The 62,024-nt window shown below is 48.2% G+C and overlaps 2 protein-coding genes across 2 annotated transcripts; one reads left to right on the forward strand and one right to left on the reverse strand.

The window, feature by feature from the left end:
• Positions 1–15,603: 15,603 nt before the first annotated feature.
• On the forward strand, positions 15,604–25,182 carry TMEM119 (transmembrane protein 119). Its single transcript, XM_036736143.1, has 2 exons — positions 15,604–15,740; positions 23,203–25,182. Exon 2 carries the CDS (start codon positions 23,228–23,230, stop codon positions 24,125–24,127), a length of 900 nt encoding a protein of 299 aa, XP_036592038.1. The 5' UTR covers positions 15,604–15,740; positions 23,203–23,227; the 3' UTR covers positions 24,128–25,182.
• A 15,292-nt stretch (positions 25,183–40,474) lies between these two features.
• ISCU (iron-sulfur cluster assembly enzyme) lies at positions 40,475–52,712 on the reverse strand. The gene is made up of 5 exons (XM_036742366.1): positions 52,541–52,712; positions 47,209–47,322; positions 46,344–46,454; positions 44,637–44,715; positions 40,475–41,097 (listed from the first exon to the last, which is right to left on the reverse strand). Exons 1-5 carry the CDS (start codon positions 52,664–52,666, stop codon positions 40,994–40,996), a joined length of 534 nt encoding a protein of 177 aa, XP_036598261.1. The 5' UTR covers positions 52,667–52,712; the 3' UTR covers positions 40,475–40,993.
• Positions 52,713–62,024: the final 9,312 nt, after the last annotated feature.

Raw genomic sequence — 62,024 nt, forward strand, 5'->3', positions numbered from 1 at the left:
GGCCTGCTTCAGAAGCACCTGGAGCCAGGGCTGGGCTCCCGTCACTTCTGCCTGGGATAAACAGCCAGACATTTGATTTACAAGAGTCACAGTCAGGAGGCAGGCGTGAGGACCAGCACAGACCAAAGAAATAGCTTCTGAGGTCTCGTCCAGCACGCAAATATTGCCTCTCAATTCCCCTCTCCAGGAAAATTGGCTCTGGGGATGGACCTAGCCCTGACCACAGTTAAATAATAAAGTCTACGAGGCAGAAGCCGGGGGACAGGGAGAGTCATCAAGCCTTCACCAGACTTAGGGCTCCTTTTGTCTGAGAGTATCAAGCCTAAATCAGGAATTATTAACCTGGAGACCCTTCTGGGGTCTATGGACTTGGATGGGGCAAAAAAAATCACAACTTTATTTCAGTAAATTGGTTTCCTTTGTAATCCTAATAATAACGATAAGAATTTATACAATGCCTACTAAGCGCTGAGCATTTTACAAGTATGATCCCATTTATAAATATGAACCCTGGGAGGTAAGTGCTAGTATTATCCCCATTTTATAGTTGAGGAAACTGAGGCAAAGGTTAAGTGACTTGCCCGGGGTCACACAGCTAGGAAGTATCTGAGGTTGGATTTGAACTCAGGTCTTCCTGACTCCAGCCCCTGGCACTATCTGCTGCACCACCTTTTTCATTTTATGCATTTAAAAACATGATTCTGAGAAGAGGCCCATGGACGTTACCTGATTGACAACCCAAGAGTTTTGTCTGACCCCAGTTTTTGGAAAAGAAAGAGCTTGGTGCCCATAAGAAAAGAATATGGAAGGATGTGTGTGAAACAGGGCAGGTGGCCTTAAGCAAAAATAGGGTCGGAAAAAGGGGAAGACAGTCAGTCAGCAAGCGTTTGTTAAGTGCCTACAATGTGCCAGGCACTGTGCTCAGTGCTGGATAAGCTTTGGTGTAAAAGGGGAAAAGAGGGAATAAAGCACTGGTGTAAGTGGAGGAAGGGAAGAAGGCCTTGGTATAAAGGGGGGAGAGAAGGGCCGAGTGACCACAGAATTTAGAACTAGGTGGAACACTAGAGACCATTTACTCCAATCCCCTGATTTTTATACATATTCAAATATAGTTTTATTTATTTTTTGTTTTTTAAATTAATTAATTTATTTTTAGTTTTCAACACTTGCTTTTAGAAGATCTTGAGTTCTAAAATTTCCCCCCTCCCTTCACTCCCTCCTCCCCAAGACAGCATGCAATCTGATATAGGCTATCCGTGTATGATCATATTAAACCCATTTCCACATTAGTCATATAGTGAAAGAAGAAGCAGAACAAAAAGGAAAAACCACGAGAAAGAAAAAAAACAACAAAAGAAAGAGAAAATAGTCTGCTTCAATCTGCATTCAGACTCCATGGTTCTTTCTCTGGATGTGGATCGCGTTTTCCATCGTGAGTCTTTTGGAATTGTCTTGGATCATTGTATTGCTGAAAAGAGCTAAGTTTCTCGCAGCTGATCATTGCACAGTGTGGCTGTTACTGTGTACAATGTTCTCCTGGTTCTGCTCACTTCATTCAGCGTCAGTTCATGCAAGTCTTTCCAGGTTTTTCTGAAGTCTGCCTGCTCACCATTTCTCATGGAACAGTAGTATTCCGTTACATTCATATATCATAACTTGTTCACCCAATTGATGGGAATCCCCTCAATTTCCAATTCTTGGCCACCACAAAAAGAGCTGCTATAAATATTTTTGTACATGTGTGTCCTTTTCCCTTTTTTTATGAACTCTTTCTGATTTCTTTTTACAGATAGAGAAACTGAGGCCCAGAAGAACGGTGTCTAAGGTCAATACAGTTAATACATAGCAAGGCTGGGTTTCAAACCCCAGTTCTTGAGACTTCCAATCCAGTGTTCCTTCTACAACATCTCAATATAATGAGAGGCAGGAGGACTTAGTATAAATGGAAGGAGAGGGGGGAAAGGTTTTGGTATAAATGGGCAATGAAAGGGTCTAAATGTAAATGGAATGAGGAAGAGAGAGGGCCTTAGTGTACATGGTAAGGATGAGTTAACATGTATTTGAGGGTTGAAGTATTGGGACATATCTGGACTTTCTCCCCAAACTACCTCTTGGTGACTTCATTGCAATATTTTCATCATACTATTTCATAATACTAACCTATAATCACATGCTAATTAGGCCTTCCCTAGTCAGGATTAGATTTAACTATAGGCAAAATAGGCAACTGCAAGTCTCCCTCCCCCATCTCTAACTTTGATGGATTCAAGTTCCACCATTAGAGATTCATTCTTATGGCTTGAGCCTTTGTCTTCTCCTAAAATGCAAATACGTCTGGGACAGGGACACACATTAGGTTTTCTGGGGGCATCTATAACTCAGGCTGGATGCGATGATCATTGAAGAGTTTATAACAGTATCCATCTGGAAATTTGATTTTTCCAGACTTATTTACGCTTACTTCAGAGGTTATGATATCCTCAGTGTGGTTACTCCATCCACCACTGAAAATTGCAACCTTTCCATGTTTATTAGATGGCTCCTTCTTGGGGAAGTAGGAGAGGGACTGATTGATTGGACTAGAGTCAGTCAGTCAAGAAGCATCTGTCTTTCTTTTTCTTATTTGCATACTGTAACAACAACGTTGCTTGTAACTGCTACGGGGGTGTAAGACCAGTAACATCAGCACACAAGAAGGCTGCTAGCACAGGTTCTTTGATCTGCTTTTCTAAAGGAAAGCAACTTTAAAGGGGTCAACAACCTTACTTTAATCAAACATATACATACATACATATATATATATATATATATATATATATATATGCAGACACCATTCACTTAGTTCAGGGGAAAAGTCAACACCTTGAACTTGAACTTCATAGCAAACAAACAGAAATTACAAGCAGAAATTACAATAACACAAATCAATAGACAGGGTTCTAATTGTCTGTCCATAGCAATACATACATAGTTACCAGAGAGAAAAGCACCAACTTATGGATTTTCAAAGCCTGGGGCAGGGGGTTCCTTAATGGCTACCCAGAGTCTCATCTGGTTACATCACACACTCTTCCCATGAGTGAGCCCCAAAGCAAAATGCCAACCTCTGAGTATGTACACACACACACACACACACACATATATATACACATACATACACACATATATACTTCTTCAGGGTCAGAGGGCATCACAACTCTTGTGACCCAGGCTCACGTGCCTTAGGCTTCCATGTGATTTAAGCAGGTCACATGGGCTTATTAATGGATGGGAAAGATCTTCCCATCAAGCAAAAGATACATTAACAATACATATCTCCAGTTCTTAGCACAGGGCCTAGCACACAGTACGTACTTTATTGACTATTGATACTTGGTGGCTGACAGTGAGAACAAACACAACTAATGGGGGTTTGAGCCAATGGCAATAGAGGAAAATACTCTAGGACCCTGAGAGGGGATATAAAGCAGACTTTATTGTGGGAGGGGGAGGCCAGAACATATTTGTTATGTCTAGAACATCCCCACAAGTGACCACTTAGTCCTGGATTGAAGACCTCCAGTGGGCTAAGGATAGCCTGAATGGTTAGGAAGTTATCTTACTATCCCCGAGGGCAATGATTCCTCTCCTTCTAAATCTTCTCCAATTACTTGGCCTCAGAGGAACTAAGGGAAGGCTGGCAAAGAGGGATATAGTGGCCTTTCAAAGCCAGGCCCCTTTCCCTGAGCCCTACAGCCACAAGCTCCAAGAGGAGGCTGGCCTAGTGGCTGCCGAAACGTGGCATTTACCGGTGCCATGTTGCCATGTTTACATTCCCGGCTTGCTTACAGAGATTTTTCCACTTGGCCCTAATAAAACAAGTTCTTCTCTGCCTTCATCCCAGTGAATGTAAATGTTTACAAGTGGACCAGCATCTGGAGGGGCCAGTGACCACAAGAATGGGGAGGATCCACAAGGATTGGGGCCTGCATGCTTTCTCTGTGGCAAAGCTGGAGAGAGCCTTGGAATTCTCAGCAAAGATGACTTGGATTTCTGAGCTTTCTGGGAGGTGGGGAGAAGGTTATCAGAATGATGGGCTTCTCTGAATAGGCAAACACCCACTGTTCCCTGGAACACAGTAGGTGTTTAATATTTGTTGGTTGAATAATTGAATCATTGGGTGACTCCCACCCCACTCCTACCCCCCCAGCAATAGCAAGTAATGAATCAATTGTTTCCCCCATCTACATTAAAGCCTTCTCTACCCCCTCATTTACACTTAGACAGGCAATGAGTACTGGACTGGAGTCAGGAAGATCTGAGTTCAAGTCATGCTTCTAAAATTTACCAGCTGTGTGACCCTTGGGCAAGTCACATAACTACTACATGCCTCATTTTCTTCAATAGTTAGAATGAGGGGTGTAGACCCAATGTCTTGTAAACATCCCTTCCAGTTCTAAATCTAGGATCTTAGGATTCTCTCAGATTCTTTGAGATTGTATCAATTAGGAAGTATTCATTCATTAAGTGCCTATTATTTGCCAGGCACTGGGCTGGGTGAGGGGTATGCAAAGACAAAAATAGAATGGTCCCTGCCCTCAAGGTGCCTTCATTGTGACATGTGCATATATAAATAGATAGAAAAATATACATATAAGAAAATTTTGAAAGGAGAGGTACTGTGAGCTGTGAGCATCCTGAAAGGCCCCAAGGAGGACGTGATGTTTGAAATGGAGTTATACCCTTCTGGAGAACAACTTTTCCCATGAACTGAGAGGTTTTCCCTTTATACTTACTTCAAGGGTTATGATTCCTCAGTGCTGCATACTCCATCCACCTGCACAGATCTCAACCTTTCTACCCTTTTAGACGGTCACTTATCAGAGAGGTAGTAGAGAGACTGGACTAGAGACATTCAGTTAACAAGTTGGTCAACAATTATTTATTAAGGAGAAAAAAGGAACAAGCACTTATTAAATGCCTACCATGTTCTAAACCAGGGAGTGGGGAATTTGCGGGCTTAAGACCACATGTGACCTAAGGTTTCCCATCCTTGTAAATGCTTTAAAATATTATTTTCAATAATATTTTTATTTATTTTATTTTAATATTTAAAATTTTTAAAATATATCTAATAAATAAATAATAAGATATGGAAATTTTCATTTTGATTATTTAATAATATATTTGTAAAATATTTAATAATATTAAGGTAGTATTAAATAAATAATGAAGATAATATTTAAAGTATTATCTCATTATCTCGTATCTCCTCACAACAACCCTACAGTGTGGGTACCAATATTATCGCCATCTGACAGTTGAAGAACTGAAGCAAACAGAAGTGTCTGGGCCAGGAGCTAGAATTGTAGTAGATATCTGAGGCTCAGTTTGAACTCAGATCTTCCTGACTCCAGGCCCACCCCTCTATCCACTGTGCCTCTAGGTTCCTCTAATTGAGTCTTTATTAAGCACCTACTATGTTCTAGGCACTGTGCTAAGCACTGGGGTTACAGGGAAAGGTAAAGGACAATCTCTATTCTTAAGGAGCTCACCATGTAGAGGGCCCTTGCAGAGCCTTCCCAACTTTATCATTCCTGCCCAAAGTCACACAGTTAATCGCTAGCAACAAGGATTCCAGCCCAGGTCCCTTCTTCCTTCTCTACCCTGTTGCCTTTCTTAGTGTGAATGAGAAGAAAGAAAAGGCCTTAATATACAGAGAAGGGATAGTTGACTCACGAGTGTTTCAACAATCCAGCTAGCAGCTGCCCTGGGGGTGTAAAACCAACAACAACCAGCTCACAGAACACTGCAAGCCCAGGTTCTTTTGATCTGCTTTACTAAGGAAAGCAACGTTAAGGGGTTGACAATCTTACTTTAATCCAGCATACAAATACCATTCACTTAGTTCAGGGGAAAAAGCCAGCACCCTGAACTTCAGAGCAAATACAAGCAAATTACAAACATCAACAGACAGTCCAAGTACAATTCATAGTTACCAACATCTAAGTTCAGCCTGGGAGCTCATAACAAGGGCTAGCCCAGAGTCACACGCGCCACTACTGCTGTGGGTCAGAGCTCCGGAAAAGAGAAAGCCAATCTCTGGTTTTATATCTTTTCCAGGGTCAAGGGTGAGTCAAACCCATGTGACCTAAAATCGTCACAAAAATGCAACTTAAACCCACGTGGTCTAAAAGCCTCTGATATCACAAACACGTCACTCAAACCCATGTAAATTAGGCTTTCCTGTGAGGCAAGGACTCCTAATTTAATCAAGGAAACAAAGGCCAAACTCTTCAAGGGCACTTGGTTGAATTAAGTGCTAAGAGCCCATGTCGTAGGAAAGAACTGGAAAAAACCAAACAAATAATCAACCATTAAATGGGAGCCATCAGAGGCTGTGCTTTTCTCACTAAGCTGGGCTGTTCTCTTGGTTCTGCTCACTTCCCTTTGCATCAGTTCATGTAAGTCTTTCCAGGTGTTTCTGAAATCATCCTGCTTGTCATTTCTTATAGCATAATATGGACAGCTGCTCTCAAGGAAAATGTTGGAGAGTTTTAGCTGGCTGCAAACTCAGTCGATATGAATCTGTTCTATCTAATCTTATTACTCTTGTAAGACATGGCAGCCAGGAAAGCTGAAAGGATTTTAGGCTGTAGCAAAGGAGAAAGTGTATCTAGAATTGGGAAAGTGATGGTCTGACTATACTTGACCTCAGACCACATCTATGCTCTGTTCTGGGCATGACATTTAGGAAGGACCTTGATAAACTGGGAACATATGCAGGAGAAGGTAACCAGGATGGTGAGATGACTAAAGACCACGGCATAAGGGGACTGAATGAAGGATTGGGGATGTTGAGTTTGGAGGAGAGAAGACTGGAGAGCAATGGGGGAGGAAAGGAGATAATGTATTTTCCAAGTAGTTGAAGGGCTGTTGTGAGGAAGAAAGATAAGGCAGCTTCGGTTTGAACCCTGACAGGCAGAATAGGAATAATGGATGGAAGGTCCATTTAGAATGGATATTAGGAAGAAGCTTCATTAACGCCTTGAGCTGTTCCGCAACAGCATGGGCTCTTTGGAAGGTGGTGAGCTTCCCGGCATTGGAAGTCTGCAAGCAGAGGCTGGAAGGCCATTGGTAAGAGTGTCATAGAGGCGATGCTTGGTCAATTCTGCCTTTTAGTGTCCTCCGAGGGGCCTTCAAACTCTGAGATTCTGTGACTCACCCATGGTCATACAACTGGTCAATGGCGGAATTGGAATTCAAACTCAGGGCTTCTGGCTCCATGTTGAAGACTCATTCTATGTTCTATGGAATTTTCTCCTCTAGCCTGGCTGCTTGGGACAGGGGCGGCTGCTTTCTTCCCTCCCCAAGGCCCAGGCCTCTTGGTCCACATGAAAGACTGAAGGCTGGGTAATTAGAACTCTTCTTACCCCAGAGCAGGCTAAATTCGGAGCCTTGTCCCCACAGCCTGGTTGGTGTAATTAAGGCCTGGCTTCAGCTCCTTGGACACATCAGAGACATTCCAGAGGGCCCTGGAGGGGGCCGGGTGAGGGCAGCAAACTGCTGTTTCATTCCCAGAATTGCCTCCTTCTCCACTGAGAAGCTGAGCCCAGGCACGGACCTCAGTGTGGGTGTCCAGACCCCTCTGCTCCCTAATCTGCAAGATCCAAAAGCTTGTCCAGACGGTGCAGATCTCCTTTGCTGGGTCCTCCTCTGCAGCCAAGGTGAGCCCAACCGAGTCTGGAGGTGGGGAAGTCAGCCTCACCATCATCATAATGATAATGACTAACATTGATGTGGCAAAGTCTTTTCAATGCATCATTGCATGTGAGGCTCACACTAACTCAGAGACACAGGCATTCTGGGAATTTTCATCCACATCCACGTGCCCAGTATCTGACACACAGTAGGCACTCAATAAATGTTTGTTGACTATTGACTAACATTTTGGGGAGGTCTGCTGTTGCTATCGTTGGCTTGTTTTTCAGTCCTGTCCGACTCTTGGTGACCCCATCTGGGATTTTCTTGGCAAAGAATCTGGAGTGTTTTGCCATTTCCTTCTCCAGCTGATTTGACAGATGAGGAAACTGAGGTAAGCAGGGTGAAGTGACTCGCCCAGGGTCACACAGCCACTGAGTGTCTGAGGCTGGATTTGAACTCAAGGAGATGAGTCTTCCTGACTCCAGATCCAGCAACAATAGTTTGCATTTGTACAGTGCACAGATTTAGAGCTCTATAAAACCTGAGAGGTCGTCCAGTCCAATCCCTTCATTTTACAGATAGGGAAACTGAGTCCAAGGGAGGTTAAGTGACTTATCCATGGTGACGAAGGGAGTAAGGGTCGGAGGGAGACCTTTCCATCTCCAAGACCAGCTCCCTCTCTCTACTGTAACTGCGTCTTACTCTCGTTTTATAACTGAGGACACTGAGCTTGGAGAGGAAGCGGGGTGCCTAGAATCAGACGGATATCCAGTGTGCGAGGTGGGTTTGGCTAACACAGCCTGCGCTTTCTGTTTTCTTTCCCCCTTTAAGCAGTGTAGCCCAGTGGAAGTGGCATCTTCTACCACAGCGCCCTGCCTCTCATATGCAGGTACCAGTACAGGTAAACACACACTTGTAAGCAGAAGGGTCTTTGTCTACATGCAACTTCATGGTACCTGTATGTGCACGGGTCTCCATGTGAGATCCCCCACATGCCTTAACCCAGCATCCCCCGCTGCTACTCTTTCCAAGAGAATACAGGCATAGAATAGGACAATTGGATCTGTCCCCCACCCCAATGGTGACCCCACCCCCCCATGCCAGTTGTGATCCTCCCCCTACCCTGGCCTCCCTGCTAAGATCCCAGCTCTAATGCGGCCAGACAGCAGGTGTGCTGGGAGGGATGAGGCCCCCAGGGCTCACATGTGTTTGCCTCTTTTAGACCCAGGATCAACCTGGAGACGCCAGGAGACGGTCAGAGGAGGAAAGGATGGAGGCCTCTCATTCTCAGCTTGTCCAGGAGCTGAATATCAGACCCTGAGGTCAGAAAGAGGAATAGGAAAGAAGTGAGGCAGATGATGCTGACTCGGTCTATACATAGACGTACACACACACACACACACACACACACACACACACACACAAGTACATGCTCAGAATCCTGAGCTCACCGGGGTAGCAAGCATCTACTGTGTCAGCCAGGGCCAGCTGGCCAGCAGCTTTAGTTTCTGCACCCCTGGACCCATAGCAAGAAGTCAGACAAGTTCCTAGAAATCCAGACCTGGGAGCAGCCTTGGAACAGAGGATGATAGGTTTGAGAGAGATCTTAGAATACAGAATGTTGAGCTGGGAGAGACCTTAGAACATGAAAATATCAGAACTGGGAAGGGCCTTAGGATAGGGAATGTTAGAGCTGGGAGGGGCCTTAGAACAGGGGATGTCAGGGCTGGGAGGGACCTTATAACGGGGAATGTCAGTGCAGGAAAAGATTCAGAGCATAGAATGTTGGAGCTAGAAGGGACCTCTGAGGGCATCTAGTCTAACCACTTCACTTATCGGAGGAGAAAACAGAAGATCAGAGTGGGAAAGTGGTTTGCCTGATGATGTCCAGGCCCCTGGATGGCATCGCTTGTACCTGTCCAGGTTCCCTCCTCGGGCCTCCCTCTTTCCATCTGTGTTTCTTTTGCTCTCCTTGACAAACTCTGTGTTCTCATCAGGCTGTACTGCTCCAGGCTGTGTACCCAAGCTGCTCCTTGTTCCCGGGACATCCTCTCTCCTCACCTCCCTGCAGAACCCAGGTTCTCTTCCAAGGTTCATCTCAGTGGCTACCTCCTTCGGGAAGCCTTCCCTGGTCGCTTCTCCCCTCCCATTCCCTCCATTATCGACACTTCCTCCTTCCTTCCTGTTCCTTACTCTGTATTTGTTTGCAAATATTATTATTGTGTGTCCCCCTCCATCCTCTCCACCCCCTCAGTAGGATGTAAGAAATTAAAAGCAAGGATTGCTTCATTTTTGTCTTTGTATTCCCAGTGCCTAGGCATGGGCCTGACATGTGGTAGGCACAAAATAACTCTGTTAAATTGGCTAAGTAACTGGCCCTCTCTGTCTCAGGTCATTTCTCTGTAAATTGGGGATGGAATTCATATCAGAGGTTCTTCACTTTTTGGGTGTTGTGGGCTCCTTTGACAGTCTGGGGAAGTTCCTGGACCGCTTCTCAAAAGAATGCTTGATTTTTTAAAGGAAACATTAAAGTTCAGTTAAATTTTAGTGAAAATAAAGATCGATTTTTTTCCCCATTCACATTCCCAAACCCACTGAAATTTATCTGGGGACCAATGAGTTGGATGCTCTCTAATGACCTATTCTATCTCTGAAATTCTCTGTTCTAAGGCCCCTCCCAGCTCTGACATTCCCTGTTCTAAGGCCCCTCCCAATTCTGACAGTCTCTTTTCCAAGTTCCCCCTCCATTCTCAGCTCAAATATTCTCTTTCTAAGGTGCCTTCTCTATTTAGACATCCCATATTCTACATTCTGTATTAAGAGGTCTTTTCTCCCAGCCCACCCTGATTACATTCAGCCCTGCCCCAAGGCCCCAAGGCCCTCTGACCAGTGGGAGGCCCAGGGCCCACCCTGTGGCCTAGGGCAGGGCAGGGTGGGAGGCAGCTAGGTTCCAACTATGTAATTTCAGGGAGATGGAACATGGAGCTGAGCTGTCCCCCCAGGCAGCGGCTCAGAAACCCAACCCCTTTCCTACCATGTAATTTGCCAACCCTCAGCCCTGCCCTGTTGAGCATCTGCTACTGGGAGGCAAGAGACCGGCTTCAAACTACCATTCCCCGTGCCTGAAGGATGGGCAGACTGTCCCCACCCACGGGCTTCTCTCCAAGTCTCTCCATCCCCCAGTCTCTGAGGGAAATGGCCTGGGCCCAGAGGGTGAGATACAGAATCAAAGAATCTCAGAACAGAAAGAGCCCTTGGTGACCATCTGGTATAACCCCTACCTGAATCAGAATCCCGTTATAACATCCCAACAAGAGGTCAGCCAGCCTTTGCTTGAAGGCCTCCAAGGAGGCGAAGCCATGACCTCTCAAAGCAGCCCGTTCCACTGGGGGGCAATTCTAATCCTCAGGAAGGTTTCCTCAGTGTGCCTCAGTTTATCCATATGCTACCTCTCCATTGCTCCTAGTTCTGTTCTCTGGGACCAAATTGAGCAAGGCTAATCCCTCTTCCTTACTTCAGCCCTTCAAATATTTTAAAACAGAAATCCCATCTTCTCTATCTTGGTCCTCTCCTTCCTCCTCCTTAAGACCCTTCACTGGCCCAGTTGCCATGATGCTAAGAACTGGTTGCAGGCATCTGGGTGATCCAAGCAGAATGAGATCCATTCTGTGCAGTGGGCCCATCCCTTCCCTAGCCTTGGAAGGCATGACCCTCTAAATTCAACTTAAGATTAAATGATCACATATCACACTGTTGACTCTCCGATCTTTTTGGGCGGCACTCTAACCAACACTTTGCCATCTTGGACTTGGAAAGTTGACTTTTTAAACCCAAGCACATGACTTTACATTTATCCCTATTGAGACACCTTTTTTTAAAAAAAAAAAGCTTTTTATTATTTAATTTTTTATGTTTAGTTTTCAATATTCACTTTCATAAGTTTTAAATTTTCTCCTTCTCCCTCCCCTGCCCTCCCCAAGATGGCACGTAATTCAGTATAGGCTCTACATATACATTCCTATTAAACGTATTTTACATTAGTCATGTTGTATAGAAGAATTATAATGAATGGGAGAAACCACGAGAAACAAAACAAAACAAAACAAAAACAAGAAAAAAGAAAATAGTCTGCCTCAATCTGCATTCAGACTCCATAGTTCTTTCTCTGGATGTGGATCACATTTTCCATCATGAGTCCTTTGGAATTGTTTTATGTCCTTGCATTGCTGAGAAGGGCTAAGTCTATCAAAATCAGTCATTGTACAATGTTGCTGTTTCTGTGTACAATGTTCTCCTGGTTCTGCTCACTTCACTCAGCATCAGTTCATAGAAGTCTTTCCAGGTTTTTCTGAAGTCCGCCTGCTCCTTATTTCTTATAGCACAATAGTATTCCATTACATTCATATACCACAGCTTGTTCAGCCATTCCCCAACTGATGGACATCCCCTCAATTTCCAGTTCTTGGCCACCACAAAGAGAGCTGCTATAGATATTTTTGTATCTGTGGGTCCTGTTCCCACTTGTATGATCTCTTTGGGATACAGCCCTAGAAGTAGTTTTGCTGGGTCAAAGGGTATGCACAGTTTTATAGCCCTTTGGGCATAGTTCCAAATTGCTCTCCAGAATGGCTGGATCAGCTCACAGCTCCACCAACAGTGAATTAGTGAGACACCTTTCTTTAAGGATGGTCCCAAGTGTAGCTTCCCACCTTATTTGTGAAGCCCGATTTTATCTTCATTGGGGAGACTAAAGCCAGGGAAGACCTTAGGATTCATGAACTGTCAAAGCTGGAAGGGACCCTAGAGGTCATCTGGCCCAACCCTCTTATTTTACAGAAGGGGAAACTGAGGATCCTGGGGAAAAATGGCTTGCTCAGTTTAGAACTCGCCTCTTTTACATCCAGGACCCATGTTCTTTTCACTTGTCTACACTGCCCTCTTCAGGGGTATCTAGGTAGTACAGTAGATAGAGCGCCAGGTCTGAAGTCAGGGAGACCTGAGTTCAAATCTAGTCCTCAAACCCTTCCTAGCTGTGTGATCCTGGGCAAGTCACTTCACCCTGTTTGCCTCAGTTTCCTCATCTGTAAAATGAGCTGGAGAAGGAAATGGCAAGCCACTCCAATATCTCTGCCAAGAAAACTCCAAATGGGGTCACACTGTACTTCAGGCTACCTTGACCATCACTGCCAACAACATTATGATCAGATATACTGATCCCCAAGGGTCAGCTCTAGGTCTGGTCAGTGAGGGCAGAGTGACCCTTTGTCTCTCTGTCAGGAGCAGTCCACTCCCACACCCAACCTCAGACATCCTGGGCTTCGTTTCTCGGAAAGGGGGCTCGTCTCGAAGTCAAGGGATTTAGGTTCTTTCTGCTTTTAGATCTGCCACTTAGTGGTCCAAGCAACGACCTTGGACAATTTCACCTTTGATGACTTTTCCCCATCTGTAAAACGAGGGTAATGATTCATGCACTGCTTGCCTCAGGCTTTTGTGAGAAACGCCTTTCATAGATCTTGAAGGTATGGTATTATTATGGTCGTTGTTATGATTTTTGGACAGGCTTGGACAACTAATACTTTTTTTCTGAAAAAGGCTGAGGCTCTTAGCGGACGGCAAGCTCGATGAATCGGCGGTGAGTCACTACAACGGCCTAGAAAGCAGATTCCATCTTGGTGGGACCATAACTGGAACATCGAGTCCATTCAGTTCTGGGCTCCCAGATTAGAACAGGCGGGTGGGGGAGTGTCCAACCGGGAGACCAATGAGGATGATGAAGGACCTCAAGCTGGTATCTTAGGATGTCTGGAAGTATTTTTCCTGGAGGAGAGAAGATTTAAGGGAAGGCAGGATGAGCCAAAATGCTGTCTTCAATTTTTTTAAGGGATTAAACTAATCCCTCAAACAGGAATTTTTTTTTTTTTGCTCTCCTTGGCCCTAGAGGGCAGAATGAGGTTTTAGCATGGGTTATGAAGGGTGGGGGAGGCAGATTTAGGCTTGATGGTAAGAGAAACTTGCTATGAACTAAAGCTCTCTCAAAATGGAATAGGGCCCAGGGCCTCTGGAGGTAGTGAGCTCTGAGGTGGAGGTCTACCTTGAATCAAGTCAAGTCCACAAGCCTTAATTAAGGCCCTACTGTGTGCCGGGCACTGTAAGCATTGGTGATACAAAGAAAGGCAAAAGGCTGTCCCAGCTCTCATGGGGCTTGCAGACTAAATGGGGAGAAAACATGCAAATTGCTGGATACAAGCAACTCACATACAAGCTAAACTGGACATAAGTGACAGATGGAAGGTACTAGAATTAAGGGGGACCCAGAAAGGCTTCCTGTAGAAGGTGGGATTTTAGTTGGGACCCTTAGAAAACCAAGGTAGCTGGGGAAAGAGATGAGGCAGGAGGGAATTCTAGGCATGGGGGATGGCCAGGGCAAATGCCCTGAGCTGGAAGATGAAGGGTCTTGTCGAAGGAACAGAAAGGAGGGCAGGGTCACTTGATTGTGGAGCGAGTGGGATGGAGGAAGGTGTAAGAAGACTGGAAAGGTAGAAGGGCAACGTTATGAAGGGCTTTAAAAGCTAGAGGGTGTTTTATATTTGATGCTGAAGGCAACAGGGGCCAATGGAGTTTGTTGAACTAGGTGGAACCTGTGATTTAGGAATATCACTTTGGCAGATGTGGAGGCTGGACTGGAGTGGGGAGAGTTTAAAGCAGGGAGACCCTGCCCCCAGTGGCCATTGTAGTGGCTTAAGCACCTGTTACAGGTTGGATGACTGCTTGTCAATTATGTTGTAAAGGGGAATCTTGGTCACATATGGTTGGTTGGACTGAATAGCTTCTTAAGTCCTTCCAGCTTTGACGTTCCCTGTTCTAAGGTCCCTCCCAGCTCTGACATTCCCTGTTCTAAGGTGCCTCCCAGCTCTGACATTCTCTGTTCTAAAGGCCCTTCCATCTCTCACACTCTATTTTCTGTATTCTAAGCCAGATCCCTTTAAGAGAGAATGTTCTATGTCCTGTGTTCTAAGGTTCTATGATTATATCCTCTACAGCCCAGGTAGCCAAGGATTGGGGACCTTAATTCTCTTCCCCTATTCCTCTATTGCATTGTTTCCTCTGGACCATCCTGCCGCAGATGCCCCCCCACCAAAGCCTGAGATAATACCCATCAGTTGGGAGTGATGGGGACCCTGATCTGAAGATGCCTCTGCCTATTCCTTCCCTGGCTCTGAAGAGAAAGGGGCAGGGGGAGGGTGGGGAGCATCGGGGTACTTGTTTGCCAGGATATCTCCTTGATGAGGGTGCCAGGGGTCCTGGTGGGTGCTTGGGTGCCTTCACTCCCTCCATCCTTTTGCTCCTCTCTCCCTTTGTACACTCTGTCTCTCACATTCCCCTGAGTCTTGCCTCTCCCCTCCCACCATGGAAACACTGAGTCAAGTCCAGAATGCGTGATTTTTCCTTCTTCACGCTGGCTCCCGAGGTCCCCTCACCCTTACCCAGTGTCCTGGTGGCAAGGTCCTCTTTCTTTCTCCCTTCTTCTTCCCTCCCTCTCTCTCCTGTTTTCCTTGGGACCTCCTGACTCAGGGAAACTTTGCTTTCCAGCAAAGCCCAGAAGCGAGGAAAGAACAAAGTCCTCCAGCTGGAGGACACCAGCCCCTCCTCCCACCACCCCCAATTGCTCGTGTGTGTGTGTGTGTGTGTGTGTGTGTGTGTGTGTGTGTGTGGCCCCTGGTGGAGCTCAGCCCTCAGTCCCTCCCTCCGTCCCTCCCATCCCTTTGCCCCCTCCCCTCCCCCAGCCCTGCCTGTCCCCACTTGAAACTCCTTTAATGAAAGCAAGCTGGTGGGGCTGGCCTCTCTCAGTTGGTGAGCTTGAGGCTGGCTGGCTGGCTAGAGGAAGGGGAGGTGGGCAGGAGGGCAGGGGGCAGAGGGGCAGGAGCCTGGAACCAGTACCCGGCTCCTAGGCTAGGACTCCAGAAGGCTCCCCTTCCCTGGATGCTGGGCTGTGGGATCCATCCAGACTAAGTCGTGGGGATCCAGGCAACCTGAAACCTCCCTTTGCAGCTCCTCTGGTGAGTCTGGGCTTCCTTGGGCCGGAAGGTCCAGGTCGGGGTGGAAGAGGAGCTCCGGGGGTCTCCCCAGGGCTGGAGGCTAACCTCCTTTGCCCCTGTCCAAACACTGCCCTGTCACCCTCTCTGTCTCCTCCCCTCCTCTCCATCAGCCCAGGCTCCCCAGCTCTGGCTTGACCTGTCCCGGGACTGGCAGACTGAACTTGGACCAACCTTGACCCACTAACACTCTTCCCCTTGACTTTTCTTCTGGGAAGCCTCTGTTCTGAGCATGTTTAGGTAGCTAAGGCGGGCCAGGTACCTCCAGCAGTGCCTGCCCTGGGTCCCAGCTATACAGAGGGTGTCTGGTGTCTGCCTGCACATGTGTGTCTGGGGAGCTGGCTAAGTATGGGAGATGCAGGCAGCTGCTGGAATTATGTGTGTTCGTGGGGTGTTTGTGTGTGAATGTGTGCCTGTGTATTGGGTGTGGGATCCACAGTAGCTGTTAGGGGTTTCTGTACGGAAGGGGATTCAAGTCAGTGTGCATTCAGGGGACTGGACACTAGGCTTTCCATTTGCTGCTCCCTATAATCTCTGGCTTTTGTCTCTTCTCATTCCCTGCAGCCCTCCGTACCCCCTGAATTTGTGTGCCTGTTTCTATGTGTGTGTGTATATGGCTGATCTGTGTGTGGATCAGTGTGTGTCTGTCTGTGTGTATGTGTGTACGACTGATCTCTGTGTGAATCACTGTGTATATCTGTGTGTGTGTGTGTGTGTGTGTGTGTGTGTGTGTGTTTGTCTTCTCTGGGGCTGTCTGGGAATCTATATGGATCAATGTGTGTCTGCGTGTGGGTCAATGTGGGTCAGTGTGTCTCCGTCTATATTGGTACGTGTGTCTCTGTGTGAGTGTGTCTGCTGTATGTACCAGTATGTTGAGAGTGTCATGATATAGATAGGTGTGTGTGAGGGTGTATCTTTGTGCCCCAGGGTTTAGGTGTCAGGAGTGCCCACAGTGCTTGTGCTAACTATGGCCTTTGGGAGCACTGGGAAACCAGGCTCTTTTGGTCCCTCAGATGGTCAGGCCAGAGCTGGCTGCCTGGGGTGGGGTGGGGTGGGGGGGCACTGGGACCCTTTTAGCTTAGTTTTCTTTCTTCTGGGGGAATGCTCCCTACCTCCTCTCCACTGATAACAAGTGGGGGGTGGGGGAGGTGGATCCCAGAGCCCTGGGCCAAAGGGGGAAGAAGAAAAGGTCAGCAGGCCCCAGAGGAGAGAGGGGAACTGGGAGGGCTTTGCAGCCGGCAGCCTCAGGCCCGCCATAGACTTGTTCTTTGCTTTTTCCTTTAATTGAAACCAGGTTTTCTGTGTGTGGGCCCCTTTCCTTGTCTCCTTCTCTCTGTGCCTCCACCCGCCTGCCCAGTGGCCTAAAAGGACCCCTCTCAGACAAGGAGAGGACTCTGCTCTCCAGGGTACCAAAGGATCTATGTGGGTCTCTCCTGGGAGGGGAAGGGGCACTTTTGTGTAATCTGCATACTCAGCAATTTATTCATTCAACAAGCATTTATTAAATATGTAAATGTTGTTGTTAAATTAGCCTATTATGTGCCAGGCTCTGTGCTGGGCAAAGGCCTTGTTCTTAAAGACCTTATTGCTAAGGATAGGAGGTGTACACAGAAAATACACAAAGCAATTGGAGGGGGGGGCGCTAAAAGGGATAAATAACATCAGGAAACATCACTGAGCTGAACTGTGAAGAAAGCCAGGGATTGATTCCAAGAGGCCTTGGCTTGAGAAGGGGGTGCATTCCTAACGGGGGAGATAGTCTAGGCAAAAGTCTGGAGGTGGGAGATGGGAGATGGGATGTAGAGGAAATAGTAAAGCAGCCAGCGTGACTGGAACCTTGAGGAAAGGGTAAGCCAGAGCTAGACTGCACAGAACTTTAAATGCCAGACTTGGGGCCAGTTTCTTGAGCCAGGGAGTAAAGGTCAGAACTGTGCCGTAGGAAGATCCATTTGGCCTCTGCGTGGAGGAGGGATTGGAGATAAACACATCACCTGTAAACAGGTCAAACCCCAAATCAAACAAGCTGCTCGATTTGGGGGAAACCACTGAGGCTGACGTTAAGGACGGCCTCAGAACATGGGGAGGGACTAGGCTGCAGAGGGGTCCTGGTCTGGGAGGACCACTCAAGAAAGCCAGGGACAAGGGGGTGATGGGCAAAGAATGCTGGGACTGGGGCTCAGTTCTTTAATTTCCTGTGTGACCTTGGGTGAGTCTAGGTAAGACCTCTCTAGGCCTTGTTTTCCTCATCATGAAGTTAACGGGGTTGGACCAGGCACCATGGAAGCTCTCTTCCAGCCTTACATTCTAAGACTCGAGGGCATTGGAATCTGCCTGTGTCTAGGGGAGGGGGCAGAAGCCAAGCTACCCTTCCCAAGAACGGAGGTCAAGAGCCAGAACCCCCAGTGAGCAGATGGGCCAGCCATCCTGCTTTCTCAGGGAGGCGGTATCTCTCCCTATCCCCGTCTATAGGGCAGGGGCTGGGTTTCCCCTAGGAGGGTTCCTGAAGATGACCAAGATGGGAGCTGACCTTGGGAAAAAAATCCATCCCCTGGAGGCTGTGAGAAGCTGCAGAAGGAGGATTGAGTTAGTTACAGTCTGCTCTTTGCTCTCAGGGAATCACCAGACTTTTAGGCTGGGAAAGACCACAGGAGGGTATCTGGCTCAATGGCAGCATTGTCTCTGGAGAAACTGAGGCCCAGGGACAGGAAGGGACTTGGCCAAGGTCACGAAGCAGGCAGGAGCAAAGACGATGATGCTGCAAAGTTTTATAAGATGATAATTTAGGGGCAAGTAGAGCTTGGGATTGGGGGATGGGGGCACATGGATGGTCAGCTGAAAGATGAGAAAAGGGATATTTCTTCTCATTTTCCTCCCTACATTTGGTACCTTAGCAACCATTCCCCCCAGTCACTGCAGAAGTGACCCTTGACCTCCTGTTTAAGAGAAGAGGTTCCTGTTTAAAGAATCACAGAACCATGAGAGCTGGGAGGGGCCTCAGAACAGGGGATGTCAGGACTGGGAAGGGCCTCAGAACAGGGGATGTCAGGACTGGGAGGGGCCTTAGAACAGGGAATGTCAGGGCTGGGATGGTCCTGGAACAGAGAGCATCAGAACTTCCTCTCAGCTCTCCAACCTGGGTCTGTCCAGACTCCCTCCCTGTGTCAGGATAACCCTTCAGAGCAGCTCTCACAGTCTCCTTTGCCAGGGGCTCCCTTGCTTATAGAACAAACCATCTTCTTTCTTTGTTCAGGATATTTTGGCAGCAGGTGAGAACCATAGCACTTTTAATCCAGAAGTGAACATTTTTCAAGTCGCTCATGAACTTGTCATGGTCTCCCAGGATTCAAGTCCCTGGATGGTTGTTGATGGTGGGCTCTGTGTGTGTGGGAAGGTGTGCACATGCACATACATTTACATAGAGATATAGTGATAGTGATGAGGAGAAGCTGGACAGGGGAGGGGCCCCTGGCCCAGAGAGTTCTCTGCCCAGATGAAAGAGCAGCTTGTGCCAAGGGCCCAGCATCAAAGAATCATAGAACTGTTGAGGGCCACCATCAAACCTTCTGGATCATGGGATCACAGGCTTAGAGCTTGGAAATGCTTGAGCCCAAATTTCTCAACTGAGCAAACTGAGGCCCAGAATTGCTTGCTTCAGGTTACACAGAGAGTAATATCACAGAGATGGGTTTTAAGCTTCTCATCCAAATCTGGAGCTCTGTCCATTGCACCACAAGGCCCCCCATGGAATCAGGGAGTCCAGGAAACATCGAATTATGGAGCAACAGACTCTTGGAACCAAAGATTCTGAGACAAATAAACATCACTTAAGAGGATCTGAGAATCTTAGAGTCATACAATCAGTGAATTCACGAATCTCGGAATCACAGAATCTTGGAATCTTAGGGATCATACAGGCATCGAATTAGGGAAGAGCTTCACTGACTTTTGCTATTTTAGAATCATCCAATTGTGTAATTAGAGAATATTAGAATCATACTTTCTTAGAATCAAAACCATTCACTTGCTGAATTAGAGAAGTTGGAGTCTTGGATATAATCGCTAAATTACAAAATCTTGTTGTTCAGTCTTGTCCAAATCCCTGTGACCCAATTTGGGGTTTTCTTGGCAAAGATACTGATGTGGTTTGCCATTTCCTTTTCTAGCTCATTTTACAGATGAGAAAACTGAGGCAAACAGGGTGAAGTGACTTGCCCAGGGTCACACAGCTAGTAAATGTCAGAAGCCAAATTTGAACCCAGATCTTTCTGATTCCAGACCTGGTACTCTACACACTATGCCAGCTAGCTGCCTAGGACTCTGAATCATAGAAACTTGGAAATCATGGAATCTTGGAATTCTTGAGTCACAGGATCTCAGAGGCCCTAGAGCAGTCGTCTAATCCATCCTTGTCTTAAAATATAGAATGGCCCTTCTACCTCCCACTGCACCCCCTAATACCATGAAACTGGTGTCTTCCCTCTCACCTTGGGCCCCAGGCAGACCAGGCTCTTGGAAATCCATGTCAAAGTTTCCATCCCCAAATTGGGCTGTCAGGAATTTATTAATCAGCCTTGCCAATCTGCGCCAGATGGGGTCTTGGCATCTGGGGGTTCATGCCGAGAGCAGCCTATCTGGCCGGCTGTGTGGGCGGGAGCTAGCGGAGCCAGGTCATCTGGTTCTCATCTTCTCTGAGGCTACGTCATTTCGTTCTCCAATAGCCCTGGAGCAGAAGAGTCTTTTGGTTCTTTTTGTCTCCAACAAAATTATTTTCAGAAGGGAGACCCAGATCCTGGTGGGGATGGCTAAGGTTGAGTGGTGGGGGTAGGGGTGGGGCAGAGCAGGGTAGGGCAAGGACAGACACAGGGCCCAGGGTCGTCAGCCCACAGACAGGAATTTCACTCCGGCAGGGTTTCGGGGCATGGGGTGTGTGACTAGCTTGGCCAAGGTTTCAGTTCCTGGGGAAGGAGGTGGAGCCCAAATGGGAGGATTGGTTAAAAATAGAATTAGCTTTGAATGTCTTGGAAGAGATTGAAAAACAGAAAAACTCTGACATAGTTATCTTTCAGTCGATCATCTGACAAGTGTCCCCTGAACAGATATTATGTGCCCATTGCTGACGGTATATGGAGAAGCAGAAAACACTGTCTTGGCCCTCAGGGAGCTTACAGTCTAGTTGGGAAACAAGACATATTCATAGGGAGCCATTAGTGAACAGAACAAGGCAGAGGGTGAACAAGGGTTGAATTGGGTGGTCCATAGATGGAGAGTTGTGGAAGTTCAGAGGAGGGTGGGGTGCAGGCTGGGGTAATCAGTGGGGGCTTCATGGATGTGGTGTTCAGACACAAGAGTCACCCTTCAAGTATTTGGGTGGGCAGACAGAATTGGGGGAAGATATCGCAGGATGTATGTGTTCCCTGTTTTAAAGCACCTCCCAGCTCTGACATTCCCTGTTCTGAGGCGCACCCCTCCAGCCCTGACATCCCCTGTTCTAGGTCCCCTCCCACCCCTGACATCCACTGTTCTGAGACCCCTCCGAGCCCTGACATTCCCTGTTCTAAGGCCCGTCCCAACTCTGACAATATCTATTCTAAGATTCTAAGATTCCTGTCGTTCCTGAGGTTCCTGTTGAGGTCCATTCCTAGCTCTAAAGCCTGTCCTGCTTGGCTCCCTCATGCTGAGGCCCAGTTTTCTGAATAGCCTTTAGTACCCACCTATTCAGCCAGGCCTATGGTGGGTGGGGTGAGGGTTCAGAGAGCCCAGGGTAGGGGAGGCAGCACTCCACAACTGAAGATCTATCTCCCTTCAAAAGGGCTGACTGTGCCTTTTGAAGCTTTGGGTTGTGGTCAAATTCCAGGGTATGGCTCTGGCTGGCAACCCCTTGGAGCCAGGCCTGCTAAGCGGGCCGTTCTCTGCCCCTGGTGGGTGGGCCGACTGGAACCAGAGAAGACTGCCCTCTTGGGCCTCCTCCCGTCTCGCCCACCACTATCCCTCTCCAGAGCACAGGAGACAGGAAAGGACTTTTCTCTGCCGGTTAAAACTTATTTACTTAATCTCATCTGAAGGGCTTGAGGTATTATCTACTGCTATTTGACAGATAAGGAAACTGAGACCCAGCTGGGGCAGTGACTTGCCCAAGGTCACACAGTGAATTAGGGACAGAGCTGGGAGGAGAATCCCGGCCCCCGATGCCTCTCATTCTGTCCTTTTTCTGCCCTATCTGCCTTCTGAGATACTGACAAACTGTGGCCTGATTATTCTCAGCAGGATTTCGTGACAGGTTCCCCTTATGCATAGAACCCACCACCTACCTAGCCTCAGCCCAGAGAATTTCAAACAGGACTGGATTTGTACACGCAATGATTCCATGTATGTCCACAGAATCCACCCATCAATCAATCCACGTGGATTTATTGGGCTCCTCCTAAGTATCAGGCTCTGTGTTTGTATCACATAAAGTGAACGTCAGAGCCTCAGGATACGTGGTAGTTTCCGAGTCAAGCTTTCACAATCATGGCTATAGAGCTAGGATCATCAAGCCCAGACCTCTTATGAGGAACCAAAGCTCAGGGAGGTAAGCTAATTGGCCCAGAGTGACACAGCTAGCAAGTACCGAGGCAGGTTTTAAACCCAGGCCTCCTTGCCTCTGGGTCTGGTGATTTGTTTTGTTTTGAATCATTTTTCAGTCTGGTCCAGCTCTTGGTGACCTCTCACCTTTTGGGGGCTTTCTTGGCAAAGATACTGGAATGGTTTGCCGTTTTCTCCTCCAGCTCATTTTACAGATGAGGAAACCGAGGCAAAGAGGGTTAAATGACTTGCCCAGGGTCACGCAGCTAGCGCGTCTGAGGCTGAATTTGAACTCGGTATGATGACTGTGGGCCCACCGCTTTATCCTCTGCTCTACCTCTGACCAAATGCTTCCTTTCAGGGGTTGATAGGGAAGGGTCCACCCATCTGGAGGGAATCTGTTCTTTCCTTCTCTTCCCAGAGAGAGAACAGGATTTGCAATCAGGAGATCTGAACTATGATAATAGTTAGTAATGATCATAACAATGGCTAGAATGTATAAAGGCTTCGGAGGTTTGCCAAGGGCTTTATAAATATCTCATTTGGTCCTTACAACAGTCCTGGGAGGTAGATTATCATCCCCATGTTACAGATTAGGCAGAGAGAGGCCCAGGGTCACACATTTACTAAATGTCTAAGGATGGATTTGAACTCAAGTCAAGTCTATGAAGTTGTAACGTCTAGGGAGGGATAATGACTTGCTGAACTAGTAAGTAGCAGATACAGGATTTGAACCCAGGTCTCCTGGCTCCAAATTCAGCACCCTTTTCCCAGGGCCATGATGCATCTTGAATTAAATGAATTGAATGCATTCTATGACCCTAGATATGCCTGGTCCAACGCCTTCTCTTATTTCCTGCAGATCTCCTCACCGGGCCTGGTGAAAGATGGTCCCGTTGGCCACTAACATCCTTCTACTGCTCCTGCCCCTCCTGAGGGCCCCACCCAACACTGCCCACTCAGTGCTGGTCCAGGCTGCCCTCCTGGAGGACAATGGGGGCAGCGGAGAGATGGAGGGCTCTTCAGCTTCCTCCCCCAGCCTCTCCCCGCCCCGGACCCCGGCCCTCAGTCCCACCTCAGTGGGGCCTCAACCCACCCCTTTGGCAGGTCCCTCGCCTCCAACCAACTTCCTGGATGGGATCGTGGATTTCTTCCGGGAGTACATGCTGCTCATCGCCGTGGTGGGGTCGTTGGTCTTCCTTCTTCTCTTCATCGTCTGCGCTGCTGTCATCGTCCAACAGAAGCACAAGGCCTCGGCCTACTACCCATCCTCCTTCCCCAAGAAGAAGTACGTGGACCAGAGTGATAGGACCGGAGGCACTCGGGCCTTCAGTGAGGTTCCTGACAAGGCTCCGGATGCCCATCCAGAAGACCCAGCCATGGACTCCTCCCACCAGCTCCAGGCTGACATACTGGCCGCTACTCAGAATCTCAAGTCTCCAACCAAGGGGCCCCTGGCCAATGGAGATGGAGTCAAAATGGAGGAGAAGGAGGGAAGGAAGAAGGATGAGGAGGCTGAGAAGGCTAAGGAGGAATCCCAAGGTCAAGGTAGTCCCAAAGAGATACCCAAGGCTCCCTTGGGAGAGGCTGCAGAGCTGAGTTGTGCCTCGGGGGCTGAGGCCAGAGCAGAGGAGCCACCCGCAATTGGAACTGACCATGGTGAGCAGGAGGGCACTCCCTCATTGCTGCAAGAAGCTAGGGAATCTGCCAGTCTCTCTGACCCCGAGGGTCCTTGTGCATGCAGCGGTCTCTCTCCAGCAGTGGAACAAGCTGATTGCCTTCAATGAACCAAGGCCACTTGCTCTTCCAGACTGAAGCACAGTTCTGTCAACCAGCTGGCCTCCAGAGACTCACTTATTCTCCCCTGGCCAGCTAGACCCAGGCAGAAGGGTTGGCTCGGTGGGTCTGCCTAGGGCTGATCGGACATGGACGTGTTGCCTGTGCTCTCAGATGACCTGGTCACATCGGACTGTTCCCCTAGAGCCTTGAACATCCAACCCAAACTATCCAGGCCTGGCTGGCTGGGGGCCCAGCTCTCTCCACTCTACTTCCAACCAAGCAGCCCCCAGAAATCTCAGGACTTTTTCTCCTCTGGCTTACTCAGACACCCACCCAGAGCCAGACTGTGCTGAGTCAGAGTCCCCTGATGATATAAAGGTCCAACCTCTTTTCTAAAGACTCTTTCTACTTTAGCTAAACCCATATAGGTAACTTGCTACAGGCCTTGATCACTTAACTTGAGGGCTAGATCTTCCTGCGGGGGGCGGGGGGGACAGTGCATAAGAAATAGGGAACAAAGTGGAGTGATTTTTTTTCTGCTGGCCCCATCCTTTGTTCTTCCTCCAAATACCAGCCAAGCAGCCCCTGGCACTGCCACAAGGGGCTAGAAACTTTGTTCTGTTATGAACCAAGAGGACTTTCTGTTGCTTTTCTTGAAGGGAGGGGAAGACAGGAGGATACCAGCTCTGTTGGATTTAGGGATTCCTTCATTTCCCCGTAGGGTTCCAGTCTGGAGGAAGTAGGACCATACCCTGAACTTGGAGGACCTCTAGAGAGAGAAGAGAGATAGGGGTCTGTGGCTCAGGAAACCACCTGAGGGAGGGCCTGGGGGCAGCTGGAACTGGGTGCCCAGACTCAAGCCATGGAATGGGCTTTAGTGACCTTCCCCTTCTCCTTCCTCCCCCCCTACCCCCACCAAAGATATGGCTGGTCTGGCCAGTTAAAGAATAGAGTATGACTTGACGGGGAGCATCTCCTCCGTTTAAATTCAAGAAGGCAGAGCCAAGGGTCTCTTTCCTCCTTTTCCAACCAATCCCATTTTGTCCTGTAGGTTTTGAGAGTCGGGGGCCCTGAATTCCCCGTACCCAACAATTAGAGCTTCACTGCCAATGTCCTTGGTGTTTCTTGGATTGGGACCAGATAATTGGATGACTTGATTTGGGGATGGGGAGCAGGAACCTACCCACACTGGCATCCTCTAGGTCCCCACCCCTGGTACCCTACTGGGAAGGACAAGATGGAGTACGCTACTCCACCTAGAAATACTAATGATGATAAATTCTAATAAAACTTTGGTCTGGTGTGATCCACCTTGTGAGACTGGCTTTCTTTGGTTTCTTAAGTTATTAAGCCTAGAGGGGTGGAGGGAAAGGATAGGGTGCGAAGCTTGGAAGGGAGGGAGGGAAGGAGGGGAAAAGAGAGGAGGCCTCCTCAGTCTATGGTGGCGTTTGATTGACAGACCCAGCCCTTGGTCATAGAGTTTGGGGCATGGGGCCAAAGGGAGAAAATATGGGTCCCAAGAGGAATATTTAAGGTTGGCTGATGGAAAAACTTCCCAAGATTTAGAGGTACCCAAGCAGACCTGACTGTTGTGGGAGAGAGAATCATTGATTGAGAGCTACAAGGAACCTCAGAAATCATCTAATTTCTCCACTTTACAGATGAGCAAACATGCTCAGAGCAGTTAGGTGACTTGGCCAAGGTCTCTAAGTAATAAGGGTAGAGAAAGATTTAAACCCAGATCCTTCAACTCCAAATCCAGTGTTTTTTCCATTATACCCAGCAGAGGGAGGGACCACTCCCACATCCACTCAGACCCCACCCTCTGCAGGGCCCTCCTTAGAAGCCTATAGATTCTCCTAAGGAGGCCTGCCACCCTCCCAATGATTCTCTGCCTCCAGCTTCTCCCTTCCCTTGGGGGTCCCTGGAGAGCCACAGATGAGGCCCAGATGTGTTGGGGACGTCAAAGAGAATGTGTAGGGAGCCTTGTGGCAATCTGGGACAAGGGAGGGAAGGGAGGGGATGGCAGCTCTCTCTGAGGCCACATGACTCCCTTGAACCCTGGGTCTGGCCAGCAGGCCTTGGTTTTGCATTTCCCTATGACACAGAGTCCTCTATCTGGCACAGCGGGATTCCCCTCCCCTGCCTCTACTCTGCAGAAAAGCAAGGCAGCCTCCTGCTCAGGCTCAGCTCCCTGGAGAAGCTGGACAGACAAGCTAGATCTCAAACATTCTGAACTGAGGAGTTTTCTAGCCTGGGATGGCGTCCAGGGGCCAGGCCCTGGTTGTTGTTGGGGAAAACTTCTCTCCCTCCACCAGAGGACATGCTTTCTCATCTAAACCTCCCCTGTTGTCGAGCTTTCCCCATCAACATGCAGCAGAGGGGAGCTCTGACCAGCCCTGGGCCCTTGTGGGGGTTTTGTGTTACTTGCAAGACCAAAGACACCTGGGGAGGAAGAGTGTGGGCCAGGAAAACTGAGTCTTCTTCATCTCTCTCTTCTTTTGGAGGAGGGAATCAGCCTTTCTCTGCTTGGCCCCAGAGGCCAGAGCAAGAGGCAAAGAATGGAAGTTGCAGAGAGGGAGATTTGAACCTCCTGGAGGGGCTGCCTGCCAGCCCCTTGGGGTGGAATGGAAGGATGATGGGAGGGCAGAAAGCCACATTGGCTGATGGCTGGATCCCCTCCCATCTGGTTTGGTTCTGGCAGACATCTGGAATAGCAGAGGCACCATGTGATAACCCATCCCCCTTCTTGTACAGATTGGCCAGAGGTCACCCAGTCAGTAACAAAGCTGGGGTGTGGACCCAGAAATGTGTCTTAATAAAGAGATAGAAACATTACTCCCATGGGAACCCTTGGGCATGCTGGGAATCGTAGCAGTCTAGATTTGTATCTGGAAGGGACATCAAAGATCATAGGAACACAGAAATACAACATAATGGGGGTCCTGGCCAATGAGGGGTCAGTCCTTAGAGCATACACAATACTCTGTCTGCCGCACAGAGGCTCGGTGAACCTGCTTTCAGATAGGAGTGCTGGGGAGACCAGGACCCCTTTCCCTCTCTGGTCTGGAGCACGTGTAGCAGGCATTCTATGAATGTTTCCTGTTAGTTTACTACATAGTAACCAAAAGTCTTTGTGCATACAAAAGGCACAAACCAATGAAATGTATCTTTCCTCCTTATGTGCTTTTGGAGGAGGAGAAAGAAGCCATGAGCTAACTTTCTCACCGGCTGCCGTGTGGCCATGACTGAACGGCACTCTGTGCTGATCTTAGGTCATTGAGTATTAGAGGCAGAACAGATCAGGAGATGACCCTGTGAGCCTTAAAACGGTCAGAAAAGCCATCTGCAGGCTGGCAGCTAGAATCCATAGCAGGATCTGCCAGCAGCAACAGGCAGCCCCCAAGCCCAGTAAGAAGCCAGCCCTGAGGGGGATCCTGCTGGACCCAGAGCAGCTGAGATGTCCTGCAAGGAAGGGAATGATCCATCCATTGGGTGCCGCTCTCAGAAGTGCATTTAGTTGGGGGACTATTGGGTGGTCACCACTTTTAAGGTTGGTTGGAACCACTCTGAGGTAGTTTGGCTCTTGGTATACCTTCTCAGTCAATCACCCTTGTAAAAGATCATTGGTGTTAATCCACTGATTAATAATTATTAATAATTGATATGGAAGAAAAGTTGACTGGGCAAATGGACATTGAAGAGGTATTAACTGGGCAATTGATACTAAATGGGGGTTAGTCCTAGAAAACTTCTTAGGATTCTAGGGGGAACCCTGAGGGGAGCAGAAACAGTGACCCCACTCTGGGGATCCAACTTGATAGTGGCTTGGGGAGAAGAAACCCAACTTTCATATGTGATGCAGCAAGATCAGAGATTTCAAACTGGAAGGGACCATTTGGGGGCAGCTAGTCCAGCCTCTTATTTTATAGATGAAATTGATGGGAGGTGACTTGCCCAGGGTCACACAGCTAGCAAGTATGTGAGGTAGGATTTGAACTCAGCCCTTCCTGACTCCAAGTCCAGGGTCTTCAGGTCCAACCCTCTCCTTTTCCAGATGAGGTGACCAAGTCTCAAAGAAGTGAAGTCATTTGCCTAAGTGACCATAGGAGATTCAACCTACAGTATGAGTTGGAGGCAGGTCAATGGCCTTGGAGGAAGCAACATGCTAGGGAGGTGAGGATTCAGGAGGGACTTGGGAGCTCAGCCCCCTTGGCTTCCTTCAAGACTCAGCCCTTCCCATTCCTCCCAGTGGTCAGTGTTTTTTATTCACTGACCTGAGCAAATATGTATTCTATCCTCCCTCCTCCCTCTCCACGTAGAGACTGCTTGACGCATGCTTCTTTGTCCCCAAGGGGTTAATAAATGTCTGTTAAGTTGAATATCTAGTCCGGGATCTTCATTTTACAGATAGGGAAACTGAGATCCACATTGGTTAAAGCAAGTTGCCCAAGGTCAACCAGCTTGGTAAATTGAGCTGAGCTGAGAATGCAGTCCTTTTCTCTTCCTACTGCTTAGCACTTCCTCTATGGAGGGGTCACCACCCTTGCTCCCCCCAAGAACTGTAGGAGAAATCACTTGGAAGCCTCTCTATCCAGCTGGAACTTGGAGGAGGAGGAGAGGTGGGCCTAGGAGACCATTGTTAGGATCGTTGGGGTCCCTGCCAATGGCTGAACAGTCTTTCTACTGTCCCCTGCTTGTAAAAATGTCCCGAGATGTGCCAAATAAAACTCACATCTGCCCCCAGGAGATGGGGAGGCGGCTTGAGGGCTGAGGGCCGGGATGGAGGCTGTTTCTCTGCCAACTTTTTCCTCTGTCTTAGTGGTGGGGAAGAAAAACCCTCAGCAACCAATAAAACTCAGCCTGCGGAAGTGAGAGACCTAGGGATGTGGGAATCAAGGGCCGGGGGCTACCAGTCAGAAAAGTGGTCCTCTCCCCCTCCTCCTTCTCATCCTCCCTCTCCTCTTCCCCCTCTTCCTTCTCCTCCTTCTCGTTCTTCTCTTCCCTCTCCTCTTCCTTCTCCTCCTCTTCCTCTTCCCCTTCCCACTCCCCTCCATCCCCAGGCGTTCCCTGGTTCTACCGAACAGTTTAAAGACCATGTTTGGAATCATCTGGTTCTTGCCTTCCATCCCATGCAAGGATGTCCTCAAACTCAAATAGAAACTGGTCATAAAACTGCAGGTGCATATCTAATTAGAAAACCACATATTAACATTGTCTGTATTTTATCATATTTTTACTTATTTTGTTGAATATTTCCCAATTATATTTTAAATCTGGTTCTGGCCCTCTGCTCTAAGAGCAATTCCCAACACCTGCTCATTCAGCCTCTGCTTGAATACTCCCACTCACATGGACCTCACTACCTTTAAAAATAGCTGTTCCACTTTTGGACAATGCTAATCAATTGAGAAGCTAGGTGATGCATTGAGTAGAGTGCTGGGCCTGAAGTCAGGAAGATGTGAGTTCAAATCTGCCCTCAGACACTTACTAGCTGTGTGACCCTGGGTAAGTCACTTTACCCTGTTTGCCTTGGTTTCCTTATCTGTAAAATGAACTGCAGAAGGAAAGGGCAAACCATTCCAGTATCTTTGCCAAGAAAATCCCAAACAGGGTCACAAAGAGTTGAAATGACTGAGTAACAACAATTAATAGGGAGTTCTTCCTTTTTTATGAGCCAAAATAAGTAACTTACCCCACCGCTCCTAGTTCCGCTCTCTGGGGCCAGGCAAAATCTGGTCCTTCTTTCCTATAATAGCCCTTCAAATGCCCTGCCTTTTCCTCCCCAATAGGCTCTTCCCCAATAGGAACTTAAGAAATGTATTTTTCATTTAGCCAATGCATATCAGGCCTTCTCTGTATCTTAAGCTCTCAGTGAGTCACCTCAGGGAACTGGGAAATTAAACGGCTTACCCAAAGTCACTCAATCCGGGCATTGCCTCTCATAGTAACTGCTTAGAAAATGCTAGGTGAATGAATGAATGAATGAATGAATGAATGAGTGTCACAGATTAAAAGGTCCAAACTGGAAGGGACCTCAAAGAGGGAGGGTATCCTCATGAGTCTTTTCTATTCCTCAATAAACATGCCTAGGTCCTTTTATCCAGCCTCGTGTGACATGGTCCCCAGGCCCTTTCACTGATCAGGTTGCCCCCTCTCTGGGCACACTTCCCCTGGAAGCCACATGGGCTAGTTACTTAGGCTCCAGGTCCCCTGGGAAAAGGAAATAGGTCCTGTCTGTGCTTTTCTAAGGAGCTGGGGATATAGTGTCATCCAATCATCTGTGGATTGACCCTGCCTGCTTGGAAGAGGCCCCACCCTGGTCATCAGATATTATCTTGAAGAGCTGAGAACTAGCAATTCTGATGCCCGGGGTGAGCAGCAGGAAAGGGGCCCTTAAACCAACTTTAAAGACAAATTTAGGGGGCAGGTAGGTGCTGCTGTGAGTGGAGCACCGGCCCTGGAGTCAAGAAGACCTCAGTTCAAATCCAGCCTCAGACACCTGACACACTTACTAGCTGTGTGACCTTGGGCAAGTCACTTAACCCCCAATTGCCCTGCCTTCCCCTCCTCTAAAAAAAAAGGTAAAAAAAAAAAAAGACAAATTTAGGTGTGGTTAGGGGAGAGATGTTGGACTCTGAGACATGTTTCCATGGAAGTGGTGAAATAACCCTGCTGGGAGAGCCACAAAGACCCCAGGACACTTTGCAAGGGGTGTGCTAGAGCTAGCTCTGATGGCCTGAGAAAGCCAATTGTTAAATTTCCTGCATGAGCATTTATACCTGGGAAAATAGAAGATGCTACATACAAATCAGGGTTTGATCTATTTTTAAAATTTTCTAGATTCAACAAAGTGACAGTGAAAGTGTTAGGAATGCAGATTTAACTTAAAAGATAGTCATAGGTACAACACCCCCTTCCCTGCATCTGAGGGCTGGCTGTTAAACATTTACTAGGACACACCTGTCTTTAGACCAGTGCTGAAGAAGGAAATGCAGTGGGACATGGAAGTGCCATGGACTGGGGTGTAGCAGTATACTCTATTTAAAGCAGGGCAAGGGGAGGAATCCAATATAATAACTCCCTAGTTTGACTAATCATTCTATCATACTCATTGCTTCTGCTTTAGAGGAAGAAGAACACTGCCTAAATCCCAGCACCCTGGGACAATGCTCCAGTTGCCTCCCCTTAGGTGCTGTGGCAGTGTGGAAGCCCCCCATCCCCCCACTCCCTCCACCCCCAGTCTGGGGGCCTCTCTCAACTGCTCCTCACCATAAATTGGCCTTCTCCTTTCTTCTCCTCTCTTTTCCTGCCATCCCTGCTGCTGGAGGGGATTTGGCCCAGCTCAGGTTGCCTTCACAAATTCCCCTGCAGCTGCTAGCTCTGTGCTCCTGGGCAGGGGAGGCTTTATAGCAGCAGCTGCACCGTATAAAATAAAACGGTCTCTAGTAAATTGGTTCCTGCTATTAGCCGCTGCTGCCACTGCCACCGGATACTGGCTTCAATGGCCGGGGTCAGGGTGTCCTCCCAGACACAGCTCTGGAGATGGCGGTGGGGACCAGGGGCTGGCTCACCTCAGCCAGGATCCCTTCTTGGAGAGGGCCCTGGGAGGGTAGGTCAGTGGGGCTGCCTTCAGGTGGATCCTTGGACGATATACCGTGGTGGGGACAGAGAGAGGGGTGTGTGTGGAAGGTAGGAAACATCGGCTTTGGGGCCAGAGACCAGGGTATGAATCCAGATCTAAAGTGTGTCAGCTGTGGAAGTCCCTTTGCCTCTCTGGGCCTCAGTTTCCTCATCTGTAAAGTGAAGGAGTTGAACTAGATGGCCTTCTAGCCCTACATCTGTAAGCCAATGAGGTACTAGGTTAAAATCCTGCCTCAGACTTTTATAGCTGGGTGACCTTGGGAAAGGCAAACCAACTCCTTGTAAAATGAGAGTGTTGGACTAGATGTTCACTGATATCTTTTCCAGCTCAAGAGTTGAGATGCTGTTCGCAACCTCTGTGACCTTGGGCAAGTCCCTGCCTCAGTTTCATATTCTGTAAAATGAAGGGGCTCAACGAGCTGAGTTCTGAGGTCCATTTCACGTCTATACCCAATGAGAGGAAGGGGAGGGATGAAGTGATGGCATTGGCACAGGTCTGCTCTGGGGACAAGGTTGTACAAATAGTCATAGTCTTGTATGACTATTATAGACTCTTATACCCAAGGGTCCACCTCTGGTCAAGGGGTAGAACTCTAAGTCAAGATTATGTGGCAGGGTCCCCCAGGAGGTAAGTGTGTGAGGCCAGGTTCAAAGACAGGATCCTACATCAGAGCTGAAAAGATAGACCCAATCCTGCCATGACCCAGTCTTCCCCCTGGAGAGACTTCTTGTCTTTGGGAAGTGGGTAGGGAAAGGCAGCCAGCCACAGCTGTTCCCTGCCCCTGGTGACATCAGCTACGAGACCCAATGGTGTCTGGAAGTTGGGCAGTTGAGGCGGAGGCAGAATAGCTGCTGAGATGGGGTGAGAGCTCGGGCCCTCCTGGGTGGTCCTATAGCATCGTCGTTTATTTTGGAGGGGAGAGTGTGGACGGGATCTGGACCAGAGCCAGGCGGCGTTCGGCAAACCACAGGTGTGGGAACCCAAACACTCGGCCAGTTTCCTTCCTTTCTTGTCAGAAACTATGACAAAACACCAAGAGAAACTGACCAAACACTGAGAGAAAACACTTGGAGCCAGAAGATGTCGGTCTGACTCTCCCCTCTGCCACTAAGTTCCTCTGTGGCCATGGCTAAGCCATCCTTCCCTGGACCTTAGTGTCTTCCTTTAACATATAAGGGAGGGGGGCTGGGCCATCTCCAGTCACCCTGCTCTATGGCTGGTCACTGGACCCACACGGCTCCAGAGGAGAAAGTGAGGCTGGTGACTTTGCACAGCTTTCCCTCCCTGAAATCCAATTTACTTGCAAGTCATGGCATCACCTTCCTGATTTCATGGTCCTCTTTGAGATGAAGGACAAACCACAAAGGGAGAGGCAGCGTGGGAGTCAGGAAGCCCTAAGCTCCAATCCCATATAAGCTGTGTGACCTTGAGCAAGTCACTTAACCTGGGTATGCCTCAGTATCCTCATAAAACAAGAGGGGTTGAAATCGATAGCCTCTCAGACCTCTTCCAGGGCTACGTCTAGGACTCTGATTAGAAGATGTTGGATGTTCCTTCTGCTTCTAAATCCCATGAGCCAAACCTGTGTTTGAGATGTTTGCCTTTGCCTGGGTAAAGGGCAGGATTGTAGCGGCCCCTGAACCTCTCTCTTGTTCTCTGCCGTCATGTGATCTTGGAAAAGTCACTTTATTTTTATTATTGAAAAAAATATTTTGTTGGTTATTTTTATTTTTATGTCATAATCATTTTTAGAAATACCAGCCCTGCAAAACACACACACACACACACACACACACACGCACACACACGCACACACATGCATGCACACACACGCACGCGTACACACACAGGTATATGTAAGCATATGTACACATGTATTATATGACGAGTTGTGATACATCATATATATGAATATAGCATATATGTGTAAGTGTATGTATACATGTATTCTATGATGTATTATAATGTTTTATATAAATATAACATGGTATATACGTATATTATATGTGTGTAGGTATACGTATGTTCATAAGAAATACAGGGTAGCTGGGGAGGGAGGGCTCCAGAGCTGGGGGGAAGGGCTCAGGGAAAGCCTTGATATAGAAGTCGGTGCCTGAGCTGAGTTTTAAAGGAAAACTAGAGATTCTCCGAGGAGAGGACGAGGAAGGCCAGCATTCTAGACATGAGGGATGGCTGTGACAAAAGCATGGAGAGAGTAGATGGAGAGCTGTGTGTGAAGAACAGCAAGAACACCATTTTGGCTGGATCACTGAGTTCAGGAAGGGGAATAATTTTCAAATTAAAGCTGGAGAGTTAGGGAGGGGCCAGGTTGTGAAAGGCTTTCAAGGCCAAAGAGAAGAGTTTATATTTAATCTTAGAGGCTGAATAAAGCTGAGGTTATGAACTGGAAGGATAATGGTGCCCTAGACAGTAATAGAAAGTTTGGAAGAGGGATAGGTTTGGGTAGAAAGTAAATGAGCTCTACTTTGGACGCGTTGACCTCTTTTTTTAGGATGATCTCAAAGGCCCTTTCCAGCCCTAAATCCCATAATCCTATGATCATAAAGGGATTCTTAATGAAGTACCTGGAGTTTGACCTACTTGCTGAGACAGAGATTTGAGAGATAAGAAATTTGGAATAAAATGGAAAGCTGGACATAATGAACAGGGCAGTAGATATATATGTAACTATGGTGGGACAACTGGGGCTTTGTCCCAGGGTAATAAATTTACAAGGTGCTGACAGCAGTTACAATCCTTTAGGAACAAAGAAACTACAGGGCTAAGCCTAGAGTTAGTACGAATAATTAGTCAAAACAGGAAGCTATCAAATTGTGGGCTGTGTCCTTCATGTCTTCCACCCCAGCTCAACTTTCTCTGGGAACAGTTTGTGATACTTTCCCCAAGTGGAAAGATTCCTTGTTACAATTCTGAGGGGCAGAACTAATGGTGAGGTTTAAGGGAAGGCCTTTAAGGGAATGTCTTATAGGTCAATGGCCTGCTGTTTACAAGTCAGATTCACCAGATCTCCCTCTACATCTGATAGTCAGAAGGCTGAGGGAAGTGGTTTTAGCCCACAGCCAACGCCAATGATTCTGATGGTGCCTTCCTGTTTGTTTCTGCAAAATTGTGTTTTTTTACCTTTTTTTTTTTGGAGGGGAAAGGCAGGGCAATTGGGGTTAAGTGACTTGCCCAAGGTCACACAGCTAGTAAGTATGTCAAGTGTCTGAGGCCACATTTGAACTCAGGTCCTCCTGACTCCAGGGCTAGTGCTCTACTCACTGCGCCACCTAGCTGCCCCAAAATTGTGTTTTTTAGAAAATATTTTGATAACAGTTTTTAATATAATTGGTTTCTTTTGTAATCCCACATATTTTATTTCATCCATTTAAAAAATTGATTCTGAGAAGGGGTAAAGGGGTCCATTTTACAGAAAGACTGAAGAATGCTTGTTCTATACCACCTCCTTTATTTGATAGAAGGGGAAAAACTGAGTCCCAGAGAAGTGGCTTGACCAAGATCCCAGGGCCTCCATCCATCCTTTGTTCTAGACCCTGGTTCTCCTGCCTCCTGGGCCCTCTTTCCCCAACACTGGAGCATCTGCCTCTCCACATCAGCAGAGAAGAGAGAAAAATACCATCGGAACGGGGTCTCAGCTCTGCGCTGTCAGCAGAGTTCCCTGTGACTGCTGGAGCTATGCTGACTATTTCCTGTTTTAATCCCCGGAGAGACATATTGGAAACGGCCAGTTGGGTCTTATTTTTGTTCCAGTCACCGCAGCACTGAGACAACCTGATTGGGTTAAGGATGTGGCCACAGGCAGGCGAGGGGAAGTTCCAGGAGCATGGGGGAGCCAGCAGGGGCTGGGGGAGTGGAGATGGAATTGTTATTTGGGGGGGGTGAGGGCTGGTTGCTAGGCTGAACAAACAAGTGTGACTCATTTGTTGGCTCGGGGACCCACAGTGGGGCCGGCCCTCTACAAAGTGGTGAGATCAGCATAGCGCAGCTTTGGAGCTTTGGCATGGCCCCCCACTCTGGTCTTGCCCCGCTAACTCTCCTCCCCAGTCCTGATGCCCATCTGCCATGCTGCAGCACAGGAATCCTTAACCTGGGGACTAGGGGCTGACAGGGGCTCCATAGAGAGATTGTGGGCATCCATGAACTTGGATTTGAGAAAAGATCTTTATTTTTACTAACCTCTAACTGAAATTCAGCATTTTCTACAGTCATTTAAAAACATGAAGGGGTCCACAGGCTTCACCAGACTGACTGCCCAAGGGGTCCAGGACAGAGAAAGGTTAAGAACCCCTTGTCTGGTGGAAAGCCCACCACAAATCTGTCTCCTGGGATTAAAAGGTCTAAGAAGCCTTGGGGTCTGGGTCTGGCTCCCTACTCATTAGGACCTTGGGCAAGTGATAGGATCATAGAATTAGAACTGGAACCAGGAACGTGTAGGACATAGAGTCCAGCACCCCCATTTTATGGAGGAGGAAACTGAAGCCCAGAAAGGAATGAGGAGTCCAGGGTGACTGAGTCAGCATTCAAACCCAGGTCTTCTGACTCCAGGTTGTGTGTTCTATCCACGATGCCACTTCCCTTTTCTGGGTCTGTAAAATGAGGGGGTTGGACCAGTTAACCTCTAAGGTCCCTTTCATTTCTGACTCCTATGATTTGTTTTTTTGATTTTTTAAAAAAAAGTTTTTGATTCAGTGATTCAGTTTCCTTCTCTGTAAAACACAGATTATGGTTTGTGTATCCTCCATATTGCAGAACCGAGAAGATGATGTAGGAGAAATTGTTTTGTACAGTACAAAACTCACACAATCACAGCTGGCAGGACACAGGGTAGCAATGAACATGAGTGGATGCCTGGGGCCTGGGTTCGAATCCTAGCTCTGCTGTGTCTATCCATATGACCTGCAACAATTCACTTCACCTCTCTAGGGTTCAGTTTCCTTGTCTCTAAAATGAAGCGACTGGAGTAGTTGGACTAAGATATCTTCCAGCTCTAATCTTAAATTCAATGCCTTAATAGTAATAATTATATTAATTTATTGCACTGACCAATACAATTAATTATACTGACAATTGATTACATTAATACAATTCATTGCACTAATAGAATCAATATAATTGATTGCATTGACACAATTAATTATGTCGGTTAATATAATCGACTGATGAATTTTGTTAATATAATTAATTACATTAATTAACAAAATACAATTAATCCCTGTATTAATAATTTCTGTAGTTTAACTTCTTCACTTTACAAGCAGAAAATGGAGGGCTCCAGTGGAGAAGTGGTTTGCCTAAGGCTGGAAGGCCAATGGGGCAGAGAGGCGGAACCCTAAACCAGCTTTCTTGCCTTCCACCAGGCTGGTGTTCTTTCCACGGTGTTTTCTTCTGCTTGGTCTCCTTCCCACTGGGCCTTGCTCTGGGCAGGCTCAGTGAAATAAATCTGCAGCAGTTCCAGCTGAAGCTCCTAACCCCTCTAGGGGGACCTATCTTTTCCTGAGGAATCCTGAGCACTGAAAAGCCTTTACTGTCTAAAGGAATGAATCTCGACGGGTGGCATTTCAGGCCCTGTGAGAGGCTAAGAGAGAAAATTTGTAAAGTCTTAGTGCCTGGCATGCAGTAGGCATGTAATAAACGCACATCCCCTTTCTTTCCCTACCTTCCAATCACCATGTATGGGATGGTGACAATACTGATATGTGATCACATCTCTCTTCCCCCTCAAAAAAAAAACTGGGGAGGGGGAGGGAGGACTTTTCCTCATTGGCCTTTATTTCCCTCTAGGTACCATTGTGCTGAGAAAAAAGCCCTGAATTTGGAGTCGGAGGACCTGGGTTCGAATGTCAGCTCTGACTACCTCTGCAGCCTTGGCAAATCGCTTGGTTCCTCTGGGCCTCAGAATCTTCTGTAAAAACGCACAGGTTGGACCTCTAAGGTCCCTCCCAGGCCCGGATCTATGACCCAAATGATGCCATGGATCACACCAATACAGCCGAGCATCTCGGGCAGGGTCCAGATGGCTAAGAGATCTGGGACGAAATACAGCCAAGGAAACTAGGCTCTCACAGAAACGCGTGACAGCTAGCAAGCTTCAAGGACAGGATTTGAATCCCGGTCTTCTGCCTTCCAAGTTACTAACTCTAGCTGCTACTCTGGGAGTTCAGAGCCTGGGGCTGAATCTGGGGCTTGGTTTCCCCCTCTGTAAAAGCACGGGTTGGTCCAGATGGCTTCTGAGCTCTTAGCTTACTCTGAAGTACTGCTCTTGGCCGATTTATGGTGTCTGGCTCCCGTTCCCTTCTTTCCTTGCCTGGAGAAGGGAAGCACAACCCATTTGTGCCCCCTCTCCTGCCCCCCCAACTTCCCAGCCTTCTGTCAACAGGGTCAGGAGGTATCTCAGAGTTTGTACTGAGGAGCAGGGGGGCTCCTTGGGAGCCCTGGCTGGGTCAGGGAGAGACTAATCATCGACTTAGTAGAAGGCAGATCAGTGTGAGCACAGACAGGACGCTGGAGCTGAGGGGCTATTGAAAAGGGGACAGGAGGCTCAGGGGTGGGGGAGACTGGCTTGTCACACAACGGGAGGACAGTGATTGGGGTAGCAAGAGGAGAGGCCGTGACCCAGATGCCAGAGATGGGCACAGCACTGAATGCCTTTTCGGCTGCACACAGCAAAGCAAGAGTCTCCTTTCCATCCCCAGAGCCTGGCTGCTTTGTATGAGCCCAATGGGATGGCATTTATTGAATGCCTATCATGCGCCAGGCACTGTGCCTGGACCTGTACCCCCAGCACCCATAATGGGCAACCCCTTGGTCCCCAGGTGGGAGTGGGGTGGGAGGAACAGTTGTTTCAAAGGCCTTATTTTTCACTGAGAGCAAGTACTCTCCCTCATGGGATATCTGACATCATCTCAGAAGCGTTGGAAATCTAAACAGCTCACGGTCCACAGAGATTTCTTGGCCAAGTTAAAAATGTTAAGTCTAGCTTGATGTCACAGTTGAAACATGGAGTGAGCTCAACAGAGAAGAACCCTTCGAAATTCCACAGAATCACAGGATTTCAGAGTTGGAAGGATATCGGCCATCTGGCCCAACCCACACCTGAAATGACTCCTCACTAAAACATACCCTGGAAACGGGCATTCAGACTCAGCTCAAAGACCAATGATGGGGAACTTGTCACCTGCTGAGACAGTCTATATGACGTCTGGACATCTCGAATTGTTACCAACATTTTCTTGATGACTGAATACCTAACCTTATATTCAGGTGGACTTTTATAATGATTAATTTCAAAAAATATTTACCAGGCATTTACCACATGTAAGGCAGCACGGATAGAAAATCGTGTTGGACTTGGAAGAGCTGAGGTCTGCTGGCTGCGTAGACACAGCCAACCCCAAACTCTCCACCACTACGAGGGACAGAGAGGCTGGTCAGAGAGCAGAGAATGCCTGGAGACCCATCCTCAGAGTCATGGGGAGACTCAAAGGAACTCCCATACATTAAACCCTTTCCAAACTGTCAAGTGCTATATAAAGATAAGTTATTAATAATAAAAAAATAGCAGAGTTGGGCCTTGAATCTCCAATCTTCTGGTTCTAAATCTAGTGTTCTTTGAAGGGCACCAAGTTCCAGCCTTTGGCCTACCACCCTAAAACAGAGTCTATCTTTAAACGGACCTCTCCCTTGGAGAGTCAAGCCTCAATTTCAAGGTTGCCTGTGAATGGGAAGCCCATCACTTGCTCAATAGACGGATGCCCCCAAGTGGCCAAGTAGAATGGTGCTGAACACAAAGACTTCCGGTAACTCTGGGGACTGCAGCCTGCAGCTTGACTGTCCCATCCTGGATGGCCTGGGTAACTCTTGGCAGGATGCTCTTGGGGCAAAACACATCCCTAAGAATTCCAAGTAAAAAGTGTCAGTGCCCTTGAGTGCATCTGTCCAGCTTTTCTCCAAGAGAGTAGTCAGAGATAGGTCTGTTTAAGATAAAGATCCAACTTGGGGGCCTTCCGAATCCTCTGGGCAGAGCCAGGAAGGGCATGCTGAAAGTGTCCACAGTAGCAGGAGGCACCAGGGTGAGATTTCATTTTTTCCAAAGAGCAAGTTGATGATATCTCCTTCCTCACCAGTGACACCAAGGAAGGCACCAGCGCAGGACCCTGCTTTAGATACACCTCTCTACCCGTTAGTAAAAACGCCCCATTTTGCAAGCAAACCCAAGGGTATTGGTGGTTGCATGGGAGGGCAGTTCTCCCTGTAAACTGAGGCTTTCCCCAGTGGGTCTTGGAGTCTTTAAGGGGGGATGTGTGAACCTTCTTCCTGAGTTCCTGGGAATAAAGGCTCCATATGGTATGATCTGAAAAGACTCTGAAAGCTCAGGAAGACAGCCTGGGGAATTTTTTAAGGGGGAGAGGGATTACCTTGCATTTACGTGACTGTTTGGGCCACGCTCAATAGCATCTGGAGTGCAGCGTCAGAGTTCTGAAAGGGACTTCTGCATTTCAAAATAACAGCACTAAGAAAAAAAACCAATCCCACTGTGTCTTCCTCTTCATTATATGTGCCTCCTATGTGTTAGCGACTGCACCACTGGGAACCAGGAATATGAGGTGTGTCCCCAGCCAGTGGGTACAGCAAAGTGGTTGTGACCTTGGGCGGTGGGGAGGAAGGAGAGTGAATGACTCAAGAGACAGAGCAGATTGAGGACAGATGAGTTCTCACAGGAGTTTTATTATATCATATATGTGTATATGTGTGTACATGTATATATACATAGAAGATCTGCTTTATATATAATGGTTCTCTCCAATATTTAGACCAAGGCAATCTGTAACAACAACTCTTTTCCCCAAACCCAACTCAGGTGCAATTAAGTGCTAAATGAAAGTCATCCCTTCAGATGAAAGGTATTCTGGGGTTCCATTTGTTTCCAGCTTGGGAAGAGATGAGGTAATGCAGGCCACACAGTTCACAATCTCCAGCTACATCAGGCCTCGAGGGGGGTGATGGGGGCAAAGACTGAGAACAGAAGCTGTGAGTTTCACGAGATCGATTAGAGCTTCTATGAGAACAGGACATTGTGCGTGATTATCACATGGCTCTTTTATTGGGGAACAGGAGCTTCCTATCCTCTAAGGTGAGATCGATTGTGCTGGAAGGGGAGACTGGAGGGCCTGGCCAGTGCAGGCGCAGCAGGGGGAGGGGCAGGGCTCGGTCACTTCTTCTCCTCCTCCTCCTCCTTGGCCTCCTCTTTCTTAGGGGTGTCCTGCTTCCGTTTGTAGTCTGCCAGGGCAGCCTTGATTGCATCTTCGGCAAGCACTAGGAGAGAAGAAAGGAAGGAAAGAGAGAAGGAGGGAAAGAGGGGAGGGAGGGAGGAAAGAGAGGAAGAAGGAAGGAAAGGAGGGAATGAGGGAGGAAGGGAAGAAAATGAGGGAGGAAATAAGGAAAGAAGGAGGGAAGGAAGGAATGAGGAATGGAAGGATGGAAGGAAGGAGGGGAGGGAGGAAGGAGGGAAGGAATGATGGAGGAAGGAAAGAAGGAAGTAAAGAAGAAGGGATGGAGGGAGGGGAGGGAAGAAGGAAGGAAAGGAAGGAGGGAATGAAGGAAGAAGGGAAGGAAGGAAGGAAGGATGGAGGGAGGGGAGGGAGGAAGAGGAGAGAAGGAAGGAGGGAGGGAAAGAGGGGAAGGAGGGAAGAAGGAGGGAAGGGAAATGAAGGCTGACATTCTGAAACTATCAAAAACCTGGGCAAATCTGTCTTAATGCAAGACTGTGGACCCTATAAAAACACCAAATCACACAGCCAAGAGGCACCAGCTGTTTCATTACTGCCCAGTTGGCCCCACCTGAGTTAGTGCTAGTCTTACTTTTTTGCTTTCTAATTTCAAAAGTCTGGGTTAGTTTTGTAAAAGCCCCCTCAGGCCACAGGCCCAGCTCTGAGACCTCCACTCACTGCTTGGATGTTCAGCATCCACCTCATTCATTCATCCAACAGACATTTAGGAAGGGTGCCTTGGGGAATGAAGCTGGCACCTCTGTCTAGATCGCAGCAAAGCCTCGAGCCAAGCTTCTTGTCCTCCCCCAGGGTGGACAAAGGGAAGAGTTGGCGGCTGGATGACGGTCAGAGCTGCCTGTCACATCAGACCCAAAGAGAGCTCACCAACAGTCACCTTGAATAGAGACCGGCAGTTGAGTATCCTCGGGACTGATCTGTCCTTGACAGATCGCTACTTTTATTTGGTCACTACTTTTATTTAACATTTTGATATTTCCCATTTATTCTGGATAGCATGCCTGTCACATCTGCAGAGGACACACAGTGGGGTGGGGGGGGGAAGCTTATACACTGGACAAAAGTCAGGATCCCCCCAAAGATTGATGAGATGAAAGCAAATGGGATAAAACATGACAGAGAAAGACATCAAGTCATAAACTCTGGTTAAGATATCATTTCACAAACTCACTTGGGGGCACCTGTGGCCAGATAGCTCCAGTGAAGATCTAGGGGGTCTGGCAGGGGTGGGGAACCCTTCTAGGTCCTTGGATGCCACCTATGACTGAGTCCATGTTTTATAGAGCAAATTCTTTTATTACGGGGATTTGTTCTGTGAAGTTTGGATTCAGTCAGAGGGCTGCACCTGAGGACCCAGAAGGTCATTATGGCCTCAAGGCCGCAGGTTCCCCACCCTGGGGGGTCAGCCTGAGTCACCTGGGCCATGGCAGCCCCCCACAATCTCAGGACACCCCATGAGGCAGGGTCCAGAGGTGGGCCCAGTCCCAGGGAGCCACTGCAGTCCTGCACCTCAGTCCCCATTCTCCATAGGCCAGAGGGGATTTAGAAAGGAGAGGCATACGGGGATGTTTAGCCTTGGGAGGGAAGCAGCTTCTTCAAGAACGGGAAGGAGCAGAGAGAGCTGGATGTCTTTTGAATAATGGCTCTGCACCTTTACCTTATGACTTCACTTCCTTGCCTGTAAAAGGAGTGGCTGAGCTCAGGCCTCTGAGGGTCCTAGTGGAGGGAAGATGCTAGGACACCATAGGAAGAGTGTCTGGACTCGGGAGACTCTTGTACTTCTCCCAGACCACCCTGCAGCTGAGTGGGAGCTCTCTCTGTGACGTTCCCATGGAGTGACCACTTGGCTTCTGTTGGGAGACCTCAGAAGCTCCCACTCTCCTCAAGGTCCTCGCCACTTCATACCCAGACCATAAAAGCAGTCTCCCAGCCTCCAGCCCGGACTCCACACAGCTGCCAAAGCCATCTCCTAGGAACAGACCCCTACTCCATTAACTCCATGGCTCCCTACTGCCGCCAGGATCAAAGACAAGCTCTATTTAGCTTTAAGAGCCTTTGCCAGCTGGCCACACAAGCCCAGCCACCCAGCAGGTACGTGACTGATGATGGAGTCAGCCTGTTCCACGCCTGGAGGCCCCTAACTATTCATAAGTGTCGCTTTCTATTGACCTCAAATCTGCTTCTGTCACTTCCTCTATGGTTTTGTTCTTCCTGAGCCCGGGCAGGCCCAGCCCAGACCCACTCCACACAAGGGCTCTTCAAACCCGGGGCGGGGGGGTCTCCTGCTATGGCTCAATACCCCCATACCTACATTTAAGTCTGAAGCACAGACCACTCAGTGGCTGCTTAAAATCGAGATGTAAAATGGAGGGCAGGCTGGAGATGCACAAAACGGCATTTCTTAAGCCCCGAGGATGCTCTTACAATCTATTAGAGAACAGAGGACAAGCATCACGAGTGAAGGAAGTCAGGGTGTGAGTGCTCCAGAGGCCCTACAGAGCAGACTTTAGGCAGGCATTTAGCCTGCCTCAACCCAGAACTCGAATTGAGGGCCCAGGATGGCCCCAAGAGGTAGACAAGGAAGGGAGGAGGGAGGCAGCGGGCCCATCCAGCAGAAGGGGCTGGAGAGAGAGGCTTCCCCCTCCCATTTGAGCTGGGTCAGGTGGCTTCTGAGATCCCTTGTGATGGGGTGAGGAGCCCTGGGCTGGGCGCTGGAAAGGTCTCCGTGCCACAACCTTCGAGGCTAAGGATCCTAAGGCAGTCGCCCAATGGTCACAGTCAGTGTCAGTTCAGTGAGGAACAGTTAACAGAAAGAATGGTGAAGGAAGGAAGGGATGCTGCCTTGAGGTTGGCAGCTTTAACCCTCTCTGGTCTCAATAAAAGGTTTTTATTCTTCTCAAGGCCTAGACATTGCCTTTCCTTTCTCAAGGGCCCTTTCTACTCTTACTAAAGTGGAAACCAGAATCTCGGTGTTCAGCTGAACAGCATGGGCCTCGCTCACTCCCAGAACTGTGAGAGGAGGAGGGATGGAAGAAGCAGTGATTTACTACTGGGGGTGAACTAGAAAGTCACGTAGACCTGCCTAAAAAAGTACCTCCTCTAAGGAGAGGCCATGTGTAGGAATGCAGTGGGAACGTGGCTGGACTCCCAAAGTCCATACATGGAGGCCAACGCCCCAAAGGGCATCTGGGCAAAAAGTGATGAGAAACAGGATACAGGATCAAAGCACAAAAGCTGACCTGTAAATCTTGTTTAAAAAAACAGCCCACAGAGCCGAGACGGACACAGCCCTGGAAGGCTGTGATCTCACCAGGCTGAGCAGAATGCGGGGTCCTGGGACCACTCACGGCTTCCATGTTTCCCCTTCGAAGGAGACAGGCGGTGAGAACAGCCATGTCCATCCCCCTCAGTCCCCCAAGAGCCCTGACGGCTGTCAGACACTTTCACTCAAGACTCCCAACCGAGGCCTCTCTGTCCCCTCTCCCATCTGGCTACACGCAGAGACCACATCACCGGACATCACACAAGACACGAGGTCACTGGCATTTCTGCCGGGCCGTGACTTACTGGAGCAGTGCAGCTTAACCGGAGGGAGGCACAACTCCTTGGCAATATCAGTATTTTTGATGGTTAAGGCCTCTTCCACCTGAGAATTGTAAATGAAAAGACACTAGCATCAGACTTCTCTTACAGGCCATGTGAGGAATGGGAAGAAAGGAGGACCAAGCTTCTACACAGGACTCAGTTTTTTTAATAGATACAATCTGTTTTCAAATCAACTTCACTTCCACCCCTGCTCCCCACCCCCAGCATTATGTGGGGTTTTTTGCTTAGTACCAAACAAATAAACAAAGAAACAAACAAATCAGGACAGTCCAGAAGGCCTAGGAAGGGCAAGGTACAATTCGTACATGTTAAGTGTTGTGTTCCTGGTCCATCCCTTTCATACTCTCCACTGGGGTTTTCAAATAAGCAAAGGCTCTTTTTGGTCAGCAATTCCAAGTACAGGGAAGGAAATTAGATGAATATGGCCGGAGAACCTGTGGCAATGTCTTATGGATCTCTTTAAATTCAGCATTTTATAAAGATCCAAAAAACGAGAACTGGGAGCACTCTTTGAGATCTGTGGTTGTTATTCAGCTGCTTCAGTCGTGTCTGACCCAGAGCGGCCCCACCGTGGGGGTTTCCTGGCAAAGACACTGGAGTGGCGTGCTATTTCCTTCTCTAGCTCATTTTACAGATGCGGAAACTAAGGCAGACAGGGTGAAGTGACTTACCCAGGGTTACACAGCTAGTAAGTGTCTACGGCTGGATTTGAATTCTGAAAGAAGAGTAGTCCTGACTCCTGGCCTGGGGCTCTGTGCACTATGGAGCCCCTTAGCCACCTACTCTTAGAGATCAGTGTCCAATTTAAATTTTACAGGAGGGGAACTGAGACCCAGAGGGAGGAAGTGATAACAGAGGTCTAGGCCAGACTCTCCCCCAAGTCTTCTGACGTTAGAGAGATAGACACTCTACCATGCCACTCTTACATGGAGCAAGTCAAGCTAACTGCATTCACTAAGCACCTACTATGTGCCAGGCCCTGTGAGCATCAGCCAAAACCAGATGTCAGAACGTGTTCTGTATCATGAGTGTACACACATATACACACACGCGAACATGTGTGTACACACACGCACACACGAAACTAGGAGTTTAGGAAAAACCAAGGTGAGGAATCAGCACCAAGATTTCCAGCCTAATCTTAGTAAAGTGCGATGCCTCCTAATTCTTCAGAAGGAACTGAAAAATTCTCCACCCAGAATGACTGCCATCCCCCATTACACGACACTCAGGGAGGAGTCCCAAATCAGACCCATGCTGGTCAGGTACTGCGGCCTGATAAGTCAGGAATTCACAGGCTGAGTGAGACCCTGGGGGTCAGGCCCGGCCTTGGCTACAGCTGGGACATCTCTGATTCTGCCCTTGCCTCTGAGAGGACCCAAGAGCTTCCGAAGGCAGTGATCACGGCTTCTGCCCTAGACTGGTGGCAGGCTTTGGTGTACGTGCCAGGGTCTGGAACCAGCTCCTGACTTCTTTATAACAGATGCCAGACTGCTTGCTGATATGGTGAGTACATTAAATAGATGTGAAACAAGAAAAATGTCAAAGGCCAAATGGAATAGTTCCCCTGCCCCACCCCCCAAAAAAAGCAAATTAAATATTCTGACAAAAACTCCCAACGAGAGCAGAGCCCGTGGGAGGGAGAGCTCATCATGTCACCAGGCTTACCGTTTTGCCTTTGACCCATTCGGTGGCCAGGGAGCTCGAAGCGATGGCAGAGCCACAGCCAAACGTCTTGAATCGGGCATCCACAATCTTCCCTTTTTCATCCACTTGGATCTAGAAAAATAAAACCAGTCTGGGCTCCTTGCACCACGTCTCAGGGTCCGTATCCCTGGGGTGATTGGGGTCCTTGAGGCCTGTCTGGGCGTGTTCATTCGCCTTCTCCATTTTAGACATTTAACAACAGACTCAATTTCACCCCAAAGTTCCATGTGAGAAGGCATCGGCCGACACAGACAGGCCATTTCTGTTCCACTCTCTAACCCCACCCGGGGCAGTCTCCTCCAGGCTGGGAGGCTGCAGGGCTTAGCTGTGGTTCCAGCTTTTTCTTGGGTCCTGAGGCCTGTTCAAAGGTTCTTTGCCAACTTGTTTCTGTGCTCCAAGATAAGACTGAAAACCTCCGGCAGGCCGACAAGTGGCCTCCCTCCCCACCATGAGGAGGCAACTGTTGACCAAGCTGAACTCAAAAACAACCAAGTGAGACAGGGTACTCCAAGGCTGGTCCTGCCCCTTGACTCCTCAGAGCCCTGGGCTGAGGTCACCAGCCACAAGGGGATGTCACAGCTCACCGAAGCCTGCTAAGTTAGGATTTATTCCAACAAAAATACTGCTCAACACCAACTATGTTAACATATCTAATAATTACTATTAGGCTCATAGGATCCCAGGTCATCTTGTTCAACATTCCCCTCTGCTAATGAACTTAAAGAGTTCATGAATTCAGTGGAAGCAAAACCCTAGCCAATAAGAGAGAGGAGGAATGGTGTCAAGTCACTGTGAGTTTTTTTGGAAAGACAAAACCCCCTCTTACCTGTAATTTCATAACATCTCCACAAGCAGGTGCCCCCACCAATCCAGTGCCAACATTTTTGGATTTCTTGTCAAGGGATCCTACATTTCTGGGATTCTCATAGTGATCAACCACCTAAAATGAGGGAATTGTAAAATAAACATAAATATTCTAGCTATAAAGAAGAATTTCCTTCCATTATGGGGAAGAAGGGAACCAAATGTCCCTCCATGAAATGCTGCTGCTTGTTAACTCGGGGCCACACCATGAAACCAACTCTCCATGAGGCATTCCCCACTCCCTGCCCACCCCAACTGGCTGCAACTTTTTGGTCTCTGGTTTCAGTAAGATTGATATGGTTCAGTCCATCCAGTTGGTCACTGGCCTATTTGGGGCACAAAGATCTACGTGATTCTTAGCACCTTCAGTCACCTTCACAGCACAAGGGTGATGCCATCACTTTTGTCTGATTTGCTGGTCACCATCGGGTCCGGGACTGGAGATTCGACTTCACTGCCAATGCGGGTTGGTACCTTCTCTGCCACTCTTAGAGACCTGCCTAAAGCAGTGGAGTCAGACTCAAAAATGAATGGCCCTGGGCCACAAAAGGCCTTCAATTTAAAGTGGGATATTATCCGTTTGATTGTATTTTTATGTGGGTGCTGTGGGTCTGTTGGACACCCTGGCCTAAGGTATCGAGGGGTCAGGCACCCCACCCCCAGGGCTTCCAGGCTGTCCATCTCTCATGGTCCCCTGTAAACAGGACAAAGCACACAGCCAATGGCGCCAGAAGCCCGGGAGGCTGGTGGGCACAGTGAACAGACCCCTCTAGTGAAGAGTTAAGGAAATAAAGGGACGTGAATCACAGAGGACAAGGAGGTGCTGCTGACATCATGAATCCTCTGACGTAGAAAGAGGAATTGCCACCTCAGGTGCTTCCGACCAGAAGCAGGAAGTTGGCTGAGGCCTTTCCCATGCACCTTGGAGGGCCGCAACATTGGAGGCATGTGCACATACAGGGACTCACGGCACTGGCCCCAAGAGGTGAAACTACAGAACACTGTAACTGAAACCCCCCAAACAAGTATGGCCCCGTAGCTGGGCCTGGTGCCTGCTGTCCACTGAGGCATGCACAGCTGTACCCGTGAGGTGGGCCCGGAGAGGACGCTCTGGGAATCTCTGGGTCAGGAGGCACGCAGGGAAAATCATTTCCTCCTCAGTCATCTGTCACAACCCCAGACTGAACAAGCAAGTCTTCACGTTCCCAAGATAGCTGGGAACAACTTCGGGCTATTCCCAAGGTGTAGCCATAATGGCTTTTGTTTTCTTTGAATGGCTCAGCTTGCCTCATTGAGCCTCTGGACACTGTGGCTTGCTCTTCCGGGGCAGGACCAGAACTTCGTGTGTGATGAGTCATGGGGCTGGCTGAGGGGAGGTGTTAGCTCCAGAACCTGGTCTACCCTAGGGGGAGGAGCCAACTCAAGAACCAATCGGCCCTGGTCATTCGGGCGGAGCTTGATGATGTCAGAGACCCTATAAGAGGGGAGAGGACAGCTTGAAGATTCTCTCTTCCTTTTCCGGTTGGAGCCAGCGACAGTTACAACGACAGTTACAGAGGCAGTTACGACAGTTACGTCAGTTACAGCCACAGCGACAGACACAGCTGAAGCAGGAGCTGCCAGTAGCAGAGCTAACCTACGGGAGAAAGCTGAACAAAGACTTCAGGCCATTACAGCGACAGTTACAGCGACAGTTGGAGCCAGAGGCAGTTACAGAGGCAGTTACGACAGTTACGTCAGTTTCAGCCACAGACACAGCTAAGGCAGGAGCTGCCAGTAGCAGAGCTGATCTACGGGAGGAAGCTGAACAAAGACTTCAGGCCAGTGGGTAATCTTATTACCATCGAGGGGGAAGCATGATTTTGCTTTACGCAATCATGCTTCTCTGTAGCCTCCTGGTTACTCTTGCAAGGCGTACTTATTGGGCCTGGAAGATTATGATCAACATATCAAAATGGGGTTGCTGGTTCATGGGTTGGTTATTGTTGAGCCTAAATAAATGTTTTGATTCTTCTGCCTTCTACTTTGAGAGTTTCTTATATCCGGCGATTCCGAACCTTTCAGACATGTTTATGATCTTCTTTGAGATTATAAACTCTGCCCTCCTGATACACAAGGGCAAACCCACCACCCTGAGAACACAGAGCTTTGTCACGCGGCTGTCTGGAAGGCATCCATCTATGCGTCCGTCTGTCTGGTCTTGGTGGCTCTTTCCAAAGAGGAGATCCCAGTAAGGAGGTGCATTGTGAGACTAAAGGTGGAATTTGCTCTAATATCTCTGGCCCACCCTGCACAGGTTACTTAGGTTGTCAGACTCCCATTCTCTGTGTCACAGGTTGGGGACAGCCCAGAGCATGAGGGACCTCCCTTACCACAGACTCTAGATGCTGAGCCAGCTCCAGGGCACCCAAGGGGTGGGGGAATGAATCCCCAGGCAAGGGAAAAACAGAAAACCCAGTCACGAGACGCCCTGCTTCTTCTGAGGCCAACGAGGCAAGGCTGAGGTTGCTTTATCATCTACCAGCAAAGGCTCCAATGGGCCTGCTAAGCAGACGTCCAGGCCTTGTTTGGAACTGGTCATAACATATCCCCTGTGGCCAGAGAGTGGACACCCTGTGGGTCAGATCTGGGATCAGTTATGATATATCCCTGTGGCCAGGGAGTGGACACCCAGGGGGTCAGATGTGGGATCAGTCATGATATATCCCCCATGGCCGGGGAGTGGACACCCAGTGGATCAGATGTTCTCTTGAGGGTCAAACGAGATCAGAGCAGTTAAAAGCTTCGCCAACCTGAACGTGCTGCATCGACGCTCGCTATCATAACTCATGAGAACCTGAGAGCTAGAAGGGGCCTTAGCGGTCATGTGGGCCTACCCCTAACATCCGACACTTTTTGGTTTCACAGGCACGCATCTTATTTCCTTAAGAAAAAAACAAAAAGGGGGCAGCTAGGTGGCACGATGAGTAGAGCACCGGCCCTGGAGTCAGGAGGACCTGAGTTCAAATGTGGCCTCAGACACTTGACACATTTACCAGCTGTGTGACCTTGGGCAAGTCACTTAACCCTAACTGCCCTGCCCTCCCCCCTGCAAAAAAAAAATGACCTCGAGGCAGGGCACAAAGAGGAATAGCATCTTTGATGCAGACACTGCTGGGCCTTCCCGACAATGTCCCGTAAAGGATTATGTGATTTTATCGAGGAGGTCAATGGCTTGCCGTGCCCATCCCAGGGCTGGCCAGTGAGTGCAGGGGAGTTGTGACTTGCCCCCTTGTTCTCCTGGGTTCTCACCAGCCCCCCAATATGAACATACCAGAGACTGGTGGGCCTGAAATGGAAGGACGAGGTGGGGAGTGAGGAGGTCCAGGCTGACAGCAAGTCCCCTTCCCAACGGAGCCTCGGCTTCCTGGCAGCCTGACTTCCCCGGAGACTACAGATTGATTCAGCAGCACTCATCACCAGCGGCTGCAGAGCTTTCTGCTTTAAGGCCAAACTGGCCTGCTGGGAGGCGGTCCTGCCTCGTCTAGACCAGAACCTAGGGATGATCTGCTCAGAATCCTTCCTGCTGGTACAGTGGAAAGGAGCCCTGGATTCGGAATGGAGAAGCCTGGGTCAAATCCCAGCTCTAGCCTGGAGCTGTGTGATGGCATGGCCCTCCATGGACTTCCACCCCAAGCCAATGCTGATCTAGAGATCAGGCTTCTCATCTGTAAGATGGGGATGGTAATTCTGGTACTGCTGACCTCACAGCAAAATGCTCTATAAAGCTGAACTATGATAATTCCTCTGGGCAGCTCCTTTTCATGGCCCAGGGGTGACCCTGGGCCCTTGGTTATGCCAGCAGGTTCTGCTCCAGGCCTGGAGAAGGAGCCTCTTGTCTGAGGGTCAACCTACCTGAGTGCAAGTCAACATTGATTAAGTGCCGACTGTGTGCCAGGCATGGACCCACAGACTCACCACTGGCTTGGACAAAAGTTACCGTGCTCTTCACCCGTCAAAGACTGTTTATTATTAAGGCATGACAGGATTGTTATCTGCACTGGGAAAAGGAGTATTTGTGATGTGATGAAACCACAAGGTATTTGAAGTATTGTTACTATTTTCTGTTTCAAATTAGACAATAAAGCTTTCTGATTGAACTGGAGTTAAGTGCAGCTCTGATATTTACGTCATGGAAGAACTTGTGTCCCCTCTCCAGCCTTAGATTCCCCTTTTGTGAAATGAAGCGCCCTCAGCCATCCTAAGGGCAGGCAGTTGGTATAATGGTAGCTCCAGAGTCAAAGACCCCAAGTTCAAATTCCACTCCTGACATTTACTAGCTGGGAGGTAAAGGAGCTGGCAAAGGTGGCCCCTAGTCAAGTGATTCTGGCTCTTCAGGTCTCCATTTCCTCCACTGTGAAGTGTGGGGGCTGATCTAGGTCAGCAGGTCTCAAAAGGTGGCTGAGGACCCCCGGGGGGTCCTAACACCCTTTTTCACGGGGTCTGTGAGGTCAGAACTATTTCTGTAACAGCACGAAGGTGCTATAAAATACTATGGATGTGCGTGAGGCCAGACTTTCTTCATATATTTCAACACTTTGCAACAGACTTCAGAAACAGACTCTGATTAAACTGGACACTGAAGAGCTGGCAAGTATGTGTGAAACAAGGCCACTTTTCTGCCTAATTCCTTTTGCCTTGGTAAAGTTATTTTCTTTATTAAAAAGTTACGTTAAATTAAATGCGTTTATTATTGTTAAATGAATATTTTTAAAACGTATGCATTTTAATTTGTTATATGGCAAATATTAAGATCGCTCATATTTTTTAAAAAAGCCCTCTGGGTCTTCGATGGTTTTTAAGAGACCCACTGAGGTTTCAGCCAGCTCTATGAAATCCCTTTCTCAGGAGCGTCTTGGGGACGGCTGCAGACCTGGGGGGCGGGGGGCTCACGGCTGGGGGACCCTGGGCAGGGGATCGATCTCTGTTTCAGGGAAGGGGGCGCTGGTGGAGGGGCTTCGGTCCCCATCCCTTTTCCCCGACCTCAGGTCCAAATCTGCCCCACGCCCAGCGCCTGGCACACAGTAGACGCTTATTAAATGCTTGTTGCCTCGGCGTGACCCGGCGGCGCCCTTGGAAATGCCCCTGCTAGGACTCGGGATGCTCCGGGTGCTCAACGGACACCTGGACGTCGCCGGGCGCGCAGGCGCATGCAGGGGGAGGGGCGCACGCGGGGCGGCCACTTCTTTCTAATGGCGTCACCCAGGGTCGCCAACGTCCCCGCCTCCCCGGCCCAGGCGCTCCGCGGCCCCTACCTTCTTGTGGTACAGCCGGGCCGGAGCCGAGAGCTCCCGGAGGGGCGGCCGCCGAGTGCCCAGGCACATCACCGAGGCCGCCCGCCTCAACCCGGCCAGTCCGGCCTTCGCCGCCGTCGCTGCCATGTTGTGTCGGAAGGCGGAACCGCTGAGGAGGCGGGGCCGCGGCCGACGATCTGGGGGGCGGAGCTCAGACCGAGGGGGCGAGACCTGGGGGGCGGGGCCCAGGTCGGGCGGGTGGGGCTCAAGCTGAAGGGGTGCGGAGATGGAGGGGGCGGGACCCAGGACGGCTGGTCTCTGCAGAGAGCGAGGGGGCGGAGCTGAGCAGGCGGGGGCAGGGTCGAGCTGGGGCGGAGCGAGGCCGAGAGGCCGGGGAGGGAAAGGGGGAGGAGGAGGGGAAGGCTCCGAGGCGGGGCCTGGGGAGGGTGACGAGGGCGGCCCGAGCGGCAACCTGGGAGATGGTGGGCGGGGCCTCGGCGGCGGGGCGGAGTTTTGGGTGGGATGGAGGGAGGGAGGTCGGGATGGGGGGGGGAAATAGAAGGGGAGGGGCGGGGAAATTGGGAGCTGAGGACGTGCGGCCCCGCCCCGCCCACCGCTGCTCACGTGACTGTGCCCCCTCCGCGGGCGTTCCGGGTTTTGTCTCTCTCCTGGCCACACCCCATCGTCTCCCGGCTGCGCCCGCGGGGAAAGGCCTGAGGGCGAGGCAAGGGTGCGTGGGCTGCCAGCTCCCTGGGGCGGGCCGAGAGAAGCCCTCCGAGCTGGGCTACGACCCATTCTGCGGGTGGGGAAACTGAGGGCCGACGAGCAGGACGACTCCTTTTGGTAGCTGCTGTGCGGGCCTGTTTCCTCCCTTGTCACATGACTAAAGAAGGCATTGTTAAGGTCCCTCCCAGCTGCGGAAATATAAAAATATCATTAACGTATACAGCATCAAATGCTCTTGAGCGCCAAAAACATTCACAAAGCAGGGGCTGTTCTGGTGCCCTTAGCAGTGGGATCCTGCCCCAGACAAGTGCCTTGTGACCCTGGGCAAGTCCCCCGCCCTCTCTGTGCTGGTTATCATCTGTAAAACGGGGATAGTGTCAGAGGATCCAGAGTTAACACACACAAAGCGCTCTGCAAACTGAGAAGTGCCGCAATGCGACCGTCATGGTTATGATTTATTGTACCTGGGGCCGTGGATGTGGATGGAAAAACAAGTGCTTCCCATTGTCGCTAACGTCTAAGCAGTGCAGCCTTGCTTTCAGTATGAGAGCATCATTCTGAGAAGGACTGGAGGGCTTTGCCCGATGGCCAGAGGGGTACAGGCGAGGCTAAGGCCCTCTGATCTACGCCTGTTAATGAATCTGTAAACATTTGGTGCCCATGCTGTGCAGGCACTGTGCTCATTAGGCACTGGGGTGTGGGGAAGACAGGAACGTGCATTTTATCTGGGAGAAAACCAAGGGATACAAGCTAGCTGTAACACCAAGTTTTATTTTATGGATTCGAACCCAGGTCCTCAAAGCCTGAGGTCTTCTAGCCACATCACCCCCAACACTGATTCTACAGAGAAGGTTAATGAGACCCCTTGACGTCAGATGCCACTCAGAGTGGGGCAGGGACCTTGGCTTCTCATAGGGATTCCAGCTCTGGCAGGCCCCCCAAGACCTCAACCTTGTCTAAAGGCCGCCCAGTGACAGACCAGCCTGTCTTTGTGCAGTCACAAGGACCAGACCACCTCATCACCAGAAGGCCTCCCACCAAGGGAAGCACTTTTTTCTTTTGGCTGCAGCAGATTACAAAGAAAATTTGTTAGATTTAGAGGGGTTGTGGATTGTAATGTTGGTGGTAACTCAGATTTCTACAGAACTCCAGGGATTGCAGAGTGCTTACCTCTGTTTACCTGCCATGACGCTGGGAGATAGGTCATTTCTCACCTTGTGTTTACCTTGGTGGAGACCCTCAGGGCTTGCCCTACAACAGATCCAATACTTGGCATTTTCGGAACTTGTGCTCTCCTGTTACAGCCCAGGCCACGATGAGTCTCTGAGGAGGCTCAAGATGGCAGCCTCAAAATTTAGGATTGTAACCCTTTTTGTAATAGGGCTTTTCTTTCTGGATTTTACATTCCTTTCATTAGGAACAAACCTGTGTGACTGAGAAGCAAAAAGGTCTGTGTGGATGAAAAATGGAGCAAGATTTGCAACCCAAGGATCTCCAGTCTTTGCCATTGGCCCTGCATTGGACTCTATTATGATGTGTGGGTCCCTTCCCTAGAATGTAAGCTCTCTAATAATAGATATTTTCTTTTTCTTTATATAGGGATTAGCACAATGCTTGGCACAAAAGACGTGCTTCATAAAGCTTTTTCAATCATTCAAATGACCTGATTTTAGATTCCCTTTGCAGCAAATAATCTTGGATGGATTTAATTGATATTTGTTCTTTTTTATTTTTAGTTTACAACACTCAGTTCCACAAGTTTTTGAGTTCCAAATTTTTCCCCCTCTGTCTCCTCCCCCCCTCCAAGATAGCATGTAATCCAATATAGGTTCTAAACATACCTTCGCATTAAACTTATTTACACAATGACCAAATTGTAAAGAAGAATTGTAACCAAGGGAATGAATCATGAGAAAGAAGAAACAAAACCAACAAAGAAGAAAAAAGAAAAAAAAAGAGCAAATAGTTTGTCTCAATCTGCATTCAGACTCCATAGTAGATAGCTTTTTCCATCACGAGTCTTTTAGAGCTGTCTTAGAACCTTGTATTGCTGAGAAGAGCCAAGTCTATCAAAGTTAGTCATCAGAGATACCATGTGTCTGTAATTGTGTACAATGTTCTCCTGGTTCTGCTCCCCTCACTCAGCATCAGTTCATGTAAGTCCTGGTTATTATGATGTTTGTTCTTAATGAATTGTCCATTGTCCCTTTGTGCATGAGCCTGTGATGGAGGATAGAGAATCTTCCCATTTGAATTACCATTAACTATCTCAACCATCTAGCTGTCTCATGTATCATCTGTATCTCACCATTATTGGCCAGGGGTGGGGAGCCTGTAGCCTTCACCCCTCAATCTAATCTATCCTGTCAATCTGTCTACTTATCTCATCTATCCAGCCAGCCAGCTATCTCATCTATAGCTCACTTATCTATATCATCTCTATACATCTCTCTCCCCCCATCTCTGTCTCTTTCTCTCCCTCTCTTTATCTCATGTATCCACTGTCTCTCTGTGTCTGTCTGTCTCTCTGTGTGTCTAAGTATCTCATGTAAACATCTCTCTGTGTCTGTCTCTCTCTCCCCCTCTCTGTTTCTCTCTCTCCCATTTTCTCTCCATCTCTTCCTGTCTCTGTCTTTGTCTGTCTCTCTGTCTCTATCTCATGTATCTCTCTCCATCCATCCATTCATCCATCCCTTTCTCTTCCTTCCCATGGCCACCACCTTGATTGAGGCTGTCATCATCTTTTGCCTAGAAGATGATTGTGACAGCAGCCAGGGTGTGACATCAGAGGGGCCTCGTGGCCAGAATGCTGGGCTTGGTGTCTAGAAGATCCAATCCTGCATCAGATACCATGGGACTCCGGAGCAAGTCATTTAGTCTATGATCCTCCATGTTGTCATCTGTACAGTGAAGTGATAACAGCTGTGGCATTTCCCTCCCAGGATTGTTAGGAAGAACAAATGAGCCCACCACCTAAAGGAGCTTTTATTGTCGCAGAATTCTGACTGTTTTAATGGAGGATCTTACATCTTTTGTTTTTCCATCCCCTTTCTTTCTGCAGTGATCACTGTCCCTGCCTCACCTGACACTCCCCAGACAAGCTTTCTCTGGTAAAAAGCCTCACCCAGCAACTGCTCTGATCATGGTCTATTCTTTTAAAAAGTCGTTTTCCCTTTAATGGTCCCTGTTGCTTATACAACCAATGGCGTGTTCCTTAGCCTGGCATCCAAGGCCTCCACAAGCAACGCCCCCCTCCCCACTTTTCCAGCTCCATTCCAAACTCCTCCGTGTCATGAGCTTTTTATTCTTCACATTCACAAAAGCTGTTCCCCAGGTCTGGAAGGTTCTTTTTGCCTCTTAGGCTGTTCTTCCTTCAAGGCTCAGCACTGTCACCTCTTCAAAGAAGCCTCCCCTGATTTGCTTGGGTATTAGTTTTCTCTTTTCCTCAGATTACCCTGTGCTGTTTTATCTGTGCAGGTAGAATGTAAACTCTGGAGGTCAGGATGATTTTGGTCTTTAGCCACAGCCCACCACTTTGTACATAACGGTTGCTTAATTTACCTGTCGAATTGAATTGGAGGACTTTTCCCTTCTGGAGAATGTGACCTGTGACCCCTGTAACCTTCAGTGGTAAGAAATAGACTGCTGGCAGTTCAGAGCATTGTTACCTCCATGGAGCAGGCCGTAACAGGTCCCTAATAGCATTTTTTTTTCTTTTGTTGGGAGCAGAGCAGTGGTCATTAAGATGAAGAGAGTAATAGGGACACCCTTGCCTTTTACTGAGTGATCCAAAGGAGGGGAAAATGGGAGGGAAGCCAGTTGTACTCTTGGGACCGTTCTACAGCTTATGCACAATGGACCCTTTAGTCCAGTCTTCCCATGGCCGATTCGATTCAATAACCATTTAAACATGACAGAGCTAGGCACCGGGCATACAGAGTCCCTGCTCTCAAAGAGATTCCATTCTATTGGGAAATAAAACATATGCACAGATGGATAAATAAAGTAATTTCAAAGAAAGCTTAGTAGCTGGAGAGATTAAGAAAGGCTGGGGGGGGGGGGGGGTTGACGTGCCCCTTGAGCTGGGTTTGGAAGGAAGCTGAGAATTCTAAGAGCCAGTGAGGAGGGAGTGCATTCTAAGCATCCCTATGCATGGTGTGGAAGTGGGAGATTAGAGAGTCTTAGATCTGGAGCTGGGAGGGACCTTTGAAGCTCATCTGGTTCAGCCCCCACCCCCATTTTGCAGTCAAGGAAACTGAAGATCCAAGAGATGAAATGGCTTGTTCAAAGTGCCAAGTCCTGAAATAACTCAAAGTCATGAATTGAGGAATAAAGCATCTTTAATTGAGATGACAGGGTAGCAAACCTGCCACCCTGGGGATGTCCGATGGATTTCTGAAACTAGAGGCCCGTGGAAAAGTCTTTTATATTGTTGGAAGGTGAGGAGGAGGAGGCAGCATGAAGTAGCAAGGCCTGGTCATGAGATCCCAGCTGCCCCCTCCCCCCACGCAATCTGGGCAAGGAGAGCCACTTCTTTCTGGCTGTTTTGCCTTTCATGCCATGAATTCCAATGGAAGGGGGCAAGGACATCAAAGGCCTAGATCAAGCTTGACCTCCACAAGGCATGATCTCAGGACAGGACTTAAAAGTCTTGAGGCAGCTCAACCTAATCTCTGTCTTAAGGGTAGGAATGTAAGGATGTTACTGAAATTTTGACATCGTCGGGATGACTAGGAGGTTGTGGCAGTCCATGTTACAGTCAGTATTAATAATTTTCTGGACAATTTTGTCAGAAGTAATAAAGGGCAAAGTTGGGATTTGACTTCAGGGCCAGTTATTCTGAGCTCATCACTCCGCTGCACCACACTGCCTTCCCATGGAGCTTTACGCTCAAGGAAGAGTTAGTATTTCCACCTACGCGAAACAGAGCATGCAGAAGAGGAGAGCTGTAGGAAATAAAGTTGGAAAGAGATGTGGGAGCCCGCCTGGTGCTGCAGACGTTGAAGGGAATGGCAGTCGTATCAGGTCTGTTGTCTCATTTCTGCATTTGCTTACCATGAGACTTCAGAAAGTGGCTGCATTTGCTTTTGTCACAGAGCTAGAGCTATAAGGGACTTGGGCGTCCATCATTCAACCTCTCCCTCTTACAGATGAGGCTGAGTAAGGGGATAGGTGACCTTCCCAAGGTCACGCCTTAGTAGTAAGGGTCTACACCAAAGTCTGCCTCTAATGCCTCCTTGGGGTGTAAAGGTGATCCTAGATTCTCACACAAGCTGTCAAGGCTTAAGGTCTAGGCCCGGTGATAGGCTATATCTCTGCTGTCCAAGGACCCACCGGAATTCACTAGGGTCACTATTGGGTAATGAACTTTCCACTCAAAAGCCACGGTCTGTATTGTTAGAGACCTCAATTTGTAGTCAAGGAGACCTGGGTTTAAATCTTGCTTCAGAAACATTCTAGCTGGGTGGCTCAGAACATGGGAGGGAACCTCTCTGGGACTCAGTTTCCTCATCTGTAAAATGAGGGGGTTGGACCCTGACATTCAAGGTCCTTTCCAGCTCTGTGTCTATTGTCTTGCCATGGGGTCATCCGTCCATGTCAGTGAAACCCCAGGTCCTCAAAGTAGTGACATCATCATCATCGCATTTAACTCATTTAACAACAAAAGGTTGGCTGAGCCTTTCCTCAAAACCACTCTCTGAGGCAGATAGCAGTGTAACTTACAAATGTGGTAGGTTCCTTAATAAGCCCACATTTGTGTATTTATTTATCTCTCCCCCGTCCTTAGATTTATTTATAGTTTTCAACATTTACTTTTATAAGACTTTAAGTTCTAAATTTTCCCCCTCCCTCCCCTCTCCAAGATGGTAAGCAATCTGATATAGGCTCTACATGTACAATCATATTAAACATATTTCCACATTAGTCATTTTATAAGGAAAAATTAGAACCAAAGAGAAAAACCACAAGAAAGAAAAAAAAAACAAAAAAGAGAGTGAATAGTATGCTTCCATCTGCATTCAGACTCTAAAGTTCTTTCTCTGGATGTGGACAGCATTTTCCATCACAAGTCTTTTGGAACAGTCTTAGATCATTGCATTGCTGAGAAGAGCTAAGTCTATCAAAGTTGGTCATCACACAATGTGGCTGTTACTGTGTACAATGTTCTGGTTCTGCTCACTTCACTCAACATCAGTTCATGTAAGTCTTTTGAGGTGTTTTTGAAATCTGCCTGATCATCATTTCTTATAGCACAATAGTTTTCCATCACATACAACTTGTTCAGCCATGCCCCAATTCATGGATATCCCCTCAATTTCCAGTTCTTGGCCACCTCAAAAAGAGCTGCTATAAACATTTTTCTATATGTGGGTCCTTTTCCCCTTTTTATGATCTCTTTGCAATAGAGACCTAGAAGTGGTATTGCTGGGTCAGAGGGTATGTACATTTTTGTAGCCCTTTGGGCATAGTTCCAAATTGCTTTCCAGAATGGTTGGATCAGTTCACAACTCTACCAACAATGCATTAGTGTTCCAATTTTCCCACATCTTGTCCAACATTTATCCTTTTCTTGTTTTGTCTTGTTAGCCAATTTGATAAGTTTGATGTGGTACCTCAGAGTTGTTTTAATCTGCATTTCTCTAATCAATAGTGATTTAGAGCATTTTTTCATATGACTATAGATAGCTTTAATTTCTTCCTCTGGAAACTGCCTGTTCATATAAAGGATATGTTCATATAAAGGACCATTTATCAATTGGGGAATGACTTGGAGCAGGCAGCCTCCAAGGACCTTTGCAGCTCTCAGTCTTTTGTTCTAGAAAAAGAAAACTTGATTTGGAGTCAGAGGACTTGGGTCAAATCCTGAGTCTGGCTTCAAGCTGACCACTTCCTGTGCCTGCGCCTCAGTAAAATACAAGCATTGGACTATGCCGGGGCTCTTAGCTTTTTTTGTGGCATTGGCAGTGAGTCTGGTAAAAGCTACGGATCCCTTCTCGGAATGTTTTTTTTCCCTTTTTTTGAGAGTTTTTATTTTTAGTTGACAACACTCAGTTCTACATAATTTTGAGTTCTAGATTTTCTCCCCCCCTCTCCCCCCCCCTGCATCTCCCTCCCCAAGATGGCATGGAATCCGATATATCTTTGATGTATAACACACTAGTCAAGTTGTGAAGAAGAATTATGACCAATGGAATGAATCATGACAAAGAGGAAACAGAACCAAAAAAAAAAAAAACCAACCCAAAAACAAAAACAAAAGAGAAAAAAAAGGGGAAAAAAAAAGGCAAGCATAAGGTGTGCCTCAATCTGCATTCAGACTCCATAGTTCTTTCTCTTCTTGTAGATAGCATTCTCCATCGTGAGTCCTTCGGAGTTGTCTTTGCACCTTGTGTTGCTGAGAAGAGCAAAGTCTATCAGGGTTAGTCATCACAGAATCCATATATCTGTGGTTGTACATAATGTTTTCCTGATTCTGCTCCACTCACTCAGCATTATATCGTGTAGGTTTTTCCAAGTTGTTATGAAATCCGTATCATCCCCATTTCTTAGAGCACAATAGTATTCCATTACCTTCATATACCACAACTTGTTCAGTTATTCCCCAATTGATGGGCATCCCCTTGATTTCCAGTTCTTAGCTACTACAAGAAAAGCCGCTATGAATATTTTTGTACACATGGGTCCTTTCCCACTTGTGTGATCTCTTTGGGATACAAGCCTAGAAGTGGTGTTGCTGGGTCAAAGTGTATGCACATTTTTGTAGCCCTTTGGGCATAGTTCCAAATTGCTGTCCAGAATGGCTGGATCAGTTCACAACTCCACCAGCAATGTAACAATGTTCTAATTTTCCCACATCCTCTCCAGCATTTATCATTTTCCTGTTTTGTCATTTTAGCCAATCTGACAGGAGAGATGTGGTACCTAGGAGTTGTTTTGATTTGCATTTCTCTAATCGATAGTGATTTAGAGCATTTTTTCATATGCCTATAGATATCTTTAATTTCTTCCTCTGAAAACTGCCTGTTCATATCCTTTGACCATTTCTCAATTGGGGAATCTCAGAATGTTTTTAAATGCATAACATCAGATTCATGATTACAAGGGAAGCCAATTATATAGAAATATATATGTATAGGAACCTCAGGTTAAGAACCCCTGGATTGTTTGGTCTCTATAAGGCCAGCCGATCAATCAGTAAGCATATATTGCATACTTACTGTGTGCCAGGCACTGTGCTGGATACTGGGAATGCAAAATCAAACAAATTGTTCTTGTCCTCAAGAAATTTCTATTCTGTTGGGGGAAACTCTATTGTATGTATGGAACAACGGTAGTGGTGGGGAGCAGTAAGTAGGGTTAAGTGCCAGAGAGGCCAAGCCTAGCCCCCTAATTTTATAGATGAAGAAACGGAGGCTGAGAGGTTAACTGAGTTGCCCAGTCACACAGCAAGTGTCCGAGGCAAGATTTAAACCCAGGTCATTTTAATTCTGTCACTGTGGATGGTGCTCTGCTGCCCCTCTGAATCCCCTTACTCATTGCCTAGATGGATTTCCTGGTATACTTCTTGTGTTTATATTCTAGGAAGTTGTTCTATAATTCTCTGTCTCTGTCCCTCTTCCCCTCCTCTGTTTCTGTCTCCATTCTTCTTTCTTTCTCCTCCTCCTTCCTCTTCTTTCACCTCCTCCTCCTTTTTCCTTTCTCCCTCCTCCCCACCCCTTCCCCTTCCAAGCCTTTGTCGAGGGACACCGCTTTCCCAAGCACTAGTTTTTAAAAATCT

Source organism: Trichosurus vulpecula, chromosome 1 (genome assembly GCF_011100635.1).
Source record: "Trichosurus vulpecula isolate mTriVul1 chromosome 1, mTriVul1.pri, whole genome shotgun sequence".
Classification (NCBI taxonomy): Eukaryota; Metazoa; Chordata; class Mammalia; order Diprotodontia; family Phalangeridae; genus Trichosurus; species Trichosurus vulpecula.

Excerpts from the sequence above, each read along its gene's own strand:
- ISCU (XM_036742366.1), bottom strand. The coding sequence starts at position 52,666 with ATGGCAGCGACGGCGGCGAAGGCCGGACTGGCCGGGTTGAGGCGGGCG. Across the intron at positions 47,323-52,540 it reads CCCGGCTGTACCACAAGAAG|GTGGTTGATCACTATGAGAA; the intron begins GTAGGGGCCGCG and ends CCCTCATTTTAG. Across the intron at positions 41,098-44,636 it reads GGTTAAGCTGCACTGCTCCA|TGCTTGCCGAAGATGCAATC; the intron begins GTAAGTCACGGC and ends CTTCTCTCCTAG.
- TMEM119 (XM_036736143.1), top strand. The coding sequence starts at position 23,228 with ATGGTCCCGTTGGCCACTAACATCCTTCTACTGCTCCTGCCCCTCCTG.